At 25.4% G+C, this 72,089-nt stretch overlaps 4 protein-coding genes across 6 annotated transcripts in view; 3 read left to right on the top strand and 1 right to left on the bottom strand.

Annotated features, from left to right (window-relative positions):
- Positions 1 to 5,096, top strand: part of LOC145842051 (peptidyl-glycine alpha-amidating monooxygenase A-like) — a 19,195-nt gene extending 14,099 nt beyond the window's left edge. For both annotated transcript variants that reach the window (XM_082949409.1, XM_082949410.1), the window contains 5 exons: positions 94 to 251; positions 1,231 to 1,371; positions 1,821 to 1,971; positions 3,307 to 3,427; positions 4,361 to 5,096. In XM_082949409.1, coding sequence (XP_082805535.1) covers positions 94 to 251; positions 1,231 to 1,371; positions 1,821 to 1,971; positions 3,307 to 3,427; positions 4,361 to 4,430 — 641 coding nt within the window. In that variant the 3' untranslated portion in view covers positions 4,431 to 5,096. The remainder of the gene's footprint in view (positions 1 to 93; positions 252 to 1,230; positions 1,372 to 1,820; positions 1,972 to 3,306; positions 3,428 to 4,360) is intronic.
- A 15,220-nt stretch (positions 5,097 to 20,316) lies between these two features.
- Positions 20,317 to 25,838, top strand: LOC145843379 (heme-binding protein 2-like). Its single transcript, XM_082950845.1, has 3 exons — positions 20,317 to 20,537; positions 24,243 to 24,569; positions 25,333 to 25,838. Exons 1-3 carry the CDS (start codon positions 20,456 to 20,458, stop codon positions 25,599 to 25,601), a joined length of 678 nt encoding a protein of 225 aa, XP_082806971.1. The 5' UTR covers positions 20,317 to 20,455; the 3' UTR covers positions 25,602 to 25,838.
- An 86-nt stretch (positions 25,839 to 25,924) lies between these two features.
- Positions 25,925 to 60,083, top strand: LOC145843378 (protein bicaudal D-like). Of its 2 annotated transcripts, XM_082950844.1 has the most exons (18): positions 25,925 to 26,055; positions 27,013 to 27,147; positions 27,717 to 27,929; positions 29,348 to 29,476; positions 29,734 to 29,822; positions 33,254 to 33,380; positions 34,140 to 34,204; positions 37,904 to 38,024; positions 40,218 to 40,349; positions 40,873 to 41,025; positions 46,138 to 46,235; positions 50,011 to 50,132; positions 51,892 to 52,037; positions 53,440 to 53,550; positions 55,310 to 55,405; positions 57,524 to 57,694; positions 58,132 to 58,176; positions 59,257 to 59,369. In XM_082950844.1, exons 1-17 carry the CDS (start codon positions 25,966 to 25,968, stop codon positions 58,171 to 58,173), a joined length of 2,040 nt encoding a protein of 679 aa, XP_082806970.1. In that variant the 5' UTR covers positions 25,925 to 25,965; the 3' UTR covers positions 58,174 to 58,176; positions 59,257 to 59,369. The 2 variants fall into 2 exon arrangements, with proteins under 2 accessions (XP_082806970.1, XP_082806969.1); XM_082950843.1 differs by lacking the exon at positions 58,132 to 58,176 and having other exon boundaries at positions 25,926 to 26,055; positions 59,257 to 60,083.
- A 2,131-nt stretch (positions 60,084 to 62,214) lies between these two features.
- On the bottom strand, positions 62,215 to 63,471 carry LOC145842357 (uncharacterized). Its single transcript, XM_082949784.1, has 3 exons — positions 63,319 to 63,471; positions 62,769 to 63,024; positions 62,215 to 62,502 (listed from the first exon to the last, which is right to left on the bottom strand). Exons 1-2 carry the CDS (start codon positions 63,445 to 63,447, stop codon positions 62,770 to 62,772), a joined length of 384 nt encoding a protein of 127 aa, XP_082805910.1. The 5' UTR covers positions 63,448 to 63,471; the 3' UTR covers positions 62,215 to 62,502; position 62,769.
- Between the last annotated feature and the right edge of the window lie 8,618 nt (positions 63,472 to 72,089).

Below are 72,089 nucleotides of genomic sequence, written 5' to 3'. Positions count from 1 at the left end.
ATATACTTTCGTGAAACCTGACATTTGCTCAACAGTTTAAAATAGAGTTTTGTATAAAATAACTATTTAACATTACCCTTTTGTTTCAAACAGACGGAATGATGTACTTCGTCAACAACGAGAAGAAAAGTTCCCACGGAACGACGGTCAACTACAGGACGGGGGAGATTGTTGCCACCTGGCCCGACAAAAGTTCCTCTGAAAAATTGTTTGCCCCGCACTCGCTAGCAGTCACCACCGATATGCAATATGTACGTTTAAAAGTATAAAATAAACTACTTGTTCTCGTTTAAATTCAGTTTGTAAGTGTTTTTGTTAGAAGGATTTACAAATAAAACTTATTTTTAGAAAGTTAGACTTTAAGTTTCTAAATGCAATAGACAATTAGATTTTAGAGCTTAAAAATAGTTTATACCCAACAAGGTACATGTTTTTAAAGCTATTTTTTTATTATTTCTTTTTTAAGCATTTACTCATAAAACTAACAGGTAAGTTCTGCTAGTTTTATTATAAAGATTTATAATAAAATAATATAATAACTTTTTTTCTTTCCATATTAAAAGTACGTATACAACAAATTTCAAATACGGATAACAAAAAAATTTGTTTGATTTTTTGTTTGCTAACTACATATTTAAAACTGTCAATTTATTTTGAAATAATGGACAATCTGTTTTAGTAAGACTATCAAGTTGTAATGCTTAGTTTTGTAAAAGAATTAACCAATGAAGATGTACAGTTCAGGTCACAAACTTTTGTTAAACAATTTACACGCATATCTGTTAACAAATCGCTTGTATACAATATGAAAACTATACTCCTACGCCTACGGCACCTTTTAACTAATAACTGAAAGTTTTAAATTTATTTCAAGATTGTTTTTTAGTACAATAGTGATTACATGTTTTTCTTTGTGCCTGGTTAGAAGCGTGTTTGAATAAAATTTTGTAAACAGCAGTAGAACAAAAACTATGTCGAATATTGTTTTACACATGTAGGTGATCATCGTCAGAAATTTAGTTTAGTAGAGGAATAAGAACTACAATATAGCCAAAGGCGCTTCGAATTCAGCCTATTAATAATGTCATTCCTTTGTAAAGTGTGTTAAAGTTTACTATCTTTAAAGTATAAAAATAAGTAACTTAGATATTTAGAACATATTAAGGCTTATAATAATTTATAAGTGCTCAATACCTGTAAAAATAACAACTGTTTTTTTTAATTTTACAGGCTTTTGTTGGACAAATAAGCGGTCAAAAGTTTGAAAAACTTCTTATATCTTCTGACGGTGACAAAACTAACATCGACGAATCAAATTTGATAAATAATGACTACCAAGTTTCTGATGATAACTCAAAGCTTTATAATCAGGTATGTTTTTTTAACCAAGCATTAAGTAAAAAAATTTGTTTTAACGTTCCTTTTTAAAATTAATGCTGTTAAAAACTTATTTTTAAGACTTCCAGCTATTTCTATTTGTTTAAATGTTACACCTTGATCTTTTATGTTAGATTCTTTTTTAGTTACATGACTACACTTGAGAACATATAGTTTATAGAGTTTTTTTTTTCCTTTATGGTGTAAACAAAATATAATAATGAAAAAGATTACTATTGTTAGTTTAAACACCTCATGGTTTTTAATCTTTTTTTTTGATGAGTTACAGTTTTCAAGACATCTGTTTCTAACAAAAAAATTTAAATTTATAAAATTTACACTTGCTTTTTTTATAACATACCTAGTTGTGTGAACTGCCCTTATGTTTTTTTTAATGATATTACTGATTAAACTTTACTTTATTTAAACAACTATTAAACTAGGACTTACCTGAAACGAAGGAGCCTATGGAGCAAAAAAGTGACAAAACGTTGCTTGCAGTACTTCTGGTCGTGCTACCAATTGTCTGCGGGCTCTTTATCACCATCGCGGTTTTGATGAAAAATTATCTTAACAGAAACAATGAGTATTCCAGTAAGTTTTAATTTCAAGTAGTGCGTTTACAAAACATGTTTAAATGCTTGATCAACTATTTAGCTAAACTTTTAAAGAGTTTTGATAAGGTTGTCTTCGTGCACTGTTCTCTAACAAAACGCTGTTTGTTTTATTTCACTAAAGAATTATACCTCAAAATAAAAGCTGTTTAGTTTTTTGTTAGAGAGCTATTCATTAAACATTAAATCTGGTAAATTATAATAAAGTAGACAAATTAAATTTTTCAAAGTTGAATTTCCTACCAAAGTGATTTTAATAATTTTAATACATTGCGGTTGTTGATTAAAAAAAAGATTGTGGTTTATAATTTTATGCTAGCTAGAATTACCAAAAATAAATTCCAAAGTAATTGCTTTAAGCTAAATCAAAAATATAGACAATACAACTATTTTGTCTTTTATTTAACCAAAAAAGTCTACATGACAATTTTTGATTGGAAAAAGTTTAAACTTTTACAGCAAATTTTTCTAAAAAATTTATTTAATTTTAAAACTTAAAAGTGCTATAAAATTGTTAACAGGTTATTTGTTTTTAGTTCGATTAGCTTGAACGTAAAACATTTTTAGACTTTGCAAAACCTTTAAGATAAGTTTTGAGTTTTTAAGTTAAGTTATTTATAGAACAATATAAGTTAGTAGGGTTAGATATTCCTAACTCGGAAAATATTAGTCTTTTTGTGAGAAAACTTTGATATGTTGTATTTAGGTTTCTCTTGTTTAAATAGAAAAATATACCATTACTTATTTTCTGCCATTCAGTTAAAATATTTATTATACTTAGTTTTAAAATGTACAAAGTACAACCTAGTTTTATAATAACAAAAACATTTAGTATTTAAAACAAAACAACTAATTAGGTTGTTCATAAGAAAATTTTTAGATTTAAATAAATGAAAATCTGCCTTTACATACTAATACACAGCTAAAAGGTAGATGTTTTAAAAAAAAGTTAGAATGTTTTTTTTGTGTCTAAGGAAATAAAAATAGAGGAAACAAAAGTTTTTGTTTAGCTATTTACTCATTTTTAAAAAGTACTCCAACAAATTTCAGTTACAAATTTCTTTCTTTTTTTTAATAATCGGTAAATTTTTTATTTTTCAAATTTAGTAGTTTTGAGTAATTGTAAAAACAATCTAAATAGTATCTGTAATAATTTTGATTTTTATGTAGAAAAAGTACCAAAAAAAACACTTGTTTTTGGATTTTATAGTTTATTTGTATTGCAAGAGATAGTAACAAATATATAACTAGAAATATTGAAATTGTGTTTTATCTGTTAAACTGAAAAATTTAATGTTTTTTATTTATTTTTTAGAAATAAACTTAAACGATGAAGACGATGATATTTTGGAAGGAACAATTTCCTCCAACTCCAATTCAAGTTCAAGTCTTGGAAAAATCGGAAAACTTTTCAGTAGTGGCAAATCCGCTTCGAGGTTAATTTTTGTTTCAATAAATCTATTTTAAAACTTTATATAGTGAGAAAAAGTTTATGATTTTGAGGTTAAGAATTTTAAGCTAGTTTTTAATTTTTACAACATAGTACTAACCAACAACAGAAATATTTAAAGCAGAAGATAATTAAAAAGCTGTTATAAACTGGGCGTAATTAAAAGTTTAAAAAACATTTTAATAATAATGCTATCAAAATAAACAACTAATTAAATAGTGCTGCTAAACAAGTTTTTAACAAACTACAGTGTGCAAAGGTTGCAAAACCGCATTTTTAGTAGTGATAAAAAGCATGATAACTTGTGTTAAGCAACCAATTACAGGCATTAAGTATAGCCTAAAGTTATAAAATTGTTTATTGTTGACTCTTCTTATGTATTGGTTTAAAGTTTTTCCTACTTGTTCACTTTGTGTTGCTTTTGTTGTATAAATAGTATTACATTCTTTATTTGTATATATTTTAACTAAATTTAAAAATATTTTACTGATTAAAGTGTAAATACATCTTAATTATTAAACTTACATGTTTTTATAAAAAATATTTCATAGTTATCATGTTTACCTATCAAAAGTTTTTTTAAATAAATCTAATAAAGTTTGAGTTTTATATTGTATTTATAAGCTTTAAAATTTTTGTAAAGTATTTTAAAATTTAGTATTTGAAAAAAAACCGAGTAAAAAACTTTATGTATGAGTAATTTTCTACTCAAAAAACAACTTAACTTTAAAATAATTGTTTATTATAAAACTAAAGTACAAATTTTGTTATATTAAAGATCATATTCCTTACAATTACAAAATAATTATAGTAATTAAAGTAAAAATTGACAATACAAAAGCAAATTTTATAGTTTATAAGAAAAAACAGTAAATATTTTTCTAATATCAAATCTAAATAAATTTTCAATTTTCTTCAGTTCTGGATCTTCAATTACATCTGAAAGTGATAAAATAATGGACAGAAAACACTATGACAGCAAGGAATAAATTCAAGTTTGTGCTACCTTTCAACAACATACTTTCCAACATCCTTGAAATATAAGACACTTCATATCGCTTCATATTTTATATTTTACAATTTTATATAATTCTTTATGAACTGCTGTAACTTGAAACGGTTTAAATTCAAAGAAGCAGTTTCTTCATATAAATGTAGTCTAAAATGTGTAGGTGTTGTAAAATACAAATCAATTTTCTCTATTTCAAACTTTAAAGTCTGGCTTTTAATGAAGTTTTTCTGCTGTTGATTCAAACTTTTACTTCAACGAAATACTCATTGCTGAACGTACGTAGCTACAGCTTAGTTCCTTAAATTGTAAAATGCAGTTTAATTGAACATAAGTACAGCTTCCGCAATTTCGGTTTTAAGCAAATGATTTAATTTGTGCAATAACTACAAAGTAAAAGCGTACTAGAATAAAAATGAAGTTTTAATTTTAACTTTTTAATCATTTAAAAACACAAAGCACTTCACAAGTTAATTTTAACTCAATTTTTTAACAACCATGTACACTTCTACACATTTCTTATTACACATATGATTTTTTATTTCTGACAATTTATGACCAATACTGTTGAAACTGAAATTTTAAGAGTATATTGCTGCTGCCAAATTTTTTACGTGATTTTTATATTGTAATGTGGTAGTTTTAATGGAGTAAACCGTAGTTATTAAAAAGTTGTAATGATGTTTTTACTATAATAAAAGCTAAAAATTTTATTAATTTTTTGTAATGTGTAGCTTAAATTAATGTAAATTTTTAAATATCTTTAAATAAAGGGTAAAAAAAGTTTTAAATTAATATTATTTTAATAAATGTAGGATACTTTTAGGTTAAAAAACTATTTCTCTTAAAGTCTACAGTTGCTCAGTAAGACTTGTCAAAAACAGAACAATTAATTTGTAAACAACTTTTTCCTTTAAAGAGGCTATGTAAATTTCTTGAATAGTCTTAATTTATTTTATATTTAGCATTATTTTAAATATTCTCTGTTCAACAACAATTCGTGATACTAAAGTTTAATCTAGTTTTTTCTAAGTTTTTTAGATTAAAAAATGAATTGAAGTTTTAGTTAGTAATTTTTTTTATATTAATGCTTGGAAAATTTTCTTAACATAGACAATCAGTTTTTTAATGTTGAAAACACAATATTTAAAAACAAGCTTTAGAAGTTTTGTCGTATAGTTTATGAAAATGACTTTTTAGTTTTGTAAGTAACATAAAACCAGATAAATATTTTACATTCTGCACAAGTACAACTAAAAAAAGGAGATTTAAAATGTTAATGCAAGTTATAATACAACAAGTAAATTATTTTTTTATAATATATTCAATCCTAAATAATCAAGTTGTACCTGCTGTTTCACAAAAATTTATGCAACTACTGAGTTCAAAAAAAAAAGACTTTGGTTAAGTAAATGTGCTATGGTTAGAAAAATAATTGTGGTACAAAAAGTATAAGGACAAAAAAGAGAAAAAAAACAATGGAATTTTACTTTTTAGAATAAGTTTTATTTCACTTAAATTATAACCTGCTTGGTTTTAGTTTAGATGTTTTTAAATATTAAATACAATTTTTCTTAAGTTGGTGTTTTTTTTTGTTTAGCTCACTAAAAACTTTTTTATAATAATTTTTACTTGTAGTATAACTTTTAAAATTAAAGTGGTTCACGAAGACTTATTCGAAAAATAAAACTAAATACAGCCTGACAACCCTTGTTTTAACCAGAAAACCTGTGCAATTTTTGAAGCAAGAAAAAGTGATGTTCTATTACTTTCAATTGTTATGTGGCAATTATTATTATAGTTTATTGAACGACAAATAAAAATGTTCAATAGTATTTGTCCAAGGACCTAGATAAATATTAGGTAGTTTCTTCCGTAAATTTATTGATGGAGGATATTTTTCTAGATACTAAAATTTCTTAAACTATGACTAAAACTAACTGAAAAACATATTTATCTAAACTATGTTTTGTAACTTGTTGCTACTGTTACCTTGAATATTGGTTTAACACTTATACAAAACTTTCTTTGAATATTATTATTTTACTTTTAAGTTAAACTTTCAGTATATTTTACAACTTAGATCTATTGTTTATAAAATTATATTAGGAAACTGTTTTCAAAATTTTAAAACACTGTTTAAAAAAGATTAAATTTAAACTTTCTAATTTGTTGTTTATGAAATATTCCGTTAGTTTTGTTTTGGAAAGACCTGGACAAGACGTTAAAAGGTATCCGTGGTGTGCGACTCGATAACCAAAAGGTTCATCGTTCACCAGGTTCTAGGACCAAATATTTTGAACGTATTTTTTTTTATCAATAAACCATTATAGATTCTTCTATTGTTATTTAAATTTCTTTGATTTACTTTAAACAGTAAAACTTTTCCTTTAAAAATATTCACAGTTTAAGACTACTTGTTTACAGCAACCCATATTTTGATTCAAGTAAGAACATAAGTTTAATATTTTTTTTTGAACAAAAAAAAAGCGCTCAAAAAGTCTGGTTTTATGACCTGGGGTACGAAAAATCTTTCGGTCATCGAGCCGTACACCACATAGTATACTCGTAATAACGAGTAATTTAAAACTGCATTTCATTTACTTAAACAAAGTTGAACACATTTCCTTCTTTTTAGAAATCAATATAACAACTTATTTATTTCTTTGAAAAAGGTTTTCTCTCTAACTCTAGTTAACCTTTTACTATTCTAAAGAAACTTTACAACTTATGGTTTAGATAACAATAAAAGACATTTTTGAGAGTTAATATTTAGCTAAAAACTTTTGTAATTTTTTTTTAAGTTTGATGAAAATATATGCAATCTTTTAAAATTTAATTACAATGGTACGTATTTTTACTTGTTATGTTTCTTAAAATTAAGTATGTTACTTATTTTAGCTTATTTTCTTAAGCTACAATTCAGTTTCTATAACTTTTAACTACTTTTTTGGAAACTTTTACTTTAAGCACGGACAAGCTACTTGAGCGAAATTACTTTGCTAAATAAACTTTTGAAAAAGTAAAATTCTACGCAAACTATGAACCAAAAAGGTTCTATAAATGTTTTATTTTAATTTTCTGTAACATTCAAATAATGATAAGCATTTTTTAGTGTTTAACAAAATAGCAGAAATATTTTTAATTTTTTTTGTCATCTAATACCCAAAAACTTTAGTTCAAAATAAATTTGTTTGATTACAACAACAGTGGCTAATAAATTGCAAAATTTTCTGCCTGGCTATTCTTTAGATTATTTATTAAGATTACTATTTTAAACTAATTTAAATTATGTTATTAAAAAATATGAAAGTCATTTAACTTAAATTATAAGTTTACTTTTTATATTAAAGCTTAAATTAAAACAATGTAATGATTATACAGCTATAAACTCAAATTAACTTGTATCAATTTGAAATTTTCAAAATATTTTTTAAAAATATCTCTAACTATCAAGTTGTTAATAAACTATGATAAAGTTAAAGCTATATCAACTTAAAAGTTTTAAAAGAAACGAAAAACTTGTATATGCGTGAAAACTTTTTGTACTTTAAATATAATATAAAGATATACAAAAAATTAATCTATAGATTCAAATTTGATAGCTTTAATCGGTAGTAAAAATTACGGTCAGAGTTCTTATGATAAAAAATATGTATTTTTACTATTAATTTTTTATAGATTTTTAGAATAATAAGACTTGTTCGACTATAAAGAGTAATTTTAATATTTTATATTGAGTTTTTAGTTGTAAAATTTGAAAAAGCAAAATCCTAAAAAAACAACATAGATATTAATTCATTTAAAGTAATAGAATTACTTCTAATTAAACAAAAAAATCTCTAGTGTGCTTAAAATTTCAATAACTTAAAATTTTTCAAGTTTGTGTTCTATATAACTAAACCTATTTTAACTTTTGAACCAATAATAACTAGTAACTTAAAAGTTGCGGAATTTCTATAAAGATATCACAAGTTATATAAAGTTATTATTGATATTGTACTTCTGACTAGAAACACTAAATGTGTAATTAGTTGGCGTTTTTATTATCATTTTTATTAAAATTTAGCTGTTTATTACGAAATACTTATTCAAATACTGTTAAAGGCTTTTTCTCGTTTTAATTCGTTAATTTACCTGCTTAAAACAAAAGTAAAAACTTTTTTAAGAGACTATAATAAAATTTGTTTTTTATCTTATAATTGGTTTTTTTATTTATTTAAATGCTAAAAGTACTACTCTTGTATATACTGTTCAACTATGAAGAATTTCAAACAAGTTTCAATGTTATTTTAATTACTTTATTATTATTATATTGTTTGTTGTGCAATGTTGGAATCAGGCATCAAAACCTGAGCCACTTAAACAGGACACAAAATGATACAAATAAAAATAAAAACACTTATATCAACAAAAAATCAACATAAACAAAACATCAAACATAGTTAAAACTATAAAAACTCATTAATAAGTTTAAACTTTTTTTATTAATAAAAACGACTGTAAATTAAGACTAAGAATAACGTTTGTACAAAATTAATATAAATAAACAAATACTCTACTAAGGGGGAGGCGTAGGGAATTAAAACTAATTGATATTAGAAATAGAAAAATGAAGAAATCTGTATTTAATTTAGATGATATAATAGTTATAAAGAAAAACATTTGTTTATTTTCTGTATTGTTTTCGTGAAAACTTACTAATATTTATACTATTTAAATAAATCTTTTTAATTTTAAGCGAAAACATTCCACCTTCTCACACGATACCACATCCTGTGGTAATTTATTCCACATAGGCTTTGCTCTTTGAAACAATGAACCTTGCTAGTGACTGTTGTTAAACTATTTTTACTTTTTTTTTAATCATTTCTTTTTAATTGATAATTATTATGGGAAAAACTAAAAAAATGACTGAAAAAAGCCTTATATTTGCCATTAATAATTTCATTAAGCATAAATAAATCGAATTTTTATCTTCTATACTCTAGAGACCTCAATCTTAGTTATATATTATAATATAACAAGTTCTTTTCAGTAAATATTACTAAAATTAGTAATCTATTTAACTAAGTTTAACAACTAAAATATTATTCTTTCTACCCATAGAAGTAAATATTTTGAAAAATTATCTGATTGTTTGGTACAGCAAACTTATGATTATTTAAACAGCAAACACAAAATCAAATTAAAAACATTTTATTTTAGTTATCACTGTGCAATACAAAATTATTCTTAACCTGAAATTAACAACTTTTTCTTTCATACGCGCACGTGTGCAACGTAAAAACGAAAAATTTATTTTATCAGGGATTTCATGCTCAATTAATGATAATTTTAGTACAACGTACATGGGTCATGTCTTACAAAAATCAGTTTAGATAAAAAAAAGCGTGGACCATTTATAATAGTCATAATAAAGTGTATCAAAGTATGCTTAAAGGTGAAAATAAAAATTTTCTGCTACAGTGACCGTTAGAAAATTGAAGGTTTTTAAAATTTACTATCGGGCATACTTGTATATATTATTAAAATGTTAGAAAATAGGGAAAAAAAACAAAGCCCTAGCGAATACGGCAAAGTAGGAATACTAAAATTAAAAAAAAAAACATTTTTTGGCTAAAACATCCGTTAAAGTAAAAATTCCAAAAAAAATGCATCTTTTTCTAAGGGGCCCACTCAAAAATTCAAACTCTAATCCAATTGATTACTTTTTTCAATTAAAGGCAAAATAGCGTTCTCTAGAATTAAAAAACATCTTAGTTGGCTTTAAAGATAAGGAAAATAATTGGATCTAAAGTTTGTAATTTTTTTTTAATTGCAAAAAGCTAATTGAGCTAAGTTAACGCTCTTACGAAAACTTACAACACGCGGATATAAACGAGGCATTGTGTTTTCAGTTGACCATATTTTTTTATCGATATCGATTCTTTTTAAAGTCACTACGCGTGGCTGTACATATTTTTTTTTAATTTGCTTTGTTATTTTAAGTCTCCTTTTAAGAAATAAAAAAAAAGCTATGGCCCCCTCCGACAAGGATTCCCTGGTTCAAGTTATATTCTCATGCTCCCCTTATAGCTTATTGCCTCGAAAATTTATTATATTATGCCTTTTATTTAGTAAAAGTTTTAAAACTACCCATAATTACGCTTAAGACCTTTTTTGGCTCTTCATTATTAACTCCAGGTTATTTAGAGTAAGTTTCAAATTATTTCCTCATGGCCCTCCTACAGCTCCTTTGCAGCTTATGAGCCCATATATTTCTGAAATGGCTCCAAGGGGGTCATATGGCTTTTAGAAACCCTGATCTAGACAATTTATAGGATCTTTAGATACAAATATGTATGTATTGAATTATTTATATGTTTTGCAAAAATTGCAAGTCAACTAATTTCGTAATTATGTTTAACTTCTATACCAAAAACTTGTGAACCAATAAAAAGTTTTTAAAATAACATGTTTTCGCTACACTCTTTGTTCATTAATTTAACTATATTTTTTTCATGGTTTGTCTTTTTTCTTTTAATTCAGAATCACAGTTTAGAAGTCCGTTTAGTGGTAAAACTCAGTAACTGTTTGAATCCCGCAATAAATACTTTTAATAGTCCATAATTACAACATTAACTATAAAACATTCATGCTTTTGTTTTTAACTTTGGCGAAAATCACAAACAACATTTGAGTAGGTATTTTGCTTTTATAAATATATAATGTTAGTTAATGTGTGTTAGTTTTGGAAAATGATATATTTTTACATTAAAAAACTTTAAAATGTGTTTATTTTTAGAATTTGTTGCGTTAAAAATTCATTAGATGCGTTTCAGACAACTTTTATAACATTCAATGACTTGCATACTTAGACTGCCGAGAATGCTAAACATTTTCTAGCTAACTGTTCAACAAAATTTAGCTTTAATTGTTTTTACAATTACTGGTTTTAAACTACTTGAACACAGCAGTCATAAAATTTCCTGTTTTTATCTAATCTTAGTTTACCGTTAAAACTTTGATTTCTAACTTAGTAAGGTTTTCAAAACAGATTATAAATAAAAGTACACTTTTTGGTGATAAACTAAAACTTTGAGTAAAGTTTTTCGGAACCGGTTAAAAATACTTTAGTAATCATTTTTACACGAAGCTTCACTTATGCGCAGAGTTATTTTTATTGCTTTGATTTTAATTTATTTAAATTTAATGAAGTTAGTTTACACTTTCACAACTAATATCAAAATAATCATTACAAGTGAGAAGCGTCTTATAGAACTTTTTTCAAAAGCTAGATAAATGTCTATTAATCAATAATACAAGTTTATTTGTAGCAATGTACCAGTCTTAATACATAAGTAAGAAGGCTGTATTTGTTACTTAAAAGCTCTGAAGATCCTTTTAGAAGAAACTATTTAGCTAAAGTAATAATCGTTGAACAAACTGTTAATAACAATCTTAATATTTTAAAAAATAATTGATACTAACATTAAGAAAAAATTGTAGTTAAAACTTTTTAAGTAGAAGAACAATTTATGAGTTTTCTTTACCATTAAACAAAAAAAAATTATTAAAATAAACTAAACTAGCTTTAACATGTTTAACGATTAAGTTGTTAAAGATGTATTAAAAGTTTAATAAGTTTAAATATTAAAAAAATACTAATAATCAACGAAAACTTAGATTGATTAAAAATACTTTTTGCAAGGCATCTTAATATTTATAACCGAAGACTATCAAAACTTTGTGTATAATTGTAACTCTATATCATTATTATAATTTAACACTTTTCAGCAGTTTACAATGATAAAAATTTCATTTAAACTTGGTATTAGTTCGAGCAAGTTGATCCTTGGATTTGTTGGAATATCTGCTACGATTGGTGCTCTTTGTTACTTTTCTCATCAAAATAAAACAGCCAATTATTTAAAAAGTGACGATAAAATATCTACAAGTGGAAGCAAAAAAACTGGTGTGTTAAATTGCGATAAAGTAGAGTCAAAAAATCATAGAATTGAAATTATTTTGAATAGTAGTAAACCGCATGTTGAAAATGATCATCACAAAACAAACTTCGAATGTGAAGGCATTCAGACTTTGGATACCAACTCGCAATCGATAACCACTAAAGCAGCATTCACACAAAACAACAACAAAATGGTCACTTCAGATGGATTTAATGTGGAATTTAAAGTTAAACACAATAATAAAACCAACAAGGACAAATCAGAAGATGAATTATCTTATGTAAATGAAGACCAAGATCAACTAAGAACCGAAGAGCTTATTGTAACTAATAACACTACTCATAATAGTCGTGAAAACAAAAATTTTGTTAGAACAAAAGAAGAACCTGAATTGGCGGAAGACTTAACTGAAAAAGATACAAGAGAAGGAAATAAGCTTAAAGTAGATACTATAGAAAGTAGTTGTGCTGGTAAAGAAAATCCAGCTGTTCTAAATGAAAACTCAAACGACATAGAAAACAAACAAGCCGACATTAACTTTGATTATGGTTTTCACAACTTAAAAATTCTTAGTCAGTTTATAAGTGTTGATGTACAACAGTTTAAAATTTTACGTAGTTTGCTCAACGATGACAAAGTCGATAGAACAATGAGGTCGAGAAAGTTAAGTAGTATTAAAATAAAGTGCCAAACTTTCGGTGAAATTTACGATAAAGTAAAAGGAAGTTTGTCTCACGATGTCGTTAGATATTTAGTAAATCAGATGTTCATTTTGAGAACAGATTTGTGGAAAGAAGTTCATTCTGAGGAGAGGTCTAACAACAGCTTAATAGTAAAAAAAGATTTTAAAGTCAGTGGTAATACCAAAAAGTTAGTTGATGGAATAATTGAATTTCTAAAACAGCTTGATGCAACAGTAGATTACTTGGGTCAAAGTTTGTATTTGTTGCAGAATGTGCTAAACTCTAATCAAGACGGTAAAGTTAAAGATCAAAGGGACCTTAGTTCGACTTTTAGTAAGTACAAAGACTGTAAAGATCTTTTAATTAAAATACTTGAAAACTCTAAATGTTTTAGCATGATTCAAGACGTCCAAGATGATGTAGCAGATATAATTAATTTAACTTGTTATTTTTGTACGGATTATGAGAACCTTTTTGTTGGATATGTTTGAAAACATTTTCTAAAAAACTAAAATAGTTAAAAATTTTAGTCAGTTTTGAAAATCTACAAAGTCAAATTTTTTCGGGCTTTAGATGATAAAAATAACTATATGGGATTAAAATTTTAGTTTGTTCTGATTGTTTTATGTTCATATTTAACTTGATTATGTTGCTTTTCTGATTAATTTTGATTAAGTTTAATGATAATATTTAATTATACAATAAATTTTATATAAATTGAATCTTAGTATTGCTAATATGAAAATTAAAAAGAATGTTTTAAACAAGTACTATTTTTTTAAATAAAAATACGTTTATAACGGCTTTCTTTGCTTTGTACTAAATTCGTGATAGATATTAGTCTTAGTATATGTTTATATAGTCATATTAGTAGACAAAAATGGTTTATTTTTTAAGTATGTTTAAACTTAATTGTTTATACATTTGAAGTTATTTGATTTGTTTATTTATCTTATTGTTTATTAAATTTTTTCATTATATATCGCATAACTCGATTAGCTTGTATACCAGTCTTATTTATGAGTTAACTATCTTTAATTATTTGTATATTGTTCATTAAGTTCAAGAAACTATACTCTATTTTTATCTAAAGCTATATATTGTAAAGAATTTCTTAGCCAAATGTGTTTTGCCTAGTTTTACAATCTTTTAATATATTTAAAAAAACATTTTTTTCTCAAAGAGAAGAATTAGTTAATTTTTTAGAAATACTAGTACTTGTTTTTAGAAATAGTATTATAGTTATCTTGTAATAACTCAGCCTAGTATTAATCGAAAGTTTACTAAACAAGATGAAAAGTTTAGTTACCTATATTTAGTTATTAAGAACTTAAAGAAATATATCCAAAGCTAGTAGTTTAGACTGAGTGTTCCTATAGCATGTAAAGCCAAAAGGAAATAAATATACTTTCGAACACATTTAGTTATTTCATAAATTAAATTTTTAGACAAAAAATAAACAGTTGGTCAATTAGTGACTTTAGGTTAAGTTGTTTTGCTCGATAAATTAAATATACTTTCGTTCGAAAAAAATAACAAGAAAAAGCTATTAAAACTCAATTATAAAATCCAACAATTATAAATTTAACATTTTTAAACTGTTCTTAATGAACAACGGCGAAAAATTTAAACTTAAGAAAAGCAGTACTTCTGTGTTTATTTGTATTAATGTACTTAACGTATCATAAATAATATATCTTAACAAAGTTTTAGAAATTATAAAAACAAAAAAGAATGAGCATACAAAAATCGAAATTTTATTATTTAAAGCATTGAAACTGTTCATGGTTGGCATTTTTCTAGCAGTGACATTATTTTTTTCTTAGAAATATGAACAACTTATTTGTAACACTGTTATACTATTAACATGAACTGAATCCATATTTGTTTTTACTTAGTTGACTATGACCCTAACTATTTTTGTTAGGACTAAAAACTTAAAAGAAATAAAGTAAATAGCAATTATATCTATAAAATAACCTTACATATAATATACCTTAAAAATAATACAGCTATCAGATTGAAATTTTTATCTAATTTTAAGTTAAAAAAATGTTCCATCACTAGAAATATTTTGTAACTGGACGTTTAAAAGGTTTAAATTAAAATAAATTTAAAAAAAAGTAGTCTAGTATCACTAAACACATCAATAAACTTGCAAGCTTAGGCATTTTGTTAGACAAATACTTGAGCATTAGCAATACTTTATAAATAACTATTAAAAATTTGCTTTTCTTGGTTTTTCTTTGGAGCAAGGAAAGCAAATATACTTTTAACATTGTTTTTATTAATAGCTATTATTAATAATACTAGTTAGCGACAAAACCATATTCTAAAGTAACGGTACGGTTCACAAAAATTGATTATATTTAAAAACGTTGGTGTTACGACTAAGAATGCTATGAAAGTATCGACAATAGCTGAGCACTTGATTAGTTACCCAGTTTGTAAAAAGAGCTACAGTGAAGAAAGTTTAAGCAAATTAAGAAAGTATTGGAAGGTTTTTGATCTGATTAATATTATGATAAAAATGTTAACAAGCCAATTTTAAAACAAGAAGGACTTGATTACTCAGTTTTTTTTTACTAATTAATTTTATTGTATTATAATGTGAATTGTGTAATTTTCATGTTGATAAGTTTTTCACACTTTATTAAACTTTAATAAATTTTCTTTTGTTTTTGACTGATATTGGTGCAATTTTATACACTCATAGAAGTCGTTGAAAAAGACTTGTGTTGAAAAAAAATATTTTTTACTACAATGTATCAAAAATAAATATGTTTTATAAGCAAATTAAAGTGTGATCAAACTTTTAATTTATTTTAATAAATATGTCGAAACGTATCAAAACTTTATCAAGTATTGTTTACATTGTAAGTCTTAAATATAAAATAAAAAAATAATTTAACAAAAATTATACAAACTAAAAAAGTTTTAGTTCTGTGATTCTGTACAAAACATTTAAAACCACGTGAACAGTATCTGGTATTTTACTTTAGTATTACGCTTAAAAAACTCGATTTAATTTAACTTAATTTATAAAAAACTGAAAAAAGAAACAAAGAAAATAAGAGTTAAGTTTAAAACTTTCTAACAACAACCTTTTGTACAGTATTATGCTTTTCAAAAACTATTTTTTCTATAGTTCACAAATAAAAAAGTTAATCACTAAATACTAAACAATCACAAAGGTAAATAATAGACACAAAGGTAAATACATAAGTAAAATACTAGAGAAACGTGTTTAAGTCAAATAACCAAAACCTAAAATATTTACTTACATTGCAGAGGACAACAGGCTTGAGGTACTCGCAGGTCAAATTTCGGATTTTAAACATCTTCGTGGGCCGCAATCAACTTAAAGGATAATTTTTAGTGTGTCAGATCATCATACACGTGGGCCACAGAATTACCTTTGCGGGCCGCGTCCCAAAAAAAAAAACATACTCGCGGGCCACGTGTTACCGACCCCTGCACTAACAGCAAGTCAAAATATTACATTTGTTTATGGTTTTTCGTCATAATTTATCAAATACTTTTTAATGTATACCAATCTGAATTTTTTTATTTATACAAACTTGATCAGTTTTTTTTTCAAAAAATGTGTACTATTTTAACTGTTTCTTTAAACCAGGCTAAATTTTTAAAGTTCCAAAAAATGTTACATTAGTTAAAGGAAAAGCTTCTGATTTAAATTATGTTTTTTTTAATGTTGAAGGATTAGTACTTTTTAAAAATATTTTAGGACTGATATAAAAAACTGCAAAAATGCATTTTCAAATTAAACTTAGTTTTGTAGTTTGTAATAAATAGCAATGTTATTCCTGCAAAAAAAAATTTTAAATAACAATAAATTTTAAGTTGTTATTAATATACCTCACTTTCAAGTTTTGTTCTTTTTACAACAATATTACTAAAGACTGAAGTTTATTTTGATAACTTTTAGTAGAAACAGCTTTTTTCCTGCTTCTGCTATTCTAATTTAACTTTAAATAAGTTTGATTTCGTTTAAATAAAAAGACTGCGACTTTTTTAATATTATTTTTAATTAGTTTTTTAATGTTTTAAGTTCTATTTTTGTTTTTAGATGTAATTACTACATTACTTACATTCTAAACAAAAAAAATATATAATCATTTTTCAAGGAAACTTTGTACAATATTAATAGATTTTATAAATTAGCTTCTTTTTCTTTCTGTTACGTTTTTTGATACCTTTAACTTATACTTCTTGTTTGTTCAACCTAATCTACCCTAAATTTCTTTTTTTAGACTACAAAATATTAATTGTCCATAAAAAAGCTATTTGACTAACTTTTAAATAACTTGTAACACTTGAGCTTTACAGCTTAAGTACTAAACTATTTAAAATGAAAGTAATTTTGTATAAGTATCAACTTCATGTTAATGTTTAGGTTATTTTTATGATTTTAAAATGTCTTCACAAACGAATATAAAATGTTCCAAACTTTGGTTTGATTGCCATGACTACAGATGTGACACTCATTACATGAAGCTCTGTCCAAAGGGACCTGAAGTGTTCAACTCCATATTTGGTGCTGCGATAGAGGTTTCTGAAAGAAAGTCCCCACAGAAACAACCGATCCAGAAAGTTGAAGCTGAAGTCTTTTGCTCTGCGGGCCACGACTACTGTATTAGGTTAGAAAGTATCATAAAGGATAAGATTAACATGGAACACTGCGCTGATTGTGAAATTGACGCGAAAGAAGTTCCAATCGGTTTGTTACCTGGAGTTAAAGACTAAGCGAAATATTATTGATAAAATCTTTAGTATGAAACATATACAAAACTTAGGATCAAAATCATTTCTTGTAAATATAGCTCATTTTATATCTCGTCTACATTTGAGTAACTATTTTTTAATTTATGTGATAGAATTTATAAATTACAACTTGTGTATAAGTTTTAATTTCATTAATAATGTTTTGCCTAGTTGCTAAAATAAAATTTTATTGTTGAGGATAGAGTATTAGTCTTAAAAAATAAACTTATACAACTCCTATGGTTTAATGGTAATTTTGAGAAGTTTGTATTTATTTGAATTTAATGGTAATAAAAGTTAATAAATTTCATCCAGTATCATATGTTGTTTTAAAATTAGTTAAATAACAATAATTCTGTGTCGCATACACATCAAAATTTTTAGTCATATTTTAAACTTGCTGCGGTTGATTGGTAAGTTTTAAAAATTTTCTATGTATAGTATATAAAAGTTACTAAAAAATAAACAGTTTAGTACTGTTTATTAAAGAGGCAGAAGGTTTTTTTGTTTTTACAGCTTTAAGCGGTAGGAAACCAACATTAGAAAAATTAAATCATATAAGTGTTTGTTGAACTACTTTGTAAATTTAATTTTTCATCAAATTAATTGGGTAACCCAGAATACTTACGATCGTGAAAATTTTAAGTGAAAACGACAATTTCATTTATAATAAAAGATTTTTGCTTTTATTTGTTTAAGTACGACTAAACTAACCGAATAGATAAAATACCCAGAATGGTTAAAGCAACTTCAAATAAAAACATAACTATATTTTTTCTTCTTTAAGACTTAGTTCCCATTGTATAAATTTTTTATCGTTATTTTGCAAAATACAAATATATCCGTTTTCTTGGTACAATTAGTTCCATAAAAATAATTCAAAAAAAAAGTTTTTATTTTCTAAGCTGTATCATTAAGCTATTAAATTATGTAAACAAAATTTTTAAACAATGAAAAAATAGACAGTATTTTAAAAAAAAATCAGGTTTCCCTTTACCTTGGAATTACTGTTGTGATTTATACTATAAACTAAATAAAGCTATTATTTATTTAAAAAAATTAAAAAAAGTTAAACGAATTAGCTTTAATTTTTCATTTCAAAGAACAAAATGTTAAACTGTTTTTTTTTTCTAATTGCTAAACTTTTAAGTTGGATAAACTATCTGTTATTCTTGCTTTAAGCCCATTAGAAATTTTTACTGGCTTATTATTAATTTCTGAAATACTTGATTTAAAACATTTAAACACTAATGAAGCCATAACGCAAAATAAAATATTTAAGTCGTTTGAAATTCGTTGTTTTATTAACCAAAAAAAAGATTAAATTTTTACAAATATGTATATGTAGCTTACTATTTAGAAAGTTATTCGAGATAAACTCACATCTATTTTACAACTGAACTAAAGAGGTAGTGCCAGGCATGGTAAAATTTGAAAACATCTAATTACAGCTGTTTTATTGCTATAGTAACTAGAAAGCTAAAGTAACTAAATATAGCTTTTTTTTCTAATATTTTACATAAAACAAAATTTCTGAGATAATCTTTATTAGTTTTGTTGTTATAAACCTACTATAACATTAAATTACATAAGTTTTAACTTAAAATGTACTAAAACAATTTTAACACCTTGATTGTAAAACTGAAAAAGTTTACAGTATTGTTTTTACATATTACCATTTTTTTTTAACAAAAAATGAAAATCTTCTTAAATTGCTTTGAGCTTAAAGTTTTAAAAAAAAAGAAAAATAGAAAATAATTTTATTTTGTTTCTTTATCTTTTGTTCAACATTATTATTTATTAACTTTAATTTTATTTCTGTATAAATTTTTCTTAAGTTAAATACAAAGTTCTTTAAGAAACATTAGACTTGTATGTTTTAATTTCTTTGTTTATCAATAGTAGTTAGAAACAACAGTTTTAAAGAAATACTTTAAGATCTTATTTACAGTATACAAAAATAAGTTTTGTTTTGTGCATGCTTTGTCCACAAATGAGAGTAGTAAATGATAGGCTGAATTTTTCTAAAGAATTAACTATATAGTATTAATTTGTGGCTATAAAATAAATCAAAGGTTTAAATGATGAAACTAAAAAAAATTAGCTAAAATTTATTTTGAAATCTTCAGAATGAGAAAACCAATCTTAAGATTGAAAAATTAATTATTATAACTGTTTTTAAAAGTTTATTTACATTTAAGATTAAAAAATCCTACTGTCGGGGATTTTTGATAGTGATATATATTTTATTTGCGACGCTTGTTACCATGTCTGGGTAGTGCTTAGCTTAGTTAGCCTAGCTTTCTCGGATTCTAGTTAGTCGGATCAGAGTTGCCAGGCCCGGAAACCTTTTCTTTTTGACATTTTCTCCTAGCTTTTTAATCATAATACTGAGTTGCAAGCTTATGATAAAAGAAAATTAAACAAGCTTGAGTATATAGCTACATAGTTTGAGTTTATACTTCTAACAACTGTGAGTTGGACTTCTTTTTGCTAAATTTTTACTCTTTACTGGGAATCCACCTTAACCAAATAAGGGTGCAATTGAAGTATGACTAATAACAAATAAATTTGAAAAAGTAAAAATGGTAAAACTAGCAAAATTATCATCACTTTGTCTTGTTGGGAGAAAATTACCACTGTCATCAAACATACCTTTTAGAAGAGGTTTAAATTATAGAGCCAATTTTTATTTTTTGATGGTTTAGTTGCACTGTTTAGATAAAACTAACATGCATGCAAGAAAAGTTTCAATTAAATTTTAAATTTGTTACTTATTACTATGTAATTATAGAATGAAACTAGTTTTTAAAAAATATTTTTTTAGGTTATTAAACAAGTTTAACATCTCAGTTGTTTTTGTATTTTGATAACAATTAAGTTTTTATTTAGTTACACTTGTTGAAATTATAGTATTTAGATGTTATAAATTTTGTTTGCTGATGATATCTTGTTGTTATAAGTTTCAGCAATAATATATTGCAACTTCAGCTAAAGTCACATGTATCTACTATTTTTAGTAGTTATTTTTGAAGCTTTTTTTGTTGTTCTTTTGAAACTATCTATTCATATTTATAATAAGATTGCCATAAACTTCTTATCAGTGGATAGTTGAAGTGTGTTCTGATTAATAAGTTATTTTTTGGCAAAATTACTGTAAAAATAATTATAAAAATTTATTAAATACTAAAAAATATCATCATGTTGCCTTAAAAACTTTAATAGACTAATTTTTTTGCCATTATAAAAAAGATGATACATTTAGTAACTATGTCATCATTACAAAAATATTTTTAGCTTAGAATATTACTATAAAGTTTCTACACATGTAGTTATTAATTTTTTTACATACTTTTTGAAACCATTGTTTTGCCTTATTTGAAATTTAATTAGATTCATAATAAAAAAATCTGTGGCTTATTATAGTTTTAATTTTTTTGTTATGACACCATTATTATTTGATATAGACCTGAATTTTAAATAAAGTAACACACTGGTCTTATAATATATATATATATTTTTTTTAACTATATGTGCAATAACTCCGCCAAAAATGTTTTCTAATAAAAAGTCTATCAGTACTGCTGTTCACTCAGGCAACTCTGGGTATCTCAGGCCAACTTATGTTAGTTTGATTCTTTTTAAAGTATGAAAATTTCAGGCTTGTTTTAAGTTTTTTATTATACTAAACATCATCTTGTAAATAGTGGCATTACCACTTATCCCTTGTTTTTTATAGTTAAGTTTTTTTTTGCATTTTTTATACTCATGTAGAAAAGGCATGAATACAAATGGTTTTAAAAACATAGATCTAGACTAGGGGTGGGCAACGTACAGCCTGCGGCCCGGATCGGGCTTGCAGAGTGAAAATGACCGGCCTCAACCGTTTTTTAAACTTTAATGGGATCCGGCCCGCACGCGAGCAAAATGACAGGCCTGCAAAGGGCCAATCTTTAAATTTTCATAAAACTTTTTATAATACTTTTACGAAACTGTAAGAATTTGACTTTAAAAACATGCTAAAAAATTACTTTATAAATTAATATATACTAATAAATACACCATTTTGTCCTAATATTTTGTGTTGTTCTAACTTAGTTGGAAATTCTTTTTGCCAAATTACCCAAAGCAAAGTGTTTTTTTAAGTACAATATTTGTCAATTACAATGTCAATTCTATTTATAGACATTATTTAAACATCTGACATGCCTCAATCTACATCTTAAGTTATCAGACTTGAGAAAGTTTTGTGAATTTGAAGAATTCAAAAAAGTGATCAACTGTATCCATAAAATTAGAATTTGGCTGGTTTCAAAACTTTTTTCAAAATTAAAATCCAACCGGATCCGATCTTGACTTAAAATTAGTATCCAGTCGGATTTGGATCTAAAAAGTCATATTTTGGCTGGATCCAGAAACTGGATCTGGTAAATTAATAATTTGAAATGCTCCGGCCCGCAAAAGACTTATTTTTTCCGGATCCGGCTAATTGAAAAACGTTTCCCACCCCTAATCTAGACTTTGGTTTCCTTAATTTACATTTGAAGTAGGTTTTAAAAAGTGTGCTTAACTTTTTAAACAATTTATTTTTAAACAAAAAAAATATGTAGTTTTGTACCTAAACTTAAAGTGTTATTTTTTAACTATACAAGTTCAAAACATAGTTTACAAAGCAAATGTTTTGTGGTTTAATGACCAAAAGGTCTTTCTCCACACCATTTTATTGACCATCTGACATATTTTAAGAAAACTTGGGCTAGTTTGGATATTTTCAAATGTCTCAGATTAAATTTTCTGACTTTAAAACTTTTTTTTTTCTTAACAATCATGTATTTTCTATTATACAAGAAGTCATTTTGTTGTTGTAATGGTTTTTTAAGTGTTCCGGCTTTACAATATTTTAATTGTTTTTTGGCTTTTAGGATTCAGTTTTTTCAAATGAAGTTGGACTAGTTTGATGCGATTCATCTAGTTTTTGGTCACTTTAGCAAAAAAGTGAACCCAGTTATAAATTGCTTAGTTTTGTATAATGATAGATACTCTATAAATCAGGATAAGTTCCAGTTTTTTCCAGGCTGTTAAAAAAAAAAACTCAAGCTAGGTTTTTTGACTTAAATTTTTTTTTTTACACTCATGCTAAAACATTTAATGATTTGAATATTTTTCTTTAGTTTTTTAAGCTTTTTTTTATAATTTTTTTTTCAGTTTTTTAATACACTTAGGCTGACTCAAACTAGTTTGTAGTTGCTTGGGCTTGCATTTTAGCCTCAAATAGTTACTAATCTTGATTTGAATTAGTCATAAAAGAAAATTAAAGAAAGGGTGCTTAAAAAAGTTAAAATTTATAACCTATTGTATTTATACCATGTTTGTGCATATGGTTATTAGTAAAATGTCGTTTGTCCGAAGGAAAAGCATTTTTAATTATTTTAGATAAGTTTTTAAGTGTACTTTGAAAATTTAGTTAGTATTTTTATACTCTAAGAGCTATTATTAGAATATATTTTACAAAAGTTATGTCACTTATGTTGTAGTACTTTTAGCTAAGTTTGAGACTGAAATGTAGTATTAAGTCATAAGCTAGTTTATAAGCTTTAATAGTTTTGTAAAGGGGTTACTAGTTTCTTTTTATTTCTTATTTAAAGTAAAGTGTAAAACATTACTAGGCTTTAAGCCTAATATAGAAAAAAGTGTCTAAGTAGTATGCCACTTGATAAAAACCTCTGTTTCTTACTTTTTTTTTTTTTCTAGATTACTAAAAATAGTCTTTAACAAATTATCTTGCAAGAGTAAAACTCTTCAGGTATGATTGAAAATTATATAAAGTTTTAATCAGTGTTTTATTTTACAGTAAGCTGGCTCAAACTAGTTTCAACTTTGTTTTAAAAATATGGAAAAATTAATACAATAATAAAATGTTACTTAACTAGTATTGGTTTGTAATAACACTTTTTTTATTATATTTTGTTTACAGTATTTTAATATCAAATTATGAAGTTGAATTTTCTGCTCTGCAGCTAGAATTACACTACTTATTTTTATTTGTGTTAATTTGTTTATTAAGTTTTTCGTTTGTATAAGAAATAATCTTTTAAGTTAGTAAAAATACTCTTTCCTGTTTTTTCATAATATAACTAAAAAACTGTAATAGTTAGGACTACATTGAAATTTTTTATTAAAGCACACTTATAACATTCAGTTTTGAGTTCTTTTCTGACCATATAAATCAATAATGTTAAGCATGTATAACATCAGTCCTGTATTTCTTTTTTGTTTTGTATCCTTACAATTTAACTTACCTTTAAGTTTATTTTTCAATTAACTACTATCTACTTGTTTTGTAAATTTCAAAGCAATTCTTGTTTCCAACAGAGTTCTTCAGTAAAATGGGTAATTACATATCAAGCTACGAGCAGCCAGAGTTTGAAACGCTGCAAGCAAATGAAAAGTACGAGCTGAGGCGGTACAAAACGGCCAACTGGACCAGCACCACTTCAAGGGCCGAGACCATGGAAAAGGGCAAGAGCCCTTCGTTCAGTAAGCTTTTCAAGTACATAACTGGCACAAATGAGGGGAACAACAAGATTTCAATGACGGTTCCGGTGACCATGGCCGTCAAAGAAATTGACAATGAAATGGAAGTCACAATGTCCTTTTATGTGCCCAAAAAGTTTCAGAGCGAAACGCCTGCCCCAACAGGTTTTTTTATTTTAAATTGTTATGACTGTTAGCTTTTTCTCACATTGTAGAGTTTAAGTTTTTTTAAAATTGTTACTTATATAAAATTGTTGAACATTTTAAAATATCTTAAATAGAAACTTTTGTATAATGAAAAACAGAATAAGTTTTCTAAACGAACTTATTCAGTACCTGAATGCAAAATTTACAAGTTACTAATTTGGTAGTTATTATAAAATACACCTTTAGCCTAGAAAAAGGATGGACAATCCCATTTTTAAGTGCTTGTTATAATTTTCAAAACTTGAATTTTCTTTTTTAGATTAAAATAAATTTGCTTTTGAAACAGTTAAAAAGTTTTCATATATTTGTTCTAGTAAAAACAATTTTGGTGCTTTTTTTATACTTGCTAAAACTTTATTGTTTTATATAATTTTAAACAATCTTACTATATTAAAATTTCTTGTTAAAGTAAGTAACCAAACGAAGCTGTGCAAGCCACAACTATAAACAGTAAAATTGAAAAATTTCAGCAAATTATTGAATATTGGATTTTGTTTTGATTTTTTCGTTATGCAAATGTTTCAAAACAAGTATTTATGTTGAAAACTATGATAAAGTCTAGTAATAGTTTAAAATATACTATTTAAATTGTGTTGGTTATTTGAAAATCATATGTATATACTTTACATATAAATATAATTTTATTGCTAAACGTTTTTGTAGAAGTTTAATTTGTTTTTATCAACTTAGAGAAAACTACTGAATTTTATCTTTTACCCAGGTGAAGGAGTGTACACTGAAACGAGGAAAGAGTTCGATGCTTACGTTCGAACGTTCGGTGGCAGGGCGTTCAGCAAAGATTGGAAAAACCAGTTTGCCAACTTGAAGTCTGATCTTAAAGCGGACGGGATTGACGAAGCCAAGTTGGACATGAGCTCTGGCTTCTACGCTGTCAGCTACGACAGCCCGTTCAAGCTGTTTTTCAGGCACAACGAAGTGTGGATTAAAAGAAAAAGTGACAGTGCAACTCCTGATGAGGATAAAGAATAGATACATTAACATTTTTATTATCAAACTTATGTTGCAATTTTTTTATATTAGTAAGAATTTTAGTTTGATATGTTACTTAAATTTTTCTGTACTTTTTGAGTTTCAATCATGTTGATACTATGCTATATATATATATATATTATTTGCTTTTTAAGTTGCTTGATTTATTTTCTTTTCAATGTTGTAAGTATATTAAATACCTCAAAATAATTTTTAAGGGTTGTTTATGCTGTAATTGTTTATATTTTTTGCAATCATTATTAATTGTTTTTGCTTAAGTGTTTATAGATATTTTCGGATTTTAATTTTTATAATTAGTCTACCACTTTTAAAACTTCCAGCTAATAAATGATATGAAGTTAGCATGCTTACTGAATTAAACACAGAAGAACTTCACCAGAAGATAAACCAGTTACAATGCGAACTCAAAAATTCCGAAGCTGCTAACATACAAGTTCGTTAGATTTTAGCTTAGGAAAATTTATATGTAAAGTTTGTAATTCGTAGTAGCTACTAAAAACGTATAAATTCAATATATTTCTTACCATACTTATTAAGTATAAGGTTGGAGTCAAAAGTGTATAAAATTTTTCAGCATAGTTAAAAAGCAGAAGTTTTTTATTATTAATTTTTAGTTACTTAAACGTAAAGTTGGTAACAATAAAATATGTTTACTTTTAGATAAAAAAATAATAGGATTAGTCGATTTTATAAATTGTTTATGTATTGTAAGTAGATTATAATTTAAATTCTTTTGAACGGTCTATATCAACTATGATTTTTCTAATCATATTTAGTATTTGTCTTATTGTACGTTATCAAATTTAACTGTTCCTGTTTATTTAAGTCTAAATCTATTTTTATGTTCTATAAAAAGAAGTAGTTAATTTTTTTTCAGTCGTTTATTTATAGAATGATAACTATATTTGTTTTCATAACATTTTTTGAAAACTGTTTTTATTTGTTATAGATGTATTTTAATAGTTTTATTAAGTGTGTAGAAACGCTTTGTCAAAATCTTAGCCATGCATAAAAAAAGTTATATGGTTTTAAAAAGCAGCAATTTTTTTTAATAACGTTTTGCTAAATATCAATATGATTTTGTAAATTACTAAAACAAATAAACCAAATTGATGTTCAGTTTTAATAAAAAACGTAATACATTTCAAAAATGCACGAAATAAGAAAAATTCAGCTTTAAAAATATTCCAAAACCAATTAACTATTCCTAATCCTTAAGTGTAGTACATTGAAAGTTAAAAAAAGTTTTCTTAAGGTAATACATAAGTTAAAAAGCTACTTTTCAACACACTTATGCATTAAGTAAAATATTATAATAACTATATTTTATTAACTCAATTTTGTGTAACATTTTATTTGTGAATTTAAACTCAACCTATGTAAAAAACAGGCTGCACAATATGGCCTGCAAGTGCTAGAAGAGAACAAGTTGCTCGTTCAACAGAAGGAAGACTTGGACAAGAAAGTTGAGAACCTGCAGGTTGAACTGGAAAGCGCGAAACACGAATTTCAGCTCAGCACCAAGGTATGAATTTTCTCCTTAATTATACTACATTAAAATAAACAGAGATTTAACGAACTAATAATAAACAGTTTGCTCGAAAATTTACTAAAAATTCCTTAAAGGTAACTAAATAAAATTAAAATTGTGTACAGACATTAATTTTTTTCTTGAAGAATTTTTTCCTCGGTTATTTGCTAAATTACAACATTATGTTTGTTGCTACATGTTAAGTACGAAAAATAGTAAAAAAACAACAACACTCTTTATAACATATTCCCAAACTCTTTATCATAATCGTCCACTTGGCAGAATTTAAAAATAATCTTACCCCTTTTGTCAAGTGTCACTCTTTTTAACAGACATCACCCCTTATATTACTAGTTAATTTACTTTTACGCCTCCTTGCTGTTTGCTTACCCTGATTGCTGAAATTGTCCGCTTTGGCAAACTCTTCTTTTTAGAGTTTAAAACTTTACCCACACACTCGACACATCAACATTTTCTTTCACGGGCGCAAAATTTTACCTCTACTTAGTGCATTCTGTTACTTTGTGAATAAATAAATATGTCATCTAGTTTGTTCCTTGCAGGCGCTGAAAACGACGCAGACGAAGACGAAGGAGGCGAGGAGCGAGGGCGAGACGAGGGAGATCAACCTGGAGGGGGAGCGGATGGAGGCGGTGGAGAGGCTGGAGGAGGTGCGGAGGGAGAGGGACAAGGAGGTGCACCAGCTGCAGTGCATGCTGAAGAGCAGCAACAGCGAGATCGAGCGATTGTCGTCTTTAACCAATGAGCTCACACTTGTTAGTTTTTAGATATAATATTTTTGATTTCAAAATGGAGTTTAACTTGACTACAGATAGAATTAATTAGCTTTAAAAAGTAGAAATATTGAATTTTGATTTTTACAAGCTGTCGCTTGTAAGTTATTAGATATTTTGTTTTTAGTTAATTTTGAAACAACTTGATTATTTTTTTCTTACTTATCTTTTAGCGTTTTTCACTTACCAATTTGCTGACACTTTTTAGTTTTTTGAATTAATTATTTTCATGTATTTTGTTTTAATTAATTCATGTTTAATTTAGTTCCTATGTTTATGTACTATTTAAATTTTTTAGATAACTATAATTTACTTGTTTTTTTAAATTCAGTTTAGTAGCTTAAAAAAGTAAACGCCTTTCCCCAAATGCTCAGCACTGCAAATTCAGCAGCATATAGCTTTAATCAGTCATTTTGATTAATGAGTTTTTGTTTTTCGTAAATAGTTATTATTTTCTTGAAATTTTTCTGATTTTCATTGAAATAATCATTGTTTAGTATTTTTAAGTGCCCAATTTAGATGAATTCGAAGTCTGGTTTTATTTATATTCCGTATTATGTTTATATAGTTTTTAATTTCATCAGAAAAACAAATTTGTTTAGGTTAAAAAAAATTGTATTAAAATTTAAACAATATTTTTTTCATAATTTTAATGATAATTTGAACAATTCATGTGCTTTTAAATTTCCGAGTATATAAATTTATTTAATTTCAAATATTTTGGGGTTAAAATTAGATCAATATATTTTTACATCTTATTAGGATGGTTCAATTCAGCTATGTACTTATAGTTTTCTCAAAATTCAAATTGCTTTGGTATTAAAGATTAACTAATTTCTTTACACTTTTGATTAGACTAAATATTAAAGTTTAGCATTTTATAACTTTTTAAAAGCAAATCTCACCTTTAGTTTTATTCTTTTGGAACTTATTCTTGTTTAATTTTTCAGCCTTACAGGATAAAAAATCTTTTCAACCTCTTATAAAAAACAATTTTTTTAATTAATTTCAGTTTTTTAATTCTTTTAATTATTTATTTTTTAATTTATTTTATACTAGTTGCTTGGATATTTGTTTTTAATATAGAAATAAAAGTTAGCACTCAATTGTCTTTATACAGTTGGATTATTTTTGTTATGTAAATTTATCGTCATATTACAAAATAGTCCTTGTATTATAATTTAGCCTGTGTAATCTGGTAGTAACGTATCTAAAGGTGGTACTCACCACTACTTATTTTATTATAACATATATTTTGTACCAAAAATGTAAAATTTAACGAAACTGTCTGTTCTGTGTTGTCTTTAATTTTTTAACATCTTCTTGTGCTTTTATAAAAAATTGCTGTTTTATTGAAGTATTTAGATTTTATCAAACTTAAAATTAATTATTGTTTGTAGACAAACCAGACTCTTGAGAACACAAAGATCGTGCTGCGGAAAGAACTGAAAGACATGAAGTTGAACGAGGCGCGGTTGGATTCTGAATACTCAGAACTCGAAGAAGAAAACTGCTCCTTGCAAAAACAAGTGGGATTATTATTAATAAAATGCTTTTACTTAAAACATCAAATACTTTTTGTAAATTTTTACGCCAAACAAAATAACTAATTTGTTCAATAATTATCATAACGGTATAATTGTTAAAAAAAGTTTTAGATATTTAAAAATTGTATATTAAATCTGAAGTGATACTACTTTTTATGTTTTTTGTAATTAATATAATTTAATTAAATTTCAATTCAAATTAAATAAAAATAATATTACTTTTATTGAATAAATGCTAGGTATCAGTTCTACGGGAAACACAAGCGGAATATGAAGGCTTGAAATACGAAAATAGAAGAATGACTGAAGAGATGGAGTTTTTTAACAGGTAAATATTTTATATTGAAATTTATTGTCAAAGTTTATATAAATATTAAAGTATTTTACCTTGATTGTAACATTTTGATTTTAATTACCATCAAAATAATAAAAAGAATACTTTTTACAATTTTTTTTAATAAGCTTAAAATTTCTATCTGCTAAAACTCAAAATACTGGTATTTTTTGTGTGCCTTAAAGTACTAAACTAGATAAAAAAAATAAATGATTGTTAATACTTACATTATATTTACATATTTTTTACAAATTCAGGAGTAAGCGTTTTAAGTTAAAGTTTTAACTTTATATTTTAATTTAAGAATGGGTATGTATAATTGTCATCAATTAAGACCTTAACTGTTTTTTATTGATAACTCGTTTTTATCATTTGTAAGTACTTATTAGTATATTAAATATAAGTAATGATTTTGTTACTTATCTGCTAAAGTTAAGTTCTAACTTTATTAGTTCAAGTTTTGTTCGATTTATTTAAGCAAACTGTTAAAAAAAACTATTGTTTTAAGATTTTATTAGCTTAAAAAATTTATTATCTTAAGTTAAAGCAATTAGATAATTTGTTAGCAATTGATGTGATTACCAGGTATAATACTTAATAATTTTTAAATTGTTGAAAACAAATTAAAGCAGCTTAACTATAAAATATATTTAAAAGCTCTTAACCTTGTATAAATTAAAGTAAAATTAAATAATAAGAGTATTATTTGTAACTATAAAAGTAAAACATTTTGTTTAGTTAATGGATACCACTAATTAATGGGTGCTTGATTTCACATGATTTTTTACCTGGCGTTGGTATTGCCTAATTATTTTTAAAAAATTAAGTTTGTAACTTTGCTTGGTTTTTAATCAGTATTGATAAAATTGTAAGTTTTTTTATTCAAAATATTTTTTTTACTCTATAATATATACTTCGCAAGTCCTTTCATATTTCAAAAATGCATTTATCTATCTGCAACATGTTTACATTGTTTATCTACATACATCAGATATTTAATACCAAAGCTGAATAAATAAAAACAACGTTTCAAACTTAGTTAGATATTGAAAAATGAAACTATTGTTTAAAACTTGAGATGTAGAAAATCACATGAGGTTATTTTTAATTGTATATGGCTTAACGCGAAAAGCGATATTAAAAATTATGAACAATTTTATTCCTAAAAACACAACGAAATTTTCTGATAAAGCTTAAGCTGTATACAATTAAAAATAACCTCATGTGATTTTCCACATCTCAAGTTTTAAACAATATTTTTTTCTCCTTTTGAAAACAGTAAGAATGTCTAAGTTTAGCTGAGAAGTAGCTTTTCGCGGTCGCCCATATTAAACACTGAAGTATCTGTTGCAAGAAAATAATACCGCAGAGCACTCGTACATATTTTTCAATTCATGCTTAAAAATACAAATTCGCATTCCTCAATCACAACCGCGTGTCTTAAACTTAAATTGTTATGTTCCGCGCAGTGAAAACTTCAAATGGTGTTTTTTGCAGTTTTATTTTTCACTTTTTCAATGCAGCCTTTGTTTCTTAATGCGAAAAAAAATATTCAGTAGTAAGTATTGACACGCTCTTTAAGTTTTAGTACAATAAGTATTATTTACAAACTTTTTGACATTTTAAAAACTGAAAATGTTAAAAACAACGTTTTATTAATAACCTAACTAAAACTAATAACAAATATATGTCTGTTTGTAGAGATGTTCGATGCAAAATAGCAAATCACAAAAATATCGAACTTTTTTCTGACTTTAATTAAAAAAACAAGATTTATGTAAAATCTTTATAATTGAAATAGTTTTACAAAATTTTCTAGTTTATAAAATTTTTGCATTATACTCTATTTCGTACAAAAAAAAAAAGTATCTTGCCTAAATCTTGACCTTAGTATGTTTTTTATTTGGATTTGTACTAAAACTTTATTCTCTCTGGTACCAGGCACTACAGGTAACTGTTTGTGACTGTTTACTAAAATATTCGTTGAAAATATTTTTAAAGAACTTTTGCTTTAATATATGTATTTTCCTTAGTTTAAAATAAAAGTTAGTTGAAACTAAATATTCAAAATAAGTTTAAAACTGATCTTTATTGCTTTATAAACTTTTTACAGTAACAAACTTGTAAAGTTTGATTACTTTAAAACTTTCATTAGTGTTGGTTAAAAGCAGTTTTCGAATGTCTTACTTAATAACTTTGAAGTAGTTTATATATAAGCTTTTACCTGTTCCAAACTGTCGAAATTTAAATCAGTATTTTAAAAATGCCTGTAAATTGTTTTCTTTTTTAGCTTATAAATGATTCACTCTGGCGCGTCTTGCTTCAGCCGTCTTATTGATTTTTGCTGTCAATTTTCAGCTGCAGGAGTATACTTACCTTTCAAATGCTTAATAATTTTCATGTGTACTATGTTACAATACGAAGCCAGTAGTGATCTGATTAAAATTAAGTTTTCAACGTAATTTTTTGTATTAACTGTATTTAAATATAAGTTTGTTTTTATATGAGTTTTGATAAACTACCTTTTTTACAATGTTGTTGTACATATTAAATGAGTAGTGCTTGTTTCAGATTAATTTTTTACCTGGGCTTTACTGTTACTTTTTACAAAATTGTTGATTTTTAAATTATTGACTATCTAACTTGCTCAACAAACCAAGTAAGTGTAAATTATTATACCATTCAAAAGTTTTTCTTTATAAAGATCCATAATCACAATAAAAAAGTAATTTTTATGTTTTTCTTTGTACTAGCTAACAAAGAAAATAGAAATAATTTTATTAAACGTATGTATTATAACAGCTGTTCCATTATTTGCAGGGTGAAATGTTAATAAATTTCTACACACCCTTTGTAGTTGTGATGTCTTGTTTTAATTTCAAGATTTCAAGTATTTTAGCTGTATGCGAAGTCTAGATAATATTGCTTAAACATTTCATTATATAAACAACTGTAACATATTGTAATAACAACATACACAGAAAAAAATGAAATAGGAATTAAATATTCATCATTTGTATGAATAATACTAATTGAAATATTTTTTACTTATAAAACTTATATATATTTTTTATAATTTTACCTTTAAGAAAATTAAACTTTTATACAAGATATCGTCGAAATCTAGAAAATAAAAAAAGTAATGAAGTGCCATCTATTTTTGAAGCAAATAAAAATTACAGCAATAGTATGGTAGTAAAATCTTAAACCAAGTAATCTATACAAATAAAGTAATGGTAACTATACTAAGTTAATAGAGTTTTAAAATTTATGAACACAAAAATGATAACAAATTTAGTTGAAATATTTGTTCTAAAAGAACATGTGCCTTCTAGCGGATAAAATTTATTAAAAACGTTTTCCAGGATATTACTTGTTAAATTTTAAGAAAACCTGAATAACGTTTTAAACCAAACAAATTGCAGGGAGCTGGAGGAGCTGTCGCGGATGAAGGAGCTCCTGGAGAGGCAGATAGAAGAAGCTCACGAGACGATCCAGAAGGAGCGAGACATCAAGTTGTCGCTGAAGAGGGAGCTCGCTCAGTATGAAAACGTTGGTTGATTGTTGTTGTGTGAATGTTTTGTATGTTTTTTTAGACACGAAAACTTATTTAGATCAAATTGAACAATTTAATACTTGTTTTTAACTCTAAAGCAGCGATTCTTAACCTGGGTAAAAATGTTTTACCTTGTTTTAAGGGGTAATTTTTTTTTATTACATGTTGTGTAAATCAATGTTTATTAACTGTCTTTTTAATTTATAAATTAGTATTTAACTTTATTTTTTTCTTCAAAATTAAACACTATTTTGTATATTGGGGGTAAATTTGGTAATAACGTTCCAAAAAGGGGTAAAACATGAAAAAAAAGGTCAAGAACCACTGCTCTAAAGTTGAAACTTTGTTGTAATGGTTACAATTTACTTTTAATAAGCTTGTTAGCTGTCTTTGGTTATAATTTTAAAATAATAACACTAGTAAAAAGTATTGAAATTTATAATAAAACTTCAGCTGATTAATCTAGTCAACACGTTTTGCTTTAACTAACAGTATTTAGGCTTGGTTTTCTTAATAAACTTAAAGATTAATCCAACTTTTCCTATCAACTTTTTTTCACTTTACTTGATTTAGATGTTCATAGCTAAGAAAGTTTATTTAAGACAAATACAGTTTATAAAGTTTGATATTAAAGTATATTAATATTAAAAAACAATAATTAAAATGTTAATAAAATTAAATGTGATTTTACTTTAGATATACTAATGTAGGTGAAAAATTATTTAGTTCTTAAATTGCCCTAAACTTTTGTACAGATAGACATAACGGGAATAAATATACATGATCAAATGTTAGACGGATCGGTAAAACAAATTGACAGGTAATTTTATACTATACTAGATTTATAATTGTTAATAAACATAAAATTTAAACCGTTTTAGTGATTTAACAAAAGCGTGTTACGTAGTTCCGTTTTTAATTATAGTTAAGACTTTATGTATAAAGTTCTTATACTGTATTTTATTTTGAAGTCAGTATAAAGTTTAATTTACTTCGTTACTATTGCATTTTTAGAAAGTAAGTTTTTTTTTTTTTTTCAATCAAAATGTGCAATTAACTTTATACTATTAAAAAACCAGTTGTTTTTAATTTGAAATTATTTTTTTTTTAGTTTTTAACTACTAGAAATAACATTGCTATTCAGTTTTTCATAGTCAAAAATCCTACAACACTGATCAACCTACTCATCGACGTCAGTGTAAACTTTTTTATAGGCTTTTTTAACTATACAATAAAAATCTTAAAGAATTCTAAATAGGTTATAAAAATCTTATTTTTGAAAATTGCTCCTTGCGTAAACCCTGTTTACTAGCTAGGTTTTTGAGCTAGCTTTTTTGTTTTTTTTTAAATATATCGACTATATAAAGTTAAATTTTATATAATTTGATAGAAAACAAAATTTTTATCAAATATTTTTAGTTTTCATATTTTATTTAGTATCAAATATTCAAATAAAAGAAGAGCTTTAATGGTATGATAGATAAATAAATTTTTAAATAAAACTTAATAGCTGGGTATAAACCAATTGCTACAAAGTAATCTAGATTTTAAAGTAATATTTTGTATAACTGTTTGCTTAAGTTGAAGACCTCAATTGTCGAGCTCAATTCGAAGTAAAAAAGGTATATGTAATAAAATTAGTTTAAAAAAACCATATAAAAAAGCTATATCAACTTTTTTAGAGATCTTTCGTTTATTATATTAAGATTTTCAATTATGTTGAAAATTGTTTGCATTTGATGTTTATATTAACAGTGATGAATTGAATGTTTATATAACAAAAGAAAGATCTCTGAATATGTTGTCTTTTTTTTAAAGAGTTTATAAAGCTTTTTTATATTGTTTTTAAACAATTTTTATTGCATGTAGGTCAAATTATTCAAAACTATTAAATTTATACTATAAAAAAGGCAGACTACCTTCAAAAAATTCATTTTAAAGTAGTTTACATAGGCATATCTTTCTTAAACTGATAACTAAACAAGCTTTATTGATTTTACTTGTTTGTGCTCTTTTGACAACAATCACATAAAAAACTTTATAGTAGCGTATTGACTATTGAGTGAGATGGTTGTTTTGCTTTTGGATATAGTGATACACTGCTAAAATTAAAAGTTATCGTTTGAAAAATAAACAGACTTGAAAACGTCTTTATCTGCCTAATCAAAAAGAATTACTTTGGAGTTATTGTTACTTAGACAGTAAGATTTTTAGTGAAAACTAGTTTCGGGTGTTAGAGTCCATTTATTTTTCAAATTTATAATATTTTTTAAGTAAATTAACAATTTAAGTAAAAATTAATAACTACTGTGCGACAAACAAGTCAAATCATTAGCTCTTAGATTTTAGTTAGCACACCTGATCACTGAAAAGTGTGTGCACACTATACCTGTTACGTCTACGTGTTTTACAACTAAGCTATCATTTTTACTGATGATACTGGTTATAAATGAAAATTGTTTAGATAAATTTATAAAAATACACACAAATTTTACATAAAGATATTGACTTTTACATTATAGATAGTTCATTACTCACATTGGTTTTTCTACACATCAGTTTTTTTATGCTCACTAGTAAGCAGTTGTGGATATTTTTAAATAGTTGGTCATCACTAACCTTGCTTGCCTACTGTAAAATTTCATCAATTATCATGAAACTCGATTTTTATTATACTTCCATTTCAGTTAAAAAATTGTAAAGTAAATATTATAGTACTAACACAAATATTTTTGTTTAATTTTATTTATGTAACATCGTTTTGCTGTACAGCAGCTCTTCAGACATAAAAAAAGCTGAAAATCAATAAAAGAAATGGTATAAAAACAAAGTTAAGAACTAAATTTGAAAAAAAAACCTATGATAATTTTTAAAGAAGAAATAAGTTACAAGGGTAGGTTGTAAAAGCTAAACACATATATAAACAGGCTCATAAAGCAAAATAAGTTTTAATATATTAGTAATATTATGGTACTACTTTTTTGTGCCATAATACTATACACGGGTAGGTGTAAGAAGTTCACAAAGGTACACTTTTTTACGAAGACACTTTTGTGCAGCGTCACTTTTGCACGGTTTTTTTTTTTTTGCTTCTTTTTTACCATCACTGTTACCCCTAATCTAACTATGTCTGTAATGTTATTTTCTATATAATTATTTTTTTTACTATAACTGTTATCCCTTACAATACCTTTGGTCAGTATTTATTTTTATTTTTTTATTATTACCCCTTACCCTTGGTCAGTAAGCAGTTCCTTCTGCTGTGCAAAAGCGACCCTCCGTGCAAAACTGAACCGCTCGATTGGTTGCAGTTTGATAATTGATATCAAGAATTAATCAGATGTTTTTTTTTTTTTAATTTTCAGTAAAAAACTCATGAACAGTAGGTGAGTCCGATGACATGCCAAGTATTTATACTTAATGGAATAGTTTTTTAATAAGTTTAAAGCACAAAAAAATCTCAAATCGAAATGAAAAATTCAATCAAGTATATACTATCTTTTCAAGACCTTTCAAGCCCTTTTCTATAATTTTTCCTTCACCATTGCCTATAAAAGCTGAAATTTATTGGTGCAATTATTGTTTTTATCATAGCTACAAGTCAGTTAGTTTTAAATGATCCTTTTTGTTATTCAATGGACTGGTCAGTAAATACTTAAGAAATATATCATAGAGCTCATGAACATGCTTTTCAACCACTTACACTAAAAACTTTTATGTATATCTAAAGTTTTTTTTAGTAGTCAAAGCCAGCTTACAAACAAAAAAATATAGTTTAATTAAGGCATGAGGAGATTTAGCTTTTTTTTTACTGTTTACTGTTAAATGAAAATTTAAAGTATCAACTATAAGACAACTTTTTGAGAGAATAAAGTTTGATTTAACTTCAAAGGTATAAATACTTTTTGAAAAGTTTCTGATAAAAAGCTGTGGAGCACAATTTTTTTAATCATTTTCTTTTAAACTTAAATATTAACTAAAACATTATGCTTTTTTTTTCTTGAGCTATAGAACTCATATTTTCAAGAAGTTTTCCTTGCAATAATTTAAGAATATATGTTCGAATAAACTTTAAAAAACTTATTAATTAAATTTTCATGACCAAAAACAGTCAATTTATTTTTTTTATAGGGAAAAACATATCTTTAGAAATAATTTTTAGCAGAATGTAAAAAAATTTTTATAGATTTTATCAAAGTTAGACTGAGGAAAGTTTTTAAATATTAATCAAAAGTCGTTGTAGAGATAGATTTTTAATAATATAGTCTTTTTAGTTTGCCTATCATATTAAATCTATTAAACTTTCAAACTTGGATCACTTATATCTCAAAAGTTTCTTTAATGTTTTAGGTGGTAAGAAGTAACTAACAAATTATTTATTTAAGTAAAAATTAAAATCTAACAAAAAAAAACAATGACTCCTTAATACAATTATTTTAACTGTATTAGTATAAAGGTGTGAAATTAACTGCCGATAATAACTTTTATTTATTATAATCAAACCTTTCAATATATACAGTGATGGAACTGATTGTAGTATGGAAAACGAGCATCCTCTCATAAGGCACATCACATCAGATCTCATTCACAACTCTTCAAATAACGGCAACGATCTTTACAGCGAATTGAACTTTTCTGAAGTTAGTTTATCAAATATTTGTATTTGTTTTTTTTTTTTTAACTTAAACCAAAATTGCCAAGTTTACCTAAGGTTTTGTTTAGCATACCTTTTTACTAATAAAATTTATAGTTTTGGTAGACTAAATTTCTAGTAAAAGCTTAAAATATAAAACAAGTTTCTGTCTAACATTTTTAATGTCTAGTTTTTAAGTGTTTACCACGAATTTAAACTTGTATTTTTTTACAAGCTCTGTTTCATTTTAAATTAGCTCCTTACTTGCACTTTTTTTCTCCTGATTGTTTAAACTCTTTTCAATCTAAACCCTACATCCAATCAAACTGACAAAAAGCTTATCTTCTTTTTTTAAATAAGCAGCTATTTACTTTAATTATAGTTATGCTCTAAAGTATTGAATTGATTTTTATTTGTACGTATAAAAAAAATTATTATTAAGTAGTGTTATAATTAAAATTTTCAAACATGTTATAGCTAATGTACTTTATTTGATATGTTTATGATGACAATACACGATTGTGCATATGATGTTTTTTAGTTGTTGCTCTTAAATAAAATATTTTACCTTGGCCTTTTAAATGTTAATGGTACAATCACAAAGGTAACTCTTAAAGTGCAAACTAGTTTCAGAGATTTTACATCTGATTTGTAGTCAAAAGTTTAACAAAAGTCAAAACAATTGTATAACTACTTATTTTCTGAAGAACTTTTGTAAAATTTTGTAAAAGCATTGTATACAATGCTTTTACAAAATTTCTCAAGCAAAAGAGAAAACTTTGTAGGTTTTACATTTTTAACTCTAATTTCTTTCTAACATGACAATAAATCAATTTTTTTCTAAAATCTGGTTTTACTTGCTAACCATTTCAAGTTTTATTGTTTATATCAGGGTTGCCACTTTACCTGGAAACCTTGAAAAACCTGGAATTTAAGAAGTTTTGGAAAAAACCTGGAATTTTAACAATTTTCAGATGTTCAGTAGTTAAATTTCGATTTGACCCAAAAAATCTATCATATAAATAAAAAAACTTTGTCATAATTAAAATTTTTTTTATTATAAAACATATTTAAAGTAGCTTTATATTATCTTGTCAATGTTTTTATACTATATAATACAGTTTCTTACCTTAGACTTAACTTTAAACCAAAAATAGAGCCAAAAATGTGTACTTTTAAAAACCTGGAAGAAATTTTGAAAACCTTAAAAAATTTTTGAAAAACAAGTGGCAACCCTGTTATATTCATTTATAAGTATTAATGCTGAACTACCTGTTAAGTATATTGACTATCACTAACTAAAAATTGGTTTTATTGTTTCGGAAAGTTAAAGTATGATGTTTACATTGTGGAACCGTTCATTTAAAATCTTCATTTTCTACCATCATTAAAAAATGTTTAAGATTAAAAGATACAATCGCTCGGCTTTGAAGCTGTTAAATTTCAGCAAATATTTCTTAAATCAATGTTATTTTTAAGTGACTAATCATTTCACTTAGTTTGGTGTTTCTTATAAGTCGCAATCAACTCTTCAGACTTTATTTATGTTTTGAAAATGACTCTAACGAATTATCATATCAAATGACTAAAAAAAATTGTCTATTTTTACATTCCAAAGTGTTATCATTAACTCTACTGTAATCTAATAAGTTTTAATTTTCAACAATTATTTATAAAAGCTCTAAGCTGTTTGCCTTTTTTTCCTGTTTTAAATGGTCTGTTTACTATGACATACAGCATCTTATGTTTTTTTCAGATTCAATACTTGTTCATCCAATAATAATAATAAGTTTATTTAACACACTATTAGGAAATATTCTCAAAAAATTGTCTAAGGCTTCTCTTAGATCAAATAGGCTTCTCTTTTATTATTTAGCTTGTTATGACAGTAAAAACTGAAGTTTAGAATAGTTCTATTTTATTATTTCATACAACAGGGTTTCTAGTTTGAAAACTTAATAATTTATATTAGTGAGTTTTTAAGAAAAAAAGTTAACAAAATGTTCTCATTTGTTTCAAAACTTGAAACCTAATAGTCATTAAAAATGTATAATATAAAACTTTTTTAATCACGTTTGAAAATGATAAACTTTATTGTGGTTTCATAGCAGATAAAAGTCGATATTATCTTGAAATATTTTTTTACGTTTTGCACAATCAGATTCTATATTTTTTTAATTGAACTTGTAAAACTTCGCAGATAAGCAAGTTGAAGCAGCAGCTCTGCAACGCTGAAAAGCAGAACGTAGCGCTGATAAACAACCTGCGCGAACAGCAAGTGTTGATGGAGAACAAGGCGAAGGAAAACCAAGAAAAACTCATCGACGACAAAGTCAGTTTATATACAAAGATTCTCAGAAACTATTTTAATAAATTTTATACTTTTAATTATCTTTAACTATTTTATTACCGAAAATAATAGTTTTTTATTAGAATAAACCTTTAAAGTATACTGAGAAAAACATCCTATTCTTAGTTTCCCTGTAATGTTTATTAACAAGATTATGTCTTTAAAATTGATATGTTTTACAGTCAAAAGAAGTACAAACAAAAATAGCTTTTAAACTAATTTCAAATTACCATTATTAAGTAAATCATTTACTTATCTCAACCATTTTATCGAATTAGGTTATATAACTTATTGTTCGCTTAAATTTCATCTTGAATTTATAAATATTAGTTACATTTTCTCTTTGATTAGTTAAGTTTTTAAACATATTAGTTTTGTTTGATTTTGCTTAGCATTTTTTAACAGAAAAATTAGAAAAAAATTCATATTTCAATTTGATTTACTAACAAATTTTTTTTCATTTTTATTACCAGTACGTTTATTAATAACTAATTTTTTGTTTTAGGAAAACCAGATGACAACAAAATTGAAGGAAGTGCAAAAAGAATTGGAAATGTTGAGAGAAAAAGACCGGAGTAAAATTGCAAATTATAAAAAGTTGGACATGGCTTTGAAGGAAAATATGGAAAACAACCAACATTTGCAGAAAGATGTGGAGGTTAATTGTATTTTCAAGATAATTGTTGAGATCTTAACGTTTGTTGTAAGTATAATTATCATAGCATTTATTTTCTTCGCAAAAATGAAAAAAATATTTTTTAAAGATAAATCATCGTTTATTTGTAAATAAATATCAAAGTATAAATAATATTATTTGTAATAAACTTAAGTTTTTCATTTTTTTATGTTAGTAAACATCATGATGCTTTATTATAGTTGAAAGGAACAATTTTGGAATTTTACACTTAAAACTTATAGTTAAATTTTAAAAATGGCCCATTTTACTATTCGTATATATCATGACAAATACACAAATCATTATATCTTAATTTGAAAAACTCCTCTTTTTATAAGGTCATAAAGTTTTGTTATCACTGAACTCATTAATTGATAGAGTTTTTTCACATTTAGTAAGTCAAAGTTACAACATAAAATTAAAATTTTAGAAAGTTTTTTATTAACTTTTTTAGGGAATAAAGTTTTAACTTTTAACTTGTTTTATTTTGTATATGGTGCATTGACAACTAGCTTATTAGTTATTAAAACTCCACCAAGTTTTCTAAGTATTTGTATTTTGTACACTTTGTTCGAGTTAAATATAGTTTAAAACTCCATACATTGAAAATTATAACTCCTTAAATATATTTATTAAGTATATTTAAGCTTACTTTTTAAGTTTTTACTTGATATCATATTTTCAATTTAAAAACTATAATCTACTTAATTTTTTTCAGTATAGTAAAAAAAATATTTTTTTAAATAATAGTCTATCAAGTAGTGTAAAACATTTAGTCAAGTTTTAAAAATATCTAGCTTTAAGAGAATAATCATACATTTATTGTAAGAAATTAAATATAATTTATAAATAAACATTAAATTTAAATATTTTTTTAAGTAAGGCTTTTTGGTTTTTATTTCTATTAAAATCATAAATTCATATCAATAAGTTTTACTTTAAAATCCTCAGTCTATTATCACACCTTACATAAATGTCACTAAAATAAAGTAGCTTTGTTATGTTTTAACTTTTATTTTAAAGTTTTTCGAGTTTAAAATGAACTTAGTGTTTGATTGAACTAATTAAAATAGTTTGAATATTTTATTAAAGTTAATTGCTTTGTATAAACGCAGCGTAGTTTTAACTTATATACAATAAAAACAATTAAGTTGCAGAATAATTGCTTATTTTAAATAAATATTTTGGGAATTAAATAATTTGAACAACTTGTTTACAGAAACACATAAAAAAAATTCAACTTAATTTCCGTGTTGAGCTGCGAGTCTACTTATTATGTAGTTTTTTATCTGAGAGAGATAATTTTTTAAGAACTAATGTTATTTGACTATTTTGTTAAAAATAATTAATTTAGAGCAGGGTTTTCCAAAGTTTGGGGCCATGACAGATATTCAGGGGGCGATGACCAGCAAAGGGCCATGAGTTGATTATTTAAAACTTATTTACACTAGATACTCTGCCGTTGACGATGAAGAGCAAAAAAAGTTTTAGGTTTTTTTATAATAGGTTTTCTGTAATCTTTCTTGTTGAAGGGGACCATGACTTTTTTCTGTTTCTTTAAAGGAGGCTATTTAAAAAAAAGGTTTGGGAAACCCAAAAAGTCAGTGAAGTAATTACTTTGCTGAAAAACAAATTTTAAATGTTTTTAGTAGGTCTGATTAAGTTTTCAACTACATTTTATGTCGTATAACAGTATATCAAATTAAATCAGGGACATAAAAGTACGAAGTAAACTAAAAAAGGGTTATCCAATGGTTTACTAATACTCTATTTCAAATCTGTAGTAAAGTTTTCTTAATTGTCCAGCTATCTACTATTTGTTGAAAAGATGAGAAAGTCAATATCTAACAAATTTTAACAATAAAATCGTATACTAACTGTCTCAACAATAAGATTATATTCTATTTAAACTTTTTTTCAGTATATACAACTAGTGTCATTTAATATTTAGCTATTAAAACATCACCAGTAATTTTTCTTTATTATTAAAACTAAGCTTTAAGATTAATATAAATTTTCTAACATATTTTTTAGTGGCGACAATATGAAATTATTAAAACACTTTTTACTTACAGTTGGAGCTTGATTGAAAAGTTCAAGAGCTGTTTAAGTATACATCTAAACAAACAAGATAAGTAGGCTAGATAGTATTTGATTAAACTTATTTCAGTTAAAATTTTAGACTACTAAAATACAATTGTAAAAAGCATCTTTCAAAATATAAAAATGTTTGCGCCCCATTAAAAGATAGTAACTCAATATTAAATTTTGTATATGTGTAAAAGCTAGCAGTTGCGTATATATTTATGAAAGAGTCTGTTTTTGAGCAAAGCATTTTGACAAATTTATTGTTAATCACATGACTATTTATACATTGTAGCAATCTGTCTTAAAATTTTGTATACATACACCTTCTTTTTATTAGACTATTTACTACCTTATACTGCCAAATAACAAAATTTTGTTTAGTTAAACTTTTTTTTTGCCCTATAATTAAATGTATTTTACTTTCAATTAGCTTAAGTCTTTGCTTTCCTTTCTAAGTTTATTGTCTTTTCTGGTTTACCAGAGATTTGTTTCATATAAATTATGAACATTGAGTAATATCCGTGAATTAAATTACATTGAAATGCTCCGGCCCGACGACTGAAAACGTTGCTAACCCCTACACTATGTGTTAGAATTCTATATGTAAGAATTTAGAATGTACATATTTATTTTATACATATTTTTTTAAAGCTTATAGTTTTATTGGTTTTTAAGTGATTTAAGAGAGAAAAGTTTAATTAGTAACTTGCAGAAATTTGAATTCTTTTATATTAATACTTTTTAAATAAGTTTATCTTATTTATTTTCATCGTTTTTGTCTATGCTGAATAATTTTCTAGTGGTCTTAAACTGTTTTTTTTCTCTTGCATCGGTAACTTTTTCTTGCTTCAGAATTTTTTTCTTGCATCAGAAACTTATTCTTGCACCAGAAACTTTTTGTTGCGTCGGAAACTCCAGAATATCTAGTGTAAATTCCAAAATTAATTTCATGCACCCCTTGATGATTTTTGTGAACTGTAAAATTTTCGTGCAACCTAAAATAATTTTCGTGCACACTGATGTGCACGCTGTGAAAAACGCGTGTCTGAAAAACCATTGCGACCAGTGAAATATATTTTACTATAAATTACTAATACATCTTGCAAATTAGATATCTAAATAACATTGTTTTTGTTAGGTTTCACTTAAAATCTTAACAATATAGGTATTTTACTTATAATATTTCATATTCTTTTCCGATGGTATAAATATTAGTTTTACAAGTTAGTGGTATATATGAAATTCGTCTGAGCTATAAATCAGGGTTGCCACTTTACCTGGAATTTGAGAAATTTTGAAAAAAAAACCTGGAAAGACCAGGAATTTTAATCAAAAAACCTGGAATTTTTAATAATTTTAAATTTTCAGTTGTAAAATTTTGATTTGACACAAAAAATCTATCATATAATTAAGATTTTTTGTCATCATCAAAAGTTTTTTTATTGAAAAACACATTTAAAGTAACTTTTACAGTATCTTTTCAATATTTTTATACTATTTAACACAGTTTCTTAAATAGAAATTAACTTAAAACTAAAAATAGACCCAAAAATGCGTGCTTTTAAAAACCTGGAAGAAATTTGAAAAACCTGGAAAAAAATTTGAAAAAACGTGTGGCAACCCTGTATAAATGCATTTTTTGAAGTTTTAAAACTCTCTATAAGTTTTAAGAAGTCATTAACTTTTGATGCAGCAGTATAAATATTTTTTTCTAATAGGTAAAATAATAAAAACCCATTTGTTAAAAAAAAAATCGCAGTCATTTGTAATTTGAAAAGCATTTTTAAATACTTCTTCAGAAATTAAAAGCATTTGGAATTTTACTTTAGAAACCTATTTTAAGGTTTATCTTTTTTTATCAACGATTATATTAAACGTACTTGTAAACAGAATCAGAAAGATAAGTACTGTGATTTGTTTTTGTTCCATTAAATTAGTTTGATAATAGCCGATAGTTTTTAAATTTTCAATAGTTTGAATTACATATTTAGTTAAACATAAATATTAGTAAAACCAGCAAGTTCAACTTATGAAGTTTATAGTTTTAAACTTTTATTAGAAGTAGTTTATTCGCCTTTATGATGACTAAACAATATTTTACTGATTATATTGAACTGCCTAGTTGAACTAATTTATACGAACTTTTAATGTTAAAGTTGATATGATTTTACAAATAGATAAATCAGCGAAAATTGAAAGTTCTTATAATCTCAGTATTTTATAGATTAACCATTTAAAAAGCTCTCACTTCTCTTGAAACCAAATATCAGTAGTATTTAAAATTAATTCAGTAAAACTACTCAAGGTGCGTCTTAGTCTTTATGACTTTTGCACATCATACTTTTTAAACAAATCATAAATTAAGCGCGGAGCCTTAATCCAAACTTTTCATTCCTGTTTTTTTTAGTTTAGGATCCTATGGTATGTGCACTCAGTAGGGATGCACATTCCTAAACTTTAATCATTGACCTCTTAAAAGACCTGTAAACTCTAAACTAATACCTTAATTCATTTAATTTAAACTCTATTAACTCTAATAAACATTTTTAAACCTTAGCTCTTTCTTTTCACCCAAACGTATAAACCTTATCATCTTATACTTATTCTGTTGTATATAACGAAATATCTATCATCACTACCGTTTAACTTATAGCCCCTACTTTTTAACTCTTAAACTAATTCTAAACTATTAAAACATCTTGTGCAAAAATAGTTAAAAAAAACCCTGCGCTAGTCTTGACTTGTCCTTTGGGAAAAAATACTTAACAGTTTCACTTACAAAATTTAGTTTACAGAAAATATTGCTGTTGTAATGATGAGGGTAAAAATAAGTATTTAACTTCGTACGCATTTTCACTAGTAAAATATATGTTTATTTTAAACTTTAAAACATGTTCGTTGTACTATTAAATGTTTAATTCTATACGAGTTTTTTTTTTAATTCAAACACTGTGCAATCTTTATAACTCACGATATGGATATATTAAGTTTTTTTTTCACTTTCAGAGATTATCTCTAGAAATTTTGAACAAAAAGGAAGAACAGCTGGAGGCAAATGACAACATGCAGATTGTGTCAGACAAACTATCCCACCTTTATCATAGGTCAGTTATAAAAATACAAAGTTTTTTTTTTGTTTAAATAACGAGTATGGATATATTACTTTAATTCAATGGATTCAAATTTTATGGATCTATTATTTTAATGAATAATAGTTTTTTCTAATATGGTATACAGTGCTCTGTACTTCAAAAAGAAAATAGAGCCAAATATATAAATAAAACAGTCACTACTTTTGCATATGTTTAAAACTTGATGATTTATGCATCAATTTCTCCTTAGAGTAATCTTTGTTGGCGCGAAAGTTAGTATTTATACAAAAATAAGTGTTATGACGTAATAGTTAGTTAATCACTCAGATAAATCACTGCACTTTTTTTTGCTTGTTGGTACAATATTATAACACATTTAATTTTAATATCAGTTTTTTAGTAAAGGTTGGTAAAACTTGGTGAAAAGTTTATGGAGTTTTGATTTTTGAAATATTAATAAAAACTAAACAAACTGTTCTTATTTACGCGTTGGTTAGATTTTTTAATGAGCTTTTGGTAATGGTTGCATATGTATTGTATTTTAAATTTTTGGATTTCTCAACTTCATCTACTTTTGGGTTTTCGTATTTCTATATGCAGTTAGATATTTATGTTGTAGTTCTTTTGATTGTTGATATTGACATACGTTTCTGGTACCTTTCTATAAATGTATTTCTATAGAGCCCCAATCAAAACTAGAAATACAACAAAATTTTATATAGTTTCTACAGGAAATAAGAAAGGTAGCAGAATCATTAATTAACATTTACAATGAAAAACAAATCATTTACTAAGCTGTATAAAATAAAAATTAGTTGTAATTAAACAAAATTACTTTTATTTTATAATAAGGTTGTAAAAAAAAATTTTTGTGGTGTATATGTTTTAAAATGTTTAAGCTAGTATAGTTAGTTCTAATTTTATATTAATTAAAGTTCGCAGATAATTAAGTCTATAGACATTTGATAAAAGTGGTTTGAAACATCGAACAAAATTTAATAATTTTTTTTTCATTATTTAATTACTTCACTCTTTTTTTAATGCTTAATACCATAGTTTGTTACAACTTAATGTTCGCAGGAATGCCAAAAAACTTGGAATTTAAGAAATTTATTTAAAAAACCTTGAATTTCGAGCAAAAAACATGAAGTTTTGTACAATTTTTTCATGTTAGATAATGAAATTTCGATCTGACTCAAAAAATGTCTTGTATAGATTTTTTTTTAATTGTGATTTTTTTTTCAAAAACACATTTAAAGTAGCTCTCTTTTTATTTTTTTACTGAGTTAAAACTAATCTACAAAAGTATATCTACTTCTGAAATTATTGACTTATCTGACAAGTTTTTCATTTATTAGAAATTGATATTCTAAACTTTTTTTGTAAAAAGTTCAAGATAAAGTTTTTTTAAATAAAAAAGAAGTTTAACGTAGCAATTCTTGTCTTTTTTCAGGAAGTTTTAAGGTTTGACACGCTGACCTTTTAAAACTGGTTTAAGATAGTTTCCTAAACATTTTAGGTATCAAGATGATATGGGGATAAACTTCTTAGTTTTGTTTTTTAATTTTACAAGACAATTGGCTAACAAATTATCGACCATAAGTTTATATAAAAAGATTGTTTTATATATATCCAGGGTTCGTGCGCGTCAGGCTAAATCAGGCTAAGTCAGGTTAAATCAGTTTTTTTGAAAAAAGTTGGAAAACGTCAGGCTAAATCAGTTTTTTTATTTAAAAACTTGAGAATCTCAGTTTTTCTCAGTTCAAATGCTTGAAAATTTTTGATAAAAAAAAATTGAGAAATCTTTTTAAGATCAAATTGAGATGTGAATTTATTTCTAAATAAAGAATTAGTTATTAAATTCAAAATCAGTCAGTATTTGTAAAAATAAATGCTTAAAACCTTTTGTTGAATCTCTGAAAATTTATTAAGAACATTCAATACTTTGTTATGAGTAGATTATATACGTCATAATTATGAAAATTCATAAAAATAATACAGTTTAAACATTAAAGTTTAGTTCAACAACTTAGCTGTTTGTTTGAATTTGTTTACATCGGCTATGTTTTTCAGAGCTTAGTTGGTTGAACTGTTTTAATTTCTAATTTAAATGATTTATACCAAATACTTTTAAGATTAAAATTCTTAGCAGTTTATTCATATATTTTACTATTTGTTTAAAGTTATAGGAGATATTCACAACACTAAAACTTAGCTTTAAGATATAAGTACAAGTTTTGTTGGAGTACAAATTTTAGGTACAATTCAATTTTCTATACAAGAACAAAACATTTAAGGTTTTTTTTAAATTTAAGTGTAAGCTTTTTAAATCTGATATGACATTAACAATCACTATATTTATTTAGAGTTTAGGATTTATAATTATGTATCGAGATTTTAAGTACTAGCCAAAATACTATAATAAATTTTTTTTTCTTATTTTAATACTCTTGTAAGCATTTAATTTTAAATTTTAATAAAACACGACAATGCACGTTGTTTTATTATAAACCTTCTGTTTATAATGTTTTTACTTAATGCTTAATTAAATTAAAAAATTGTGTTAAGTAATATATATAAAATTTTTACACTAGTGATAGATTAAATATAACACGTATGTTAAAACTTATCACTGAATTTGTTATGTTAAGAGCATAGGGGAGGGGGGTCAGTCACCTTTTTCACAATTTAGTCTTATTTTATTGAGTTGTAACTAAGCTATGAGTTGCTTTTTGCAGATTTTTAAAGCTCAAAGTATTTTTGAGATAAAGCTGGTTGAAGTCGGATACTACAATAGTACTAATAAAGACCCCACAATACCTAAAATGACTTCTAAAAGGGATTTTCCTTACTTTGAAAAAATGTCAGGCTAAGTTGGTCTCAGGCAGGCTAAATGAAAAAAAAATTCGCGCACGAACCCTGTATATCTCAGAAGTTTGAAATTTTTCATCTATAGAAAATATTTCAATACCTACTTAGAGCTTTCATATAAAAAAAGTTACTTAAACCTCCCTTTTGCTTTAATCCTTAACATTAGAGGTGGGTGTATTTTATTATTATTATTATCAAAAACTTATCAAAATAATTTTAGGAGTTTCATTAAAAAAAAAATAACTCTTCTAACAGTTATTTTCAATTTACTTTTATTTAAGTAGTAAATAATAATGAGTCAAATTTCACTATTTAAAATTAGTTTTTCTAAAAACTAAAAGAAAAACCATTTGTATAAATTCATTCAATGTTTTAATTAGTATTTATGAAGCTAAAATTTTTGTACGCTACCTGGTGTGTGAGAAACATACAGTTTAATTTTTTGTAGTGACAATGAAAAGGTATTTTTTATTTTAATAATTATGTCCGCATTTAAAATCGAACTCTAAAAACGTTTATGTTGACGGTTTTTAAAAAAGTTATAGTTCTTATAAAAAGGTTATACCGTACTTTTAGAATAATTTTTTTTTATCAAAAGTTTTAAACTGCGTTTTGTGCAATCGTCTTTTTAGCTATTCATACTACACCTACATGCAACAAGATTTTGACTAAATACTTATAAACAGCAAGTTTAAACTCTAAAAGTTTTTTTTTTGACTTCTATATGTTGTAATACATACTTTGGTACAAAACATCTACTGATTCACTATATAACTTTTTTCTTTTTTAGTTTTGAAAAAAACAAGTTAAGATAAAACTTATTAATTTTTTAGAAGTTCAAGCAATGCTGAGAATAGGTTTTAGAGGTTAAGAAAGTTTGTCACTATATATATTATAAATAGTTATTTTTGTACAGGTTATGCCTCAGCTCGGGCGAGATTCCGCAGCAAGTGATGCTGGAAAACGCCAGAAACGAATCGAAAGCAACCATGTCTAAATCTGAAGGAAAAGATGAAAACACGGAACTAAACGATTCAGGTTTTTTACTCGTTAAAAAATAGCTGTTTTAAGGTTATTTTTGTTTCGTTTAAAACCAAATACACACTTAAAATAAATTTCAAAAAAATGTTAAGTATTTTTTATTAGTATAGTTCTATATAAAGGCTTAAGATACAATATTCAATTATCATAATGAATTTTGGAAAAATATCCGCTTGGTTGTGGTAAAGAGCAACAACTCATCATGTGAAAAGTACACGTAATCTGACGATATCTGATCATGGCGCGTTGCTAAACGAGTTAAACATTAACTGATTTCACGCAACGCCCAAGCCATCATCAATGTATATTAGCATTACTGTTTGCGCAAACACAATAATTACTCTCCGCTGCTAAAAAGTTTCTTCAAATATTAACTTTCAAACTTTGAACGAGCTTCAGTAAAATCAATTGCGCTCTGCACCGTTATAATTTTTTCGCCTGGAGAAATTTTTCTAGAAGGTTCCGAGCAACCAAAGAAAAATCCATTATTAATTCATAATCTCTTTCAAAACGCGAGTTTTAAAGCTCTTGCTATGTGTAAAGTTCTACTTTATGTAGTGTTTAATTACAAATAAAAACCTTATCTCTTATTTTTAATTCCTAAAAAAAAAAATTATTAGTGTTATTTTTTTATTTACTTGTAAATTTTATATTTCGACTAACTTCAAACTTTTAAGCTTACTAATTTATTTAAACTGGTACAAGTGAAATTTAATTTTTGGTATTAATAAAAGTTGTGTGTATGCATGTAAACTTACAGATTAACTAAGATATATAAAAGAAAGTTTAATAAGAAATAATGATATAAAAAAGTATTAATCAAAATTACTAAACCTCAAGTACTTCAATGATGATATTGTAATTTGTTTTAAATTAAACAATAACAAATTTCTCAACTTAAGTATCTTTAAGGAGACGAATTGTATTTTGTTCTCACAAATTATTATAAACAAACAGTGTTTCACTCTTATAACAAATTATAAGAGATAATCAGTTATTAAAGTAATACTATTTGAATAGTTATTGTTTTAACAACTGATTATCTCTATTAATTTGTTATAAGAATGAAACACTGTTTTGTTAAATAATATGTAAGAATAAGTGTACTTCATTAATACTAAATTATACAAATTAAAGTACTTGAAAACTAGTAATTATTTTTAAACAAGGGTTTTTTTGATGATTTTTTCACTGTTAAGAGTTTTAATAACTGAAAGTTTACTCATTTATAAAAAAAAGTTAGTTATTGTTAAAGTTAATAACATTTTATTTCTAGAAATAAACGTATAACTTAATAATTTTGGGCTATGAATTAATTTTTGTGTTAAAGTATAAACAAACTTATACAACTAACATAAACTAAAAATAAACTTCAATATTTTAGTAACATTGCAATTATAAATTATATGAATGTATTAAAACTATGTATTTTAACTTTAACAGTGTTATGTTATTAGTGATTATGTTGTTTGCTGTTATTATTGATGACAAAAACCTTAAACTATAAACACTAAATCTAAAACAACACGCGTTCAAACAGCTACATGTTTTTAAATAATAACTAAACTATTAATGAATAAAGTTAACTTTTTTTTGCTTTTCTAAAGTCTAAAGCAAATGTCTTTAAAACATTTGTTTTTAGTTAATCTTTTTACCTTTTTTTTATCTGCTATTAATTTTTTAACAATTTTTTTTACTTATTAACAAATTTTTACTCATGACACATTCACAGCAAACAGTTGTAATGTCATTACAGAACCGACGGAGGAGAGGAGCAGTGTCGTGCAAGTGGTGCAGAAGCAGATAGAGGCAGTTGAAACGGCACTGGACAACTTCGTGTCTGCCAACAACAACTTCAAATTGCTGAAACAACTGGACGACCAGCAAGAAACACAAGAACAAGTTCGTTTGTTGAAAATAAATAATTAAAATAATAATAAAAAATAATAAAAACAAATTAACAATACACTTAATAAGTTTGGAAAACCTAAATGAAAATAACAAAAATGCAACTTTACAATAGTATTTTTAATAACAGCAAACTATATTAAGGTACAAACATGTTATAAAATGTTAACTTTTTTTAGTGATTTATTAAGTAACTAAGCCTTGTTCTAAATTTACAGTGGAAATAACAAAGTTATTATGTTTGTAATAAAGGTAATGGCACTAATAGTTATTTTTTTGACATTAACGGTAGTATTGATAATGATTAAAAAATAACCAATAAAAACAATGTTTTCTTGTTTTTAATAGTTTATTTTACATATACAGAAGCTTTTTTGCATACTTTTTGTTGAAGTATCAAATAAAGTGTTGTTTTTTCTTCACATCAGTTGTTTTTGCATGATAAAGTTCAAGTTCTTTTTAAAGATGATTAATTATAATAGCATATAAAAAACTTATAAGCAATTTTTGCATGGTTATAAAAATTTCCTGTTTAAAATTTCGTTGTAGTTAAATAGGTAGTTTCCTTGTACAGCTTAATTAAATATTAAATTATGTTCAAAGTGTAATAAATGCATAAACTATATTTTTAACTTCCATTAATATAGCAAAATTAAGCATTTAAAAATATCAGAACGATAAATATTTATGTAGTTTTTTAAACTTAAAATACAAAAAATCTAATCTAACTAAATATTTATTCTGGCAAAAGATGTCTACTGTTTGAAATTTCTCTATAAATCTCTTTAGTTTATAAACTACATATAAAACTACTTAATTTGATACTTTAAAAACTTTATTACCTCGATTATTTGTAAAAGTAACTAATCTAACTTTTTTAAACAAAAGAAACAATTTGTTTGATTTTTTTTGATAGAAAATTTAACTTTATTAGTTACATTTAGTTTATTAAATTTTACAAGTAAACTAACTCAATTACTTTTTAAAGTTATATATGTTTTCTAAACCGAAATGTTTTATTCAATTTTATTTTTTAACTTTTTATACCATCACTTACAAATCAATATTATTTCAGTTAATAAAAGTGTATGCATTATTAATGAATATTTGCATTATTTTGATGTGTCACTGCGTTTATTTACAAAACTGTCCATTAGCTTTTGTTCGTGTCAACATAAGTACCAACGAGTTTTATTTAAAACCTCATATGATTATTTCAACCAACAGCAGTAAATTTACTTGCTATTTTTTTTCAAAATAGATTCTTATCAATATCAATCAAATATCAAGCACCATATTAAGTATGCCAAACTTCTCAATCAAAAAAATCTTAAATAAAATCATGTTTTAACTTTTATACTACAATATCACATATTTCCAACTGAATATTCAACAGATGAGGGCATTAGAGGAGGAAGTATTGAGACTGAGGTCGTTGCTGAGCAGTAAGAGGGAACAAGTTGCCACACTGAGAACTGTGCTGAAAGCTAACAAGCACACTGCTGAGGTAATTAACTTTTTTTTATCATTAGTTTATCTTGTTTTCGTGTAATTAGCCTGCTTACTAATGCTTTTACCAATGTAAAAGTTTCAACTTAAGTTTGGCAATTATTTTGATAATCTTGTAAAAACCTTTAGCAAATTAACTGTCTACTATTATAAACAGGTTACTTCAAGTTTAACAATACTTTTATTGCAATTATCAAGTAAAAAAACGTACTTGTTTTATTATATGTAATAACTTTTAGCAGTTTTTCTTTTGAAATTAACTTTTTGAGAAGCACGTATTACTCATTTATACAACTATGTCGACCACATTTCTTAAATATTTAAACTTTTTTTCAAGTTTTAATCTGCACTGAATGCCATTTTTAAACACATACTTATAAACTTATATTCTAAGCTTATATTAAAACTTATAATTCAAAGCTTTTATGAATACAAACTATCCCTTAACAGATTAGCAAGTTTTTAACATTGTTTGCATACCCTTTAGTATTTTTTGTTAGTAGATGAGCCATGGTCGTTTAGTTGTGCTTAAATTTTAACAATTGTACCTTTCAATTGGTAATATTTGATTTTCAGTGAAATATGTTGTGCATTTTTTAGTTTTTTTAAACTTGATTTTTTAAACCCTTATTAAGAAAAAATAGACGGTATTTTGTTAAACTTTTACTTAGTTTAGTTAATTTAAACCAAACTAGCAAATAAGCTATGTAAACATTATTTTAACTTCTAACAACCTTGTTCTACCAAACGTAATGTTATTCTTAAATATACCAAACATCAAAATGGCACGAAAAATCCCATTTGCTTTAATTGCGTCGTTAATTTTATTATTTCAACATTAAATTCACTCCGTGCAGACATCAGCGACTTTATTAAACCCAATTAAGCCCGGAAAGTCACCGAAATAACAAGTTTTCACGTCGAAATTAACATAATCAAATAAAAAGTTGATGTTTCGCGAGCTGAGAGGCGGGCTGAGCAGCGCGCAGACACGAAATCGCCCAAGCGTGACAAGCTGTTTTCTCATTGGCTGAAACCTCGAGCAAATTGAATTGTTGCGAAATGTTTTCTGTCTGCCGTTCAAGTGGGCTGCGAAAATCATCGCCTTATTTGACAGGCGGCTTCAGTTGAATTGCGAGGCGCGAATTTAATTTTGTCGTGTCGACTGCCGCTGGCTCGCATCACGAAAATTTCGTCTCTATTTTTGTTTTGTATTTATGCTAAGTATTGGATTTTTTGGTGGGTTGTTAATATTTTTAGGAATTATTTTTTAATTTTAGTCTGTAAACGTTTTTAAATGTGCTCTATATAAAATGTTATTAATAATCTGTTTTACTAATAATAATAAATTATGGGTTCAAACCTAAAAACTAAAGTTAATTTTGGAAGTTCAGAAATTTAAACTGCCTTTTTTATTTTGAAATATTTTAATTCACCTGTCAGAAGTATGTATGGCATTCCCCAGTGTACAATTACGAGATTGGAATTTCTACTGGGAATAAATTCAGTTAAATATCAATTCTAATATAGTTGGATTTTTTTATAGATTTATTAATTATTCATGCTGTCCATAAGAGTCTTTTATTCAACGAACTGCTTCAAATTTTTTTGTAAAACTGAATATACATAAATTGTCTTCTAATTTACTTGAAATATTTGTTTGTTTTTAATTCTTTTATAACTTTAATTAAGTTTATATAAGTTTTTTAAATAGTATAAAAAAATTAAATAAACTTAATAAAAATACTTTGTATTAGGTCGCAATCAGCAATTTGAAGGAAAAATACCAGCATGAAAAACTGGCGATATCTGGCACCATGCTGAAACTGAGGGGCGAGCTGAAAGCATTGAAAGTTTGTTTTTGTTTGCTGTTTTGAAATTTGCACACCACGGTGGATATGAATCACAACTAAAAATTGGAAATTGTATGTTGTACAAAATCGATAATTTTAAAGAACTTCAAAAGTTGACTCTATCGTAGCCGAATATAATATAAACAGATTTTTTCAGACTAAATAATAGAACTAATTTAGAGTGAAATCTATCAGACTTAAACTATTAGTTTTTTAGAATACCTTTGCTTTAAGCTTGTTATAAATAGGTTAATTTTAAACTTAAAAATGGGCCAAATTAATACCATAGTATACTTATTTTGGTTATTAATTTTTAAATGTTTTTAGATGATGTGTTAGAGATAGATGTTTAAAAAACACGTTATTTTTAACTTGAATATTTTTTTTTAATTACATGGGATTTTCTCAACGAGTACTGTATTTTAAATGCAAAAAAAAATATTTAATAAAATAACGGAACATGCGGTCCATTTTGTGTTTATATTATTGAAACCAACAAATTCAAAGTTAGATGATCCGTGAGTGCAGGTTTTCACTATATTTAAAGACTTAGCTGTTTAGAAGCTATAGAATACTTTTTCTCTAAAAAACGAAAAAGATAAATTTTGGTTTCATTGCTAACTAAAGTTAATAAACTAAATTTTGAGATACTTTTTCTAAACTATGCAAGATAAATAGAATGTTTTCAAACTAGAGTAAATTTTAATGTTTTTATTTTCATGGTAAGTTTTTCAATTTAGTTTTAAGCAAATTCACTAAAGTTTTTCTGACTTTAATCTTTAAAGAAGTTTCAATGAAAACCTTGTTTATAAATGAAGGCCAGCCGTGTAACTCACACTAAGTTATTAAAAACGAATTGTCAGGTTTCTTTTTCAAAAGTATTGTAAGTTATAGAAGTAAGTTGTAGGATTAAAATCAATGTCCGAAGAATATATCCAAATTGAAATACACTGTTTAATACCAGTTTAACAAATCAATTTGGTTTAAGTCTCCGTGTATTGATTTAACTCAGTTCCTTTTTATTTACTAATAATTATTAGTATTTATCAGTATTGCATTACTGTGTTAAGAGTACGTATTTAATATAGTTTAAGACTTATCAATTTATACACGACCTTTTATTGCCAAGTCAGCAGAAAACTTTTAGCAGTGTTCAGTTTTATATTTCTCTTATTAAACTAACCAATACATAGTTTACAATTTTGCTGACGGAGCAAAAACATAAAACTAAAGTGGCAATATTTAACATGTTAGTTCAAAAGTCGACAAACTGCGGCTTGCATTATTCTTTTCAGCTGAAAAGTATTTAAAAAAGAGCTTTTTGAGTAAAAACTTACAGTTAGGTTATTAATACAATGGTTACCAAATACTAGTGTTTTATTGAACCTTTTATTACATTTTTAAGGCCATGGGGGGGGGGGAGAGGATAAAACACTTTTTTTTACAAAAATTAACTTTGGCTTTTATATGAAAGATTTAAGTACAAACTACAAGCTAGTTTTTATAGAATTCAAAAATATCATTTAACTTTTGAGATATTTTATTTTTTGTAAAAAGTTTCCAGTACAAACGTACAGACCACAAATTTTTTGGGGTCTCTGAAATTTTAAAAATCACTAAAAATCTATCTCCTCCTTCATTTTCCAAGCAATCTTATTCAACTTTTCAGGAAATGTTCCTTATGTTAAAAGAAAAAAGTGTTACTTATGAATTTTAATAATTCAAAAAAAAAAAATATTTTATGTAAAAAATTTTAATAAATCTTTTTTTTTTTCAAAAAAATATATATTTTTACAAAAAACATTTTCAAGTCTAAAGTAAAGTTTTTTTTGTTATTGTATAAAGATTAGACTTTGAAAGTTTGAAAAAAGATTGCTTGAAAAATAAAATAGTCTTTTTTTTGCTGTTTTAGTTTTCCCTTCCCATGGGGAACCTATTATGCGGCCCGATTCTGACTGGTCATGTGTCAAAAAATAATTCTAATTTTTTCGAATGATAATAAGCATCTTGAAGCTTAGAAACAACTCTACAAAATAAGATCAACTCGTAAAAAACATGGCTAACCCCCTACGACCTTAATTTTAATTTTTTTTTGACGCAACACTTATGACGCAACAGGAGGACGCGATCACGTTCGCGAGGCTGAGGAGCGTGTTCGCGGCGCGCACGGACGAGTACGTCACGCAGCTGGACAACATGCAGATCCAGCTGGCGGGAGCGGAGGACGAGAAGCGGACGCTGAACACGCTGCTGAAGAAGACCATCGCCCAGAAGCTCGACATCACGCAGGTAGCACGTAGATAGATAGTTGATTTTTGCTTACTTGTTTCTTGATACTTCACGTTTTAATGGTCGTTCAAAAAGCGGAAAGATTTATTTGACAGTCGTATCTTGCTTGACGCATAGCATTTCCTAGATGGTATAGATGTGTAATTTGTTTTTTTTTTTCAAAACAATGCTTAAACGAAATCAATTAGCTACTTTAAAATTTTGCTTGAATATTTTTTACTTACATACAAGTTACCCATTTATAAATAAATTATTAAAGTAGAAAATTAAAGTTAGTTAGACCTAAAAGTTTTTTTTTACAGGACTTAATTTTTCCATGACTGTTACATATCTTTTAAGATTTATTTATACACTAACGAGGTATTTGTTTGTAAAATAAATTCTTGAAAAACTTAATTCATTACTTAATTTGTTTTGCATAAATTCAATTTTTGTAGAAATTATATACACCTTGTCGTTTCTGTCTGTATAGAAAATAGCAGGTATGTATTTTTATAGCTTAGCATGCACAAACTTTTTTTTGTTAAATAATTACTAACTAAAAGTTATGATTTTGAACTTATTTTTATTCAATCTGATTTATACTTTAAACTAGTATAAAGTTTGATACTTTGCTTTTATGCATGCGTGACTGAAGATAAAACAAACAAAATAAATATTTTTTAAGATTGTTTAGCTTTGAAAAATTATTTTTAGTGATTGTAATTTTTCTATTTAAACATCTACTTTATTTGTTCCAACAATTTTTTCATTTTCAATGAAGATTTTATACCATGCTCTAACCATTCCTGTGTAACCAATGATTATAAATGTAAGAATAAAACATAGCTTATTAGTAAGTTTTAACTACTTCAAAAACACATCTTCTATATACAATATTCATGATAAAAATATTTCGTGATGAAATAAAAGTCAATCACTTCCTTTTCAAACCCACACATTTCCCATACTTGCCATCTCCACCTACACATTTCCTGTTCTTACATTTCCAATTTGTATTAGTAACAATGCTCATAGTTAACTTAAATATTTATGTTTTCTTTTTTAATCTTCCTAACTTTCAATTTATTTTTGTTCTACAAATAACCTGAAAATAGTTATAAATTCATATAACACGTTTTCACTGACTAAATAACTTGTCTCTACAATATACTCAATATCATGTTTAATTTTTTAAATGTCTAATTTTTAATAAAAGCTATGTTTTATTTAGTGGCACCATTAAATACAAATTTATCAAAAAATTAATTCTAAGAGTACTGGTGGTTTTTGTTTGTACTTTTTTATAAGTATATGATTATGGTTTAAATTGTGTGTGGAAATTTTTTAGTATGCTAGATAATTCTAAAATTTGTGCGATTGCTTAAATTTAACTTTTAACACATATGTGTAAATACACTGTTTTAGTACAACATAAGTATCTTATTGAAATAAAAGAGTTCAACCATAAATGCACACCTTAAGTTAAATCTTTGTTAGTTTACAGTAATTTGATAAACTTGATATTGTTGAGTCTAAATTAGTTTACTTTTTATAAAATAAAAATGTTTTTTTTTATTTAGCGGATGCAAGACCTTGAATTCGAAAACGAGCAGCGGAAGAGGCAAATGATGACGTCGTCATCCACGTCTACTCCTACGTCATCGAAAAAGAAACTTCAGAACTTGCTGACTCCGTCCAAGTTCAGATGATGACGTAATAATCAAGACGCTGCATTATTTTTTTTACAACTTGATAAGCCAAGCCAGAAGGGATTGCGATGATTTTTGATTTGAACTTTTTGTTTTATTAGTCAGTTTTGTATTATTTATCACTATTTGATATTAAATTTTTTTACCTGCTTTAAAACTTGATAAAGTCGAGATAAAAAAAATAATCTTTTTGATTTCACGCACATTTAAATAATAAAGTTTTGTACTATTAATTTTATTCACTTTTTGATTTACTTTTTAGGTTTTATGCAAGAGCATACTTTTTAGTAGTTAAGGTAATTTTTGCTGCCTTCACGACACTCTTTTGAATACACTAAATTGAATTTCTTGCCATTTTTTATGTAAACTTACTTTTAAAGTAAAGTATAAGTCGTTTTTATCAATAAAATTTTTTGGACTTTTAAGTTATAACAGAATTTGTTTAGATAATTTTAAAACAAAAGTTGCATTAATTAATTTTAACACCAAATTTTTGTGGTGCTTTCTTTTTTATTTTAGTAGCATTGTACATATTGCTGATTCTATAAACGTTTCAGTATAAAATTTCTTTTCTACATTTTAATATCTTTCAGCTTAAAATAATGTTTCCATCAAATATAAAAAAATATAATTATAATTTGTTTTTGCATGGCTTGTGTAATATGGTCTCTTTTTTTTAATAAATGTACAAATTGTGATTGTGGTTTTATTATAATCTATTTAAAAATAAATATTAAATATTTCATACAGTAAGTCAGCTTTAAAGCGAAAGGATTTTCAAACTGTGATTCTTATTCAAATACAATCTATTATAGCCTAACAATATTATAATTTATATTATAGACTAGTTTATTATATTTAGAATTTGTTATAGACATTAAATTTTAACAAAACTGTGTGAGCAGCCATACTTTTGTATAAATTATTAACTGCAAATTCTTGTGCAATCTACGCCACGTAGACAAGAGCTTTAGATAAATCATGCTTTAAGAGTAAAGTTCAACATAAGCAAATTAATCAGTTATGAATGATGGTTTTTAATCGTTTTTAATTAATAGTTGAAAAATATATATTGAGTTGGTTTAATTAAACTTCAACCAATTTTAGTAAATAAAATTTTTTGAGATTAGTTATTGCTTTATTTTCCCTCTTCGTCTATATTTTAGTCGTAATCAAACAGTAAGCACAAAATTTACAGAAATTTTTTTTATAAAATAATTTTGGCTACGCCTACAATCAATCGAAAGCATTTTCTCCCTTTCAACTTATGTTGAGGTCAGACAGAGAAAAGCTCGCAGCTGCCAGCCACTTCTGTGTGAAGACCGCAGCGGAAAAATTTTGCCGCACAAAAGAGGCACAACGTAATCGATTGATTGGAAATATCCAGTTCACTTGTGCGGCAGCGTTGTAGGTAAAACAATTGAATTTCCAGTAAACACGACTGCGGCTCACGTACGCTTTGAAATAATTGCGAGTTTGTTTTTCGGGCGTCGACCTGTGTGATGTATAGCAACAAAATATCATACATACTTCACCAATAATTCCCAGGCCTTGTAATAGTTACTGGGAAATTTAGAACCATCTCAGTGCATTTACTTTAGTCTTGTAGGAAGATTTAAAACTATACTTGAAGAATGCTGTACAAATAAATTGTGATACACCAAAATGTGGTCTTAATGTATGTTTAAACAACTCCTGTTTACGCAACAAAATCCCTAAAGCAACATTTTTATAACGTCATGTAAAAATTTAATCTGTTGTAACGCTATATGTTCAAGCTCTAAATATCTTGAACTAGTCTTTTCGCTGAAAATAGTATAAAACTTTTATAACAGTTATTTTAGTTTAAAAAATATTGCTTGCTTCTTTTTCTTATTTATGTTAACAGCGTACTGAGTAGAAATCAAAAATATACAATTAAACTTTATGTGCAATACGTACTTATTGGTTACCAAAATTACGTACCTTGTAAAAACAGATTAAAGTATACATAATACAGCTGATAGCTTTATTTGGTTAAAATAGAAATGTTAGCAAACATAACATAATACTTTTTTACTTTTTATTTCAGTGTACCAAGCCTATTTTTGTATAAATTGGGAAGCTTATAAACACTGAAGGATCTAAAATTGACATTTTATTTACTTTAATATAGGGACTTGTTCTAAACTGTATGTATTTACTACCTTTAAGTTTAAAATATACAACATCATAAACTTCTCATATTACTTAGTAAAAATTTTAGAACTAAAAAAAAAACAATTGACTTAATCATTGAACATGTAGCAAATGACAAGTTTAAATTGAAATTTAATACTTTGTTTTCAATTATTTCCTGAATGGTACATTCATATGAGCAAAACGTGCCCAATACTTAATTCAATTGTTTTTGTGCACTGCAGATAAGTTTTCGTGAATTCAATTAAATATTTTCTATATATACAAAACAAAACAACTAGACTTTTATTATTCAGTTTTATTAACATAATAGCGAATTAAAAGTTTAATGTTATGTTTGAACTAAATGGCATAACATAATAAAAAGTACCAGGACTAATAAAATAGCTAAATTGAAGGTGTAATAAAACTTAATTTAATTTTTTTTCTAATGTTTTTTTTTTGTACAGCTTAAGCTTGTAGCTAAAACAATTAGCTTCTTTAAACTCAGTATAAGGAAACTTCCGTCTTAGATTTAAGTAAAAGAAACGAACATTAACTTGACATACATTTTAGAAACAAAACGGAAATTCAAATTGGCCACATTGAAACATAAAACTGAAATTTTGTATCAATCTAAACTTTATTCAAGTTGTAATATATAAAAAAGGGTGGTACATATTAACTTTATATAAAACACAAAGAGAAAATTAACTGGTCAATCGGGTTCTTATGTCAAAATGATGTCGCTAACAGTTGGTTGTTTCTACATGTAGAGAGAGACGGAATGAAAAGGCCGCAACCGTACTGCTGGTAATATGACGTCATATAGAGAGAGACTGCTTCGTGTGGCCACGTCGTGGTGTGGTGGCGAAAGGAAAGTTCCCAAGCAACTTGTATAAGAAGGGGTATTATGATGTGATGGGAAATTCCTAGAAGTAGCCGTCAACCGTCGGAGACCTGAAATATTTTGATACGTTGATAAAAGAAAGCATATTTTTGAATTGATACTTAGGAAAATGTTAGAATCAAGCCATGATGGCCGCAAAGAAATAAACAAAAACATTAGTTCTTTTAATACAAGTTGACAACTATAGTCTCAAGAAATATTTCACAGAGCCAAATGGTGTATTGCAAACTATTTAAGTGAAAATATTACATAAACAATTACGTTCAAGCGGAATTATCAACCAAAGTTTCAAAAAAATCAGTAACTTCAAACGCACCTTATACGAGACCAGCGTCGGCGAGATCCTGCTTCACCTTCTGGACGGAACCGAGCAAGACGCGCGGCTCGGTGTCGCTAAAGATGGTGAAAGTGAAGTTGGCGCCGTAGAAGAAGAGACACGCCTTGGAGCCCTTCTTGAAGCAGAAGACGCCGCCGTTGTCAATGAGGTACATGTACTTGTCGCCACCCAGGGTCACCCCGCTGGTCTTCTGGTCCCCAGAGACGGTTTTGATTGCGGTCGCGACCTCGGCTTGCTGTTGAAAAAAACTTTTGAAAAATGCTGTATAAAACTGTGTTTAAAGTGCATACCAAGTAAAGCGCGTGTGGAAAATTAAATTGTTGTTGGGTGTTTAAATGAAGCTAAAGTCAAAGAAAATCATTTAAAGATTAACTGTTATTTTGTTGGAGATAAGTTATTAGCCTCTAGCTGAAAAAAAATTCCATTTGAGAATACTAAAAAGTTTTGTAAAACATTGTTGTGCAAAAACATGATGAGTTAAAGAATTTTTAACTTTTAAAATTAGTAAGACTTTAAATCTCAAACTGACAGTGAGGTTTTTCTTCTCACCGCCGCACTCTCCAAAGCAGCTGCTACCGTCAATGGTGTGAAGAGCAGCAAAGGTGTAAGTTGCACCGGCGTTGGTCAGGTATGCTTGTAAGTTGGCGGACCAAGACATTTTTAATATTAGCTATATAAGAGTCTACTTGAAAGTTATTTGGGTTATTGTTTAGTTAAAATTAAGTTGATATATAAAAAATATATAAAAACTTCAAAAAGTTTTAACTTTTTTTAATAATCACAAAATGAACACTTTACTGTTCACATTATAATTTTTAATCCTATTATGATAATGTAATTAAAAATCTTACAGAAGAAAAATTTTTTAAAACTTTGTCTTTAACAATCACATATAATGAAAAAAAAAAATCAAAATATTTAATACATCTTTTATAACCATTAAAACACATTGTAAGTATCATAACAATTATAAGCTCTCAAAGTTTTAACTAACAAAATTAAATAAAAATTTATAAATAATGATAAGACTATAGTGGCGTTTTGAAAAGAGTTCAAGATTGACAAAGCTTTATATAAGAATATAACAAATGTTTTTACAGATTTTCTCCAGGTTTTCAAAATTTTTTCCAGGCTTTTAAATTACACGTTTTGGGGTCTATTTTTAGTTTAAAATGAAATTTAAGGTAAAAAACTGTGTTAAATAGTATAACAACATTAAAAAGATATCTCAAAGCTTCTTTAAATGTGTTTTTTGTTATAAAAAAATTTTGATTATGATTAAAAAAAATTAAAAGATAGATTTTTGTGTCAAATCGAAATTTTACTACCTAACATGTAAAAATTGTTTAAAATTCCAGGTTTTTTTTAGTGATTTTAGTTCAAATTTCAAGTTTTTTAGTAAAATTTGTTCAATATTCAAGGTTTTTTCAAAAAAAACTGCTCTAATTTAATGCTTTCAAATTAGTTGGGAACAAAACAAAAAAAATTAACAAACTTTGCTTTAACCATTTAGATGGAACTTTTGTTTTTTTTTTCTTTTATAGCTCACAGGTAACCTAAATTTATCTAACCAGATTTACTCTGCTCTGATTTTTGTTGAACCATGGAATGGGTGATTAAAAGCAAGATAACTTGTTAACAATTAAGTCTAGCTTTTTTCTTATTCCCTCCCTCAATTTGAACCATGTACATTTTTTAACTAAATGTTGGCATAAAAGATTTAATTGGGATAAAAGGATTATATAAATTTATTTGTAACCTAGGATTTATTTTATTAACTATGATTAGCAAATTACAAACTGTTTGCGTTTATCAAAACTAAAATAACAAAACTATTGTTTATGATAAGAAAAACTTATTTTGGATTTTAAATAATTTGTGTAAATTATAATGCAACCCATTTTTAAACTTAGAAAACAAACAACTTGTTTTAGAGCAAATATATATTGTAATAAAGTAAAAATTAGTTTGGCCACTGACTCCTATTACAAAATTCACTCTATAAACATATATATATATTTGGTTGAAATTTCTTAAATATATTTAGATTTTTGAAAAACATACAAGTATTGATGGGCAGTGTAGCAAAATAGAAATTTATTCAAATCATTTTATTGGCTTAAATTAGTTAAAGCCGGAGGTAAGAAAAATTAACTGATATAAAGATTCGACTAAAACTGTATGAAAATGGCCAACCATTTATGTTATAATTTGATACTAAAAATGCTACCATTAGCTTTTTATCTAAAGCTTTATTTACAGATAAGTCACAAAATATTACAACAAACCATACATAAAACATTTATAAACATACTCATATGACATATGTTGATATCACGGACATCCTTTTCATTTAATAAAAAACTCTAAGTGTTATAAAAACAACACTTAGTTAGTAATAAAAGAAACATCTTTAAACTTTTATAACATACACTGACATACTCAAAACATATGTTTACTGCTAGAGCTGCAATAACAACTGAAGAAAAATTGTATTATCATGCTGTATTTATACAGCCTATAAGGAACTGTAATTAAAATTTATTACATAAACCATGTCTTGTAATAAAATCAGTTTAAAAAACACTAATTTGTTAACTATAAGTTAACAATATTTAATTAAGTTATTTTAAGTTGTTTGAAAACAATATTAGCAATTATTTTGTGCTATTTAAATTAGTTTAAGAGCAGTAACTGATTTTAATTAAATTCACTTAATTATTAGTAATTATGTTATTCTATAAAACATAATTAAACTCTTATAAAAAGATAATAGTGGTTAAGTAAACTGCTTTTTATTACTTTCAAGTAAGCTTAATTAAATGACTAAAATTATTTAATTTTAAGTTTTTAATTTTAAGTATTTATGATACTTCCTTATACTAAACTTTTAAACAATATCTATAAAATTTATTGAATCAGAATCACAAAAAAAGAGGAATTGATTAAGTATTTTGAAGACAACAGGTATTCTTAACTTCACTTAAGCAAAATAAATTTTAAGACAATTAATTGATTTATTAAGTAAATATAGTTAAACACAAAACAAACTACAAAAACCTAGTAGGTAAAACAAATAAGGCAATTTCACAAACTACACAAATTTTAAGCTTTCACTTCTACAGCTTTGAGCATTTGTGTCATAAAATATACTTTATTTTGAACAAAATAAAAAAGTAGAGCCAAGTTTTGACAATCAACTAAGTTTTTTTTCAAAAAGTTACAAGGCCATAAGTGAGTAAAAGATTTTTTAGTGCCACTTCTAATATAAAAGCTACCAGTTTGCTTTTGCTGTTCTTAAATTTGGAAAATTTTGAAATATATTTGTTTTTATTATGTTGTGTTGAAGGCAAAAAAAAATTCTTAAAAAAATTTATCTTCTCTTACAATTCAAAAGCAATCATTTTCAAAGGTCCTCAGAATTTTTTTATCAAGTTTTTAGGAATCTATCAGAACAATGTTTAATATTTATCAGTTTTTTAATTATAATATAATAGATGTTCTTATTAATATAAAACTATGTTTTAATTTTTTTATAAATTTATTTAATATATTTCAAAAATTATGCTTAGAACATTTCCTAAAAAATTAAAAAAGTCTTTAGCATAAAAAATAAAATAAAAAGATTCTATTATAAACCTTAAACAAAAATTACTTTATCCCATAAGTTAATACTGAAATGTGCTTTAGACTTCATTGGGTTTAAATAAAAGTTTAATATAACATTTAACATAACCTAATTTCAGTAATAAAATTGGACCTCTACCTTAGGACTTTTTTATATCTTTTCAAAAAAGTTAATATATTTATTTTTAAAACAAAATTAAAAACTATAGATTTTTAAACCCACTTTTAGTAAATGTTTTACAATTGTTTATCAAAAATACAATTATTTTTAAAATATCAATAAAAAATACTTCACAAAGTACTAACATTTTTTCATAACTTGTATTTTATCAAATATGAATAGAAACAGATATAGCTTTCAAAATTTTTGTTTTCTATTTGTTACAAACACTGGACAATTTTATTGATTTACTTGTTTATGCAACCTGACAATCTAAGGATTGCTAACCATTTGTAGTTTAGATCTAGATATAATCAAAGTAATATTTGCAGAAACAATATTTTAAAACATATTCAAAAAAAATACTTAGTAAGTCATGTAAAAACTACTAGATACAATCTACAGACAATATTTTCTCATAATAATAATAATAAAATTCATGTTATATTGGTTTTAGGGTGTTAAAGTGACTTTAGAGGTTTAGAAACTTGTTTAGACTTACCAAACTTAAAGCTTAAAAATATGTTCAGGCAAACTTAGTAAATAAGTTCTATTTAAATAGCACTATTTAGTCTCAGTCTTGATTGAACTTAATGTAAAATGACTGTGAAATCCACAAAAATTAACTTATAAATACCCAATATAAAATGCATGTTTATGTTAGACAGTTGTCAAGATTAATTTCAAAAACTTGAATTCATTTTATTTTGAATTTTTATTAACACCAGATTCATAATACTAAAAAAAAATAATTTCATTATTAAAATATCAATTATTTTAGATAGTTAAGGAAAAAATCTGGCATCTGCACTTCAAAGTGAAAGATACAACATAATAAAAAACTAGTTTTATCTTCTATATACAAAAGAAAACACAAAATCAAAGTTATATTCTTGTTTAAGAGAAAAAAAATCGCTAAGTATAGATCAAGCAGTTGTAATTTTTAAAACAAGGTGACTTGGTAGTTCTTTTAGTGAGTATCTTCAAGAAGTCCCATTTAACTGACTTTATACATTTGTAAACTTCAACCATTTAAAACTGCTACATTAAAAACGAACAGGGGAAGTGCAAAACCTAGCTTTGTTATATTTTCTTTAAATAGAACATTCAGTCTGCCTATCAATTTCACACAAACAAATCAAATAATTTTAAACAATTTTCACACAAATACACTTCTATAATTTCTTGCCTTAACACTGGAGAAAATTGATAATTATGTGTGTAAAAGTATAAAGAGTAACATTCATACTAAAATTGATTTTGCAAACTATTTCAATCCCATATCTTTTTTTTAATATAACCATTTTAATGTTTTAAAAATAAATACTGAATCATTTCATTCTGACTGTTAAAACTTCATTTACCACAGCACTACTAAAATGACATCTTATATTTTATAATTTAAACTGAACTTAACTAGCTTAAATATTTTCATAAAATTGAAATGTTTATATGTAAAGAAAATTTAAATAGCAATTAAAAAAATACTTAAAATGTAACTATAGTACTGTTATGGTCATAAAGTGTTAATTGTTCAATAACTTGATGTTGATATTAGAAAATAACATGAATTAAAAGTATTTATTAAATACCATCAAAATTAAAATATGTAGTGCAGAAGTCTGCTTTAAATAAAATATAATATTTATTATTTTCGTATTAATTTAATGTGAAATTAAGACTGGCACAGTATAATTTCATAACTATAATTAAAACAAGATATCTCAGTTTTATCAGGTGACTTTGCAATTACAAAGTTAAAAATAAATTCTTTATTTATGTAATTAGAACAAATTAAACTGTTGTTTATTAAATTTAAGTATCACATATCCGTAAAAATAAAATTGAAAATGAAACATTTAGTAAAACATTTATAAATAACATAGATTAGTGCTTTAACATTGCATTAAATATAAAAATGCACATAATAATGCTGCAAAAACAAGTCTTAAAATTGCAAAAACTTTAAATAATCAGTAACTATTCTTTGTTTATTTAAAATTTATACAATAAGTACAACAACTATTACTTAAAGTTAAATCTTAGAAAATCAAAAATGAATAGCAAAATACATAGGCTAATATAATTAACAGAAAATTTATTAAAATCAAAAAATTATCTATTCTTAATTTAATTTTTTTTTTTTTTTGTAATCTTGCATTTTTAATAAACATTTATACTCTTATTTTGTGAAGGTATGTTTAAAATAATACTAGTAATTAAAAACTTTAATAAAAGAATATAATATAATTATAGAATTTAGTTTGTAAGCAAAAGAAAATACAAATTTGGCAAACTAAAAAAATTCTTAACGAATTATAATTTAATTTAGACACAAATATATTTACACAACAAACCTTCTTTTTACAACAATAAATTTGACCAACTTTGATCATAATAATTGACTATTTATGTGTATACTTTCTCAGTATGCAGTGGACAACTTGTTTCTACTGGTTTGCAGAATTTTCACTTATGTTTCTTTCTAAATGTATTTCAGCCACTCCTAAGGAAGAAAAACTATCTTTGTGCAGCGTCTAATTTACCCAGAGAATATAGCGAAAATAGCTTACCAAGGACAAATATGAATTTAGGAATGTTAAACACATTTGTCACAAATGTACACGTAGTAAATAACTGCAAGAACAAGAAATTATACTTTACAGCTACAATTTAAAATTAATTCTATGGGATATATTTTTAGACTTTTTTTAATTTTACATCCTAGTGTATTGTCAATGGTTGCAATTATTTGTTATTGAAAGTTTTTTTTTATTACCTTTAGAGTAGTTTTCAACTTTTAACCAGTCGAAAACATTTTTAAAACAACATTTTAAACTTCTTTAAACAAGTTTTATAGGTAAAAATAACCATTTAAAATGTTAATTCGGTTTAACTCTCAAACTACAAATACATAAGACGTAGTTTTTTTCTTCGTTTGAGTTTTCAATTAAATTTTTCCCTCGTTAACTTTTAGTATAAAAGAAATTTTAGCAATTATTTTACTAGTTATTTACTATTTTATGATAAAGTTATAAGTTTTTACTACTTAAAAATAGTTTAAAAGTAATACTAATATAAAAATAATACTTTTTAATAGTTTAAGTTACCTTAAGGCTTAAGTTTATCAGACTTTTTGTTTTTTAGTAAACAAAAAATATAAAAAGTAACCGAGTTAAATTATTTAAACAACTTTAAAAACTATAACATAACAACTGTAAGGCTTATCTAAATATAGTTTTAATATGGTTTAATAAAAGTAATTAATGTTACTGTGTATAACTTGTTGGTAAACAGTTTTTTTTAGTATATATATATATATACATATACTAAAAAAAAAACTGTTTACCGACAAGTAACAAGAACAAACAAAGCAAAGATAAGTTAACTTGTACATAAGTTGTTTTTAAAATAGGCTAACTAAAATTATTCAATTTTAGTTGAAACGTCACAATGTGTTTTTTTGTTTTATTCTTTAAAAATCTTACTTTGTTCTTTGTTATCGTTCTGAGGAGATGCATAAAGCAACGAAACTAAGTAAACGATTTGTAAACTAGTTGTTTTTTTATATTATAAATATGTATATATATAAGTTACTTAAAATATAACTAAAACTATACAAACAATATTTAAGTTTTTGTAATTTCTTTGATGTCTGTAACACTAAATTTTTATTATCTTTAATTAAATTCAGTAGTTGATAGCGATAAAAATTTACTAGATTTAACTTATAACAATACAGAGTTAAGTCAAGTAAGAGATGGTGTTTATAAAACAAAAAACGAAAAAACTGATTCCTAAAAAGTATTAAATCACTTCATTTAACTCAATTTTATTCTATTTTTAAATTGTTTATATCTAGCACATTGTCTACAATTTTATGTCGATTTCTGTTTCAAAATTACTAAACATACTGATTAATAACTGTAAACAAAAAAGTAACACTAATTTAATTCTTTAAACATCTTTAGTTAGTTATCAAAATAGATAAAATAAGTTTATTAAAAAAAATAAATCATTTTATAAGTTGAAATAAAAGAAAAGACAACAAAATAAAGTAAACTTTAGCAAGTAATTATTGTTGATTTAAATTTAATAATATTTTTTGGTGAATGAAACTTTAAAACTTGTAATACATTTTTAAAACTGTACAATAAAACTGATTAACTTGATAACAAAAAAAAAGATGATTAGGATTATTTAAAGTATTTTCAAGTTTGTTACAATTTCAGTTTATCTACTTCTCATAGCTTTTTTGTAAATTCTAAATACGGTCATAACTTAAAATAGATTAATTCATAAACAAATAAAACAGCAACGAAAATTTCCAAATTATTTAAAAAAGTTCACTTTGATTATAATATATAAGTTTTTATTGTTTTAAATTCTTTGATTTTGTAGATATAAACAAGTATCTATTTAGCTGAAATATTGAAAATAACAAAATAAAATTAAACAAGTACTATTAAAATTATCGCGTTAGTTTTTGTTGTTGTTGAGTTATTTATATACTCAAAAAAATGATATACTATTAAAATTTTTTTGGTATTTCCCAACTAACATTAAACGATTTAAAAATTTTTGCATATACTTTTAACAAAAACTATCTATTTAGTAACTGAATTTATTAAAAAAAAATATTTCCTTTTATAATAGAATTTTGAATGAATAAAAATAGTCTGGATTATTAAGTCAATAAGCATTATAGCTATTTAAAATTAATTAAAAAGTTATATTCTAAAATAGAACTAGTTTTATTTTTTCTTGTATTGTAATGTAAGTATACATAGTTATCCTGCGCCTAAATTAAAAAAAAAAACATTTAAAAAATAAAAGCCCTAACATTTTACTATTTCTAAAAAAGGAAAGTATGTTTAAGTAAACTGATTTTTTTTTTGTTCTGACAAGACTATTTCTTTACTTAAGCTATTATTATTATTTTTTTTTTTCAATTGTTTAAGGATCTTAAGAAAATGCCGTTTAAAACTTAATATTTTACTACATTTTTGAAAAAAACCTTAATTTAATTCTTTTATTTATATAAGTTTAGTAAGTTATTATAAAAAACCGTAAAAAAATCTCCATTTAAAGCAAAAATTTGTGTAAACATAGTTTTTTGTAAGCTAAACACATGTTAACTTAAGAGGATCTAAAACGACGAATTGAAAACACTTCCATTACAATAAATGATAACTTTAATATTGACACTTAAAGTTAAAACAAATTGCATAGTCAGTTCAATTTGTGTGATTAGTTAGTAAACTAAAAAGGTGTAATTCTTAAATAAATAAAAATTAGAGTCATTATTTAAATCTTGTAAGGTTATTTTAATAGAAACAACATTTATAAGATTTATTGGTTTTAGAATCTTGTTTTCAAAAATTAGATTTAAAAAAAGTTTTAAAAGTATCTAATGTGTTTTAAGCGCAATGAAAACTTTCTAAGCTAGAATCAGTGTAAAAATAAAGTTATAGGAAGATGTACGGAAAGTTAATTGAACTTAACAAGTTTAT

Source organism: Thalia democratica, chromosome 8, assembly GCF_965202585.1.
Source record: "Thalia democratica chromosome 8, ktThaDemo2.hap1.1, whole genome shotgun sequence".
NCBI classification, from domain to species: Eukaryota; Metazoa; Chordata; class Thaliacea; order Salpida; family Salpidae; genus Thalia; species Thalia democratica.
This window is presented reverse-complemented; position numbering and strand designations above follow the sequence as displayed.

Excerpts from the sequence above, each read along its gene's own strand:
- LOC145843379 (XM_082950845.1), top strand. The coding sequence starts at position 20,456 with ATGGTAAAACTAGCAAAATTATCATCACTTTGTCTTGTTGGGAGAAAA. Across the intron at positions 20,538-24,242 it reads AAACATACCTTTTAGAAGAG|AGTTCTTCAGTAAAATGGGT; the intron begins GTTTAAATTATA and ends TGTTTCCAACAG. Across the intron at positions 24,570-25,332 it reads CGAAACGCCTGCCCCAACAG|GTGAAGGAGTGTACACTGAA; the intron begins GTTTTTTTATTT and ends TCTTTTACCCAG.
- LOC145843378 (XM_082950843.1), top strand. The coding sequence starts at position 25,966 with ATGCTTACTGAATTAAACACAGAAGAACTTCACCAGAAGATAAACCAG. Across the intron at positions 50,133-51,891 it reads CACGGAACTAAACGATTCAG|AACCGACGGAGGAGAGGAGC; the intron begins GTTTTTTACTCG and ends ATGTCATTACAG. Across the intron at positions 52,038-53,439 it reads AGCAAGAAACACAAGAACAA|ATGAGGGCATTAGAGGAGGA; the intron begins GTTCGTTTGTTG and ends AATATTCAACAG.
- LOC145842357 (XM_082949784.1), bottom strand. The coding sequence starts at position 63,447 with ATGTCTTGGTCCGCCAACTTACAAGCATACCTGACCAACGCCGGTGCA. Across the intron at positions 63,025-63,318 it reads GTGAGAAGAAAAACCTCACT|CAAGCCGAGGTCGCGACCGC; the intron begins GTCAGTTTGAGA and ends TTTTTTCAACAG.